The sequence below is a fragment of the Aquarana catesbeiana genome, linkage group LG03, assembly GCF_042186555.1.
Source record: "Aquarana catesbeiana isolate 2022-GZ linkage group LG03, ASM4218655v1, whole genome shotgun sequence".
Lineage (NCBI taxonomy): Eukaryota > Metazoa > Chordata > Amphibia > Anura > Ranidae > Aquarana > Aquarana catesbeiana.
This window is the reverse complement of record NC_133326.1, coordinates 686965218-687037306: the sequence shown is the minus strand read 5'-3', so window position 1 is coordinate 687037306 and position 72089 is coordinate 686965218. Positions and strand designations below refer to the sequence as shown.

General features: G+C 45.6%; 1 long non-coding RNA gene across 1 annotated transcript; it reads right to left on the bottom strand.

Moving 5' to 3' along the window:
* Positions 1-54665: 54665 nt before the first annotated feature.
* On the bottom strand, positions 54666-60947 carry LOC141133561 (uncharacterized). The gene is made up of 2 exons (XR_012243091.1): positions 60636-60947; positions 54666-56833 (listed from the first exon to the last, which is right to left on the bottom strand). It is a non-coding gene; the product is annotated as an uncharacterized lncRNA (long non-coding RNA).
* Between the last annotated feature and the right edge of the window lie 11142 nt (positions 60948-72089).

The following is a 72089-nucleotide window of genomic DNA, read 5'->3' as shown; positions in this document are numbered from 1 at the left end:
GTAATAAATTATTATGTTTTACATGGATTGGCTTGTCTGACTTAGTTATGTGCTTCATATAAAGTCCCACCAATTGTTTTTCCTTTTTTTGCTCTATAACTTATACGCTAATTGGGATTTTTTTTTTAACTAAAAATATGTAGCAGAATACATATTGACCTACATTTATAAATATTTTTTTTTTTTTTGTTATTGGATATGTTATATATGGAAAGTAAAAAATATTGTGCTTTTTTTCAAAATTGGCAGTATTTTTTTTTGTTTATAGCGCAAAATCAAAAAACAAAGTGGTGATCAAATACCACCAAAAGAAAGCTCTATTTGTGGGGAAAAAAATTATATCAATTTTATTTAAGTATAGCATGGCGTGACCGCGCAATTGTCAAAGTAACGCAGTGCCATATCGCAAAAAAATGGCCTGGTCAGGAAGGTTGGTAAATCTTCCAATGGTCAAGTGGTTACTAGTACAATAAAAAAAAATTCCAGTATTTATCTCATAGTTTGTAGATGCTATAACTTTCATGCAAACCAATCAATATACACTTATTAGGATTTTTTTTTTTTACCGAAGACACGTAGCAGAATACTTTTTGGCCTGAATTTATGAAGAAATTTTATTTATTTTTTTTTTTTTTATTTGATATGTTTTATAGCAGAAAGTAAAAAAATATATAATATAATAAAAAAAAAACAGCAGTGATCAAATACCCCCAAAAGAAATCTCTACTTGTGTGAAACAAGATAATAAAAATGTTGTTTGGGTAAAGTGTTGCATGACCGTGCAATTACCAGTTAAAATAGCGCAGTGCTGAATAGCAAAACATGGTCTGGTCATGAAGGGGGTAAAACCTTCCGGAGCTGAAGTGGTTAAATGTGCAGTGACCAAACTTTCCATGGAACTCTGTCTAAAGAGGAAAAAGATAAGGAATGAGACATGATTCCAGTAAGCAGTTGTGACATCCCAATGAGGATTAGACAATCATTTACCGATGTCTGGGAAAGGACAGTAATAATAGAAATGGACGTGTGCCAAAATGTTGTGCGGTGGATAACTGTATTGACCATTGGTGTTTAAGTAAGGGGTTTGGTGCTGGGGCAGTGGTCTTTGCCGGGACCCGGTCCAGAAGTGGAGCAACTAACACGCGGAATAGATAGGATAGGAGTAAGAGGCTGAGCTAATAGGCTTTACTATAAATGAAATGTGTTAGTGGAGTAAGTGACATGGACAGTAGAAAAGGCTCTGCAAAACCTAACTGGAAAGACCTTATACAAGTAGACGTGTACAGTATATTAAAATATGTGGGAGAGATGAGGACCTTGACGTGTACAGTATATTAAAATATGTGGGAGAGATGAGGACCTTGACGTGTACAGTATATAGAATTATGGGTGAGATGAGGACCTTGACCTGTACAGTATATAGAACTATGGGTGAGATGAGGACCTTGACCTGTACAGTATATAGAATTATGGGTGAGATGAGGACCTTGACGTGTACAGTATATTGAAATGTGGGTGAGATTAGGACCTTGATGTGTACAGTATATTTAATTATGGGTGAGATGAGGACCTTGACGTGTACAGTATATTAAAATATGGGTGAGATGAGGACCTTGACGTGTACAGTATATTGAAACATGGGAGAGATGAGGACCTTGACGTGTACAGTATATTGAATTATGGGTGAGATGAGGACCTTGACGTGTACAGTATATTAAAATATGGGTGAGATGAGGACCTTGACGTGTACAGTATATTGAAACATGGGAGAGATGAGGACCTTGACGTGTACAGTATATTGAATTATGGGTGAGATGAGGACCTTGACGTGTACAGTATATTAAAATATGGGTGAGATGAGGACCTTGACGTGTACAGTATATTGAAATATGGGTGAGATGAGGACCTTGACGTGTACAGTATATTGAATTATGGGTGAGATGAGAACCTTGACGTGTACAATATATTGAATTATGGGTGAGATGAGGACCTTGACATGTACAGTATATTGAAATATGGGTGAGATGAAGGATCAGTAAAGACTCTTAAAGAATATGGAAACCCAACATTTCATCTTCCCAATATGTGCCTGCTGTACCATGCACTTGTATGTTCTCCTTATATTGCCTCCTTTGTGTGAAATACACGGTGGTCCTGCCAGTTCCCCTGCTTTCCTATTTCATAAATGTAGGCAGGTGCAGTCTACAGTCTCCACCACAGATGGCACTTGACCGTAGTGGCAATGCAGATGGAAGAGGAAGTCAAGAGAAACTGGGTTTTTTTTTATGATTTCCTTGGTAACCTGGAGCAATGACCTGGTTGGATGCACTGGACCCAGGTGACCCTGGTGGCCATCTTGGGTCAAGCAGAGTCCTTTTTAGTCCCTGCCCCTGGGTTTTAGTGGACTTTATGCAAGAGGGTAGTGTAGGATCAGCTGTCTAACAGGGACAGTACTAGCAGTAGAGAGAGGCTGCAGTGGAGTAGAGAAAGAGCAGGCACTACATCTACCTTCTCAAGAAGCTTCCTCATTGGATTGGTCCGTCCAGGCCGCATTCTGCTTCTCGTGGCAGGCGCTGTAGACAGTTCAGAATCTACACACTGCTGTCTTTGCACTGAACTGTTGTAAGTGCCCCGGTCATGTGAGCCTCCCAACCGGGCCTGTTTGCACTGTTTTACTATTTCAGCAATATATCGTTTTAGCAAGTTGGGACTTACTGCCCACCATATGACGTCTTCCCAGAAGGTGCTGCTCACGTGGCTGCGGGGCTACGCCGGACACAGCCAATGACTAATCAGTGTACTGGCTCGCTGCTGGCACCATGTGACCACTGTGACCAATCACAGTAGATCACATGATAGTTATACACAATGGCTGGCTTCCTTTCGTACCGTTGTGTTGATAGCTGTCATTGGTCAATGTAATCACATGGTACAATTAGGGACAATCAGAACCCATCTGTACCATGTGATCAGCTCTGGCCAATCACAGATTATCACAAAAAACAAACTTAATGAATCAGTTTCATTCAGTAAAATGCTTGCTTATACCAATGAAATGCACTGCTATAAGTAAATCACAATGTGTAAAAGAAAAAAAAAGATCCTGCTCACTTCCCCAGAGTAGAACAATTTTACTATGGTAACATTATATTGCTGTGGTCACAGGGTCTTAAAAAAAATTATATAAAAAGAAAACAAATGTAATAATAATTAAAAAAAGTTACTTCATTAAATTTTCCACCAGAAAGCTTTATTTGTGTGAAAAAAAATGCAAAAAAAGTAGTATGGGTACAGCATAGCATGACCGCGCAATTGTCATTCAAAGTGTGACAGCGCTGAAAGCTGAAAGTTGTCCTGGGCAGGAAGGGGGTTTTTGTGCCCGATATTGAAGTGGTTAACCACTTCCCGCCCGGCCCATACCAGATGATGGCCGGGCGGTGGTTCAGTTATCCTGACTGGGCGTCATATGATGTCCAGCAGGATAACATGCCGCCGCGCGCCCACAGGGGCGCTCATCGCGGTGATTGGTGGATTGGTGTGTCAGTCTATTGGTGTGTCAGTTACACCGATCTTGGTAAAGAGCCTCTGGCTGAGGCTCTTTACCACATGATCAACCGTGTCCAATCACGGCTGATCACGATGTCAATAGGAAGAGCCGTTTTTCGGCTCTTCCTCACTCGCGTCTGACAGACGCGAGTAGAGGAGAGCCGATCGGCGGCTCTCCTGGCAGGGGGGTCTGCACTGATTGTTTATCAGCACAACCCCCCCTCAGATCACCACACTGGACCACCAGGGATCGCCACTAGGACCACCAGGGAAGAGGCAAAATGTGGATGGCCAGGTATGTACCCCATGGCCATCCACATGTGCCCAGTGTGCCCAGTCAGTGCCCAATCTGTGCCCATCAGTGCCCACAAATGGGCACTGATTGGCACCATTATGTTGCAGTGATGCCCAGCAATGCCACCCTTAGGGGCATCAGTGCAAACAATCAGTGTCATTAGTGCCACCCATCAGTGTCCATTGGTGCCACCTGTCAGTGCCCATCCGTGCCCATCTGTGACAACTATCAGTGCCACCCATAAGTACCCATCAATGCCACCTACGAGTGCCCACCAATGCCACCTATGAGTGCCCATCAGTGCCGTCTATGAGTGCCCATCGGTGCTACCTATGAGTGCCCATCAGTGCCGCATACCAGTGCCACCTATCAGTGCCCATCAGTGCCACCTATCAGTGCCCATCAGTGCCGCCTATCAGTGTCCATCATCAATGCCCGTCAGTGCCACCTCATCAGTGTCATCTCACTGGTGCCACCTCATCGGTGCCCATCAGTGCCGCCGTATCAGTGCCCGTCAGTGCAGCCATATCAGTGCCCATCATTGAAGAAGAAAACGTACTTATTTACAAAAATTTTTAACAGAAACAAAGAAAAACTTGTTTTTTTTTCAAAATTTTCGGTCTTTTTTTATTTGTTGCGCAAAAAATAAAAACCGCAGAGGTGATCAGATACCATCAAAAGAAAGCTCTATTTGTGGGAACAAAATGATAAAAAATTTGTTTGGGTACAGTGTAGCATGACCGCGCAATTGTCATTCAAATTGTGACAGCGCTGAAAGCTGAAAATTGGCCTGGGCGGGAAGGTGTCTAAGTGCCCGGTATTGAAGTGGTTAAACTGCCGGAACTTGAGGGGGGAGAAGACGCGGCAGGGGCCGGTCTAGCGGTGTGGAGGAGCGGTGGATCAGGTAAGCAGATCTAATTTTCCATGCACCCTAGACCTAAACGGGTAATGAACCTTTTCATTGCTGGCACAGGCCCACTGCAAGGGAGAATTTTTAAGTTTCCCGATGTTCGAGCCTTAAGTTATTTTTAAGCAGAACTCCACGCCAAAAAAAAAAAATGGTGCATTGGGCTGGATGCCAGTACCATAGCAACCAACGAAGCTGAACACCCAGGGCACACAGCATCATTCATTGCTATGGTACTGGTGGCAAGCCCAACTGCACCATGGAAATGCATGACACCAATCCAGGGCTGTCCCAGCATTCAGTGGAGGACCTGCTCCACCTCCTGCCCTCTGACCAGATCTGCTTTGCTGCCAATCCTGTGCCAGGGGGGGGGGGTTCTGATGTGCAAGGGGGGGGGGGTTCTGATCTGCAGGGGGGGGGGGGGTTTGATGTGCAGGGGGGGGGGGTTTGATGTGCAAGAGGGGATTCTAAAGTACAAGGAGGGGCTCTGATGTGAAAGAGGGACTACCTGATGATGTGAACGTATTTCTTAGAGCGTGTTTATTCATCCATTTAAAATGTATGAATTCAGTTACAAAACATATTTTTTTGGCCCACCACGAATATTTGTAAAACATACAATGTGGCCCTCATACTAAAAATCTTGGAGACCCCTGATCTAGGATAAGGGTCTGTCTGGTATAATGAAAGACATCTCTCTTTGTTTCCAAACAAAGTGAAGCTGGCCAGGAAATGTCATTTATCTGCCAGCAATCTAAATGGCGTTTTTTTTTTCCTTTGTAAATGTCACTTTTTGTGTGTGTACATCCTACAGGTGTGTTATTTAAAGGAATTTAAAGGAATTGTGTATTTTTAATGTTTTATTTTAACCACATCCAGCCCGACCTATAGCAAAATGACGGCCAGGCGGTGGTTTAATTGTTGTGACTGGACATCATATGACATCCTTCTCAACAAACATGCCACTCGTCTGTGATCGGTGGTGTGGTGTGTCGCTCGGACACACCACATCTTTGATCATGGTAAAGAGCCTCCATCAGTGCAGCCTCATTGGTGCCCCTCAGTGCTGCCTCATCGGTACCCATCAGTGCCGCCTCATCAGTACCCATCAGTGCTGCCTCATTAGTACCCATCAGTGCAGCCTCATCAGTACCCATCAGTGCAGCCTCATCAGTATCCATCAGTGCAGCCTCATCAGTATCCATCAGTGCAGCCTCATCAGTACCCATCAGTGCAGCCTCATCAGTATCTATCAGTGCAGCCTCATCGGTGCCCGTCAGTGCCGCCTCATCAGCACCCATCAGTGCAGCCTCATCAGTACCCATCAGTGCCGCCTCATCAGTACCCATCAGTGCAGCCTCATCAGTACCCATCAGTGCAGCCTCATCAGTACCCATCAGTGCAGCCTCCTTGGTGCCTGTCAGTGGCACCTCATCAGTACCTATCAGTGCAGCCTCATCAGTACCCGCCATCAATGCAGCCTCATCCGTACCCATCAGTGCAGCCTCATCAATATTCATCAGTGTCGCCTCATCAGTACCCATCAGTGCCGCCTCATTGGTGCCTGTCAGTGCCGCCTCATCAGTACCCATCAGTGCAGCCCCATCAGTACCCATCACTGCCGCCTCATCAGTACCCATCAGTGCAGCCTCATCAGTACCCATCAGTGCAGCCTCATCAGTACTCATCAGTGCAGCCTCATCAGTATCCATCAGTGCAGCCTCATTGGTGCCCGTCAGTGCCGCCTCATCAGTACCCATCAGTGCCGCCTCATCAGTACCCATCAGTGCAGCCTCACCAGTACTCATCAGTGCAGCCTCATCAGTATCCATTAGTGCAGCCTCATTGGTGCCCGTCAGTGCCGCCTCATCAGTACCCATCAGTGCCGCCTCATCAGTACCCATCAGTGCCACCTCATCAGTACCCATCAGTGCAGCCTCATCAGTAAACATCAGTGCAGCCTCATTGGTGCCCATCAGTGCCATCTCATCAGTACCCATCAGCGCAGCCTCATCAGTACCCATCAGTGCCGCCTCATCAGTACCCATCAGTGCCACCTCATCTATACCCATTAGTGCAGCCTCATCAGTATCCATCAGTGCAGCCTCATTGGTGCCCGTCAGTGCCGCCTTATGAGTACCCATCAGTGCCGCCTCATCAGTACCCATCAGTGCAGCCTCATCAGTACCCATCAGCAGGGGCAGACTGACCATTGAGCCACTCGGGCACTGCCCAAGGGCCCTGGGCCACTAGGGGGCCCCATCAGGGTTGCCAGCCTCAGTAAAACCAGGGACAGTATGTATAAATCTGTGTTTTTTTTACATCTGTCTGTGTATACTGTGTGTACATGTATGTGTATACTGTGTGATTGTACACTGTGTGTGGGTATACTGTGTGGCCCCATAATCTTGGATTCCCTGGGGGCCCCATAATCTTCTATTGCCCGGGGGCCCCATGAGTTATCAGTCCGCCCTTGCCCATCAGAGCAGCCTCATCAGTACCCATCAGTGCAGCCTCATCAGTATCCATCAGTGCAGCCTCATTGGTGCCCGTCAGTGCTGCCTCATCAGTACCCATCAGTGCCGTCTCATCAGTACCCATCAGTGCAGCCTCATCAGTATCCAACAGTGCAGCCTCATTGGTGCCCATCAGTGCCGCCTCATCAGTACCCATCAGTGCAGCCTCATCAATACCCATCAGCAGGGGCAGACTGACCATTGAGTCACTCGGGCAGTGCCCGAGGGCCCTGGGCCACTAGGGGGCCCCATCAGGGTTGCCAGCCTCAGTAAAACCAGGGACAGTATGTATAAATCTGTGTTTTTTTTACATCTGTCTGTGTATACTGTGTGTACATGTATGTGTATACTGTGTGATTGTATACTGTGTGTGTGTATACTGTGTGGCACCATAATCTCTGATTGCCTGGGGGCCCCATAATCTCCTATTGCCCGGGGGCCCCATGAGTTATCAGTCCACCCTTGCCCATCGGTGCAGCCTCATTAGTACCCATCAGTGCAGCCTCATCAGTATCCATCAGTGCAGCCTCATCGGTGCCCGTCAGTGCCACCTCATCAGTACCCATCAGTGCCACCTCATCAGTACCCATCAGTGCCGCCTCATCAGTACCCATCAGTGCAGCCTCATTGGTGCCCGTCAGTGCCGCCTCATCAGTACCCATTGGTGCAGCCTCATCAGTACCCATCAGTGCCGCCTCATCAGTACCCATCAGTGCCGCCTCATCAGTACCCATCAGTGCAGCCTCATCAGTATCCATCAGTGCAGCCTCATTGGTGCCCATCAGTGCCACCTCATCAGTACCCATCAGTGCCGCCTCATCAGTACCCATCAGTGCCACCTCATCAGTACCCATCAGTGCAGCCTCATCAGTACCCATCAGCAGGGGCAGACTGACCATTGAGCCACTCGGGCACTGCCCGAGGGCCCTGGGCCACTAGGGGGCCCCATCAGGGTTGCCAGCCTCAGTAAAACCAGGGACAGCATGTATAAATCTGTGTTTTTACATCTGTCTGTGTATACTGTTTGTACATGTATGTCTATAATGTGTGATTGTATACTGTGTGTGTGTATACTGTGTGGCACCATAATCTCTGATTGCCTGGGGGCCCCATAATCTCCTATTGCTCGGGGGCCCCATGAGTTATCAGTCCGCCCCTGCCCATCAGTGCAGCCTCATCAGTACCCATCAGTGCAGCCTCATCAGTACCCATCAGTGCAGCCTCATCAGTATCCATCAGTGCCACCTCATCAGTACCCGTCAGTGCAGCCTCATCAGTACCCATCAGTGCCGCCTCATTAGTACCCATCAGTGCAGCCTCATCAGTATCCATCAGTGCAACCTCATTGGTGCCTGTCAGTGCCACCTCATCAGTACTCATCAGTGCCGCCTCATCAGTACCCATCAGTGCAACCTCATCAGTACCCATCAGTGCAGCCTCATCAGTATCCATCAGTGCAGCCTCATTGGTGCCCATCAGTGCCGCCTCATCAGTACCCATCAGTGCAGCCTCATCAGTACCCATCAGTGCAGCCTCATCAGTATCCATCAGTGCAGCCTCATTGGTGCCCGTCAGTGCCACCTCATCAGTACCCATCAGTAAAGGATAAAAATTACTTGTATACAAAATTTATAACAGAAACAAAGAAAAACTTTTTTTTCAAAATTGTTGGTCTTTTTTCATTTGTTTACCAAAAAATAAAAAACTCAGTGGTGATTTAATACCACCAAAAAAAGCTCTATCTGGGTACAGCATTGCATGACTGCGCAAGTGTCATTCAAAATGTGACAGCACTGAAAGATGAAAATTGGCCTGGGCAGGAAGGGGGTGAAAGTGCCCGGTATTGAAGTGGCTAAGCATTATTAAAAGAGCTATAAAATAATATGAAACATCTGCGATCAGACTATAAAATGATGGATAAACAAGCGGCCAGCACTAATTTGTTGATTTCAAATAATACCACAATAAAGTAATCAATGTGCAGCGCTAAATCGAACATACATTAAAAGCATTCATAAAAGTCCATTAAAAATAGTTTATTGATAGCGTAGAATCCCCACACCAGCTTCCGTGTGAAAGGTGGGGGCCACACACACATAACCACAGTGATGAGGAAAATCTGCTTACCAGATGATGTAGACTCTCAAGTTATAGAGATGTCTAAATACGCCTAATGCCGCGTACACACGATCGGGATTTTGGTCGCAAAAAGATATGATAGCTTTTCCGACGGGATTCCGTTCAAGCTAGCCTTGCATACACACGGTCACACAAAAGATTGCTGAACTTTCGACCGTCAAGAATATGGTGACGTACAACACTACGACAAGCCGAGAAAATGAAGTTCAATGCTTCCGAGCATGCGTCGAATTGTTTCCGAGCATGCGTAGGAATTTTGCGCGTTGGAATTGCTACAGACGATCGCATTTTTGGATAGGAACTTTTTCCGACCAAAAAATAGAAAACATGCTCTCAATCTTTTGCTGGCTGGAATTCCGCCAGCAAAAGTCCGATGGAGCATACACACGGTCGCATTTTCCGACCAAAAGCTCTCATCAGTCTTTTGCTGGCCGGATTTCTGATCGTGTGTACGCGGCATTAGAATGATAAAAATCAGATATACACTATATTGTCAAAAGTATTGGGACACATGCCTTTACACACACGTGAACTTTAATGTCATCCCAGTCTTAGTCCGTAGGGTTCAATATTGGGTTGGCCCACTTTTTGCAGCTATAACAGCTTCAACTCTTCTGGGAAGTCCATCCACAAGGTTTAGGAGTGTGTCTATGGGAATGTTTGACCATTCTTCCACAAGCGCATTTGCAAGTTCAGGTGCTGATGTTGGACGAGAAGGCCTGGCTCGCAGTCTCCACCCTAATGCCCTGTACACACGGTGGGGCTTTCCGACGGAAAATGTGCGATCGGAGCTTGTTGTCGGATGTAGGCTCCATCGGACTTTTTCCATTGGAATTTCCGACACACAAAGTTTGAGAGCAGGCTATAAAATTTCCTAACAACAAAATCCGTTTGCATAAATTCCGATTGTGTGTAGACAATTCCAACGCACAAAGTGCCACGCATGCTCGGAATCAAGCAGAAGAGCAGCACTGGCTATAGAACTTAATTTTTCTCAGGTCGTCGTACGTGTTTTACGTCACCACGTTCTTGACATTCGGAATTTCTGACCAACTTTGTGTGACCGTGTGTATGCAAGACAAGTTTGAGCCAACATCCATCGGGAAAAATCCGATGGATTTTGTTGTCGTAATGTGCGATCGTGTGTACAGGGCATAATTCATCCAAAAGGTGTTCTATCGAGTCAAGGTCATGACTCTCTGCAGGCCAGTCAAGATCCTCCACCCCAAACTTGCTCATCTATGTCTTTATGGACCTTACTTTGTGCGCTGGTCCAAATAATTTGGTGGAGGGAAGACTATGGTAAGAGGTTGTTTTTCAGGGGTTGGACTTGGCCCCTTAGTTCCAGTCAAAGGAACTCTTAAGGCGTCAGCATACCAAGACATTCTGGACAATTTAATGCTCTCAACTTTGTGGGAACAGTTTGGGAATGGCCCCTTCCTGTTCCAACATGACTGCACACCAGTGCAGGGCCGATCCTGGACGGGGTGCACGGGGTGCAGTGCACCCAGGCGCCACAGAGGTGTGGGCACTGAAGCGCCAGAGTGCTCTTCTCCCTCCTCCTCCTCTTCCTTGTCCATAGGCGGCTCTCAGCTGGTCGCCGCCTCGACCTGCCGATTGCGGAAGCCCATCCCCCCTCCCTCCTCCCTCCTCCTGTCAGAGGAGGAGAGCGAAATTAGATCGGAGCGGCTGTCTCTGTGTGAGAGACCCGCCGCGCAGTGACGTCACTGGGGGGGGCGGCCCGTGCCCGTGCCCAACGTGTTCCAGACAGTTCTCCTCCTCCGACTTCCTGTGTCTCACTGACGCATGCTGCCCAAGCCTGACACACTCCACCCGGGCGGCGCGGCTGCACACTGTCCTCTCCTCTCCTGCTGCCGCCCAGGTGTTTTAAATTAACCTAATGTAGGGGGGGTGGTTTGTCCTGGGGGGTCTATACTAATGTAGGGGGGGTGGTTTCATCCTGGGGGGTCTATACTAATGTAGGGGGGTGGTTTGTTCTGGGGGGTCTATACTAATGTAGGGGGGGTGGTTTGTCCTGGGGGTCTATACCAATGTAGGGGGCGTGGTTTTTCCTGGGGGGGCTATAGTAATGTAGGGGGGGTGGTTTGTCCTGGGGGGTCTATACTAATTTAGGGGGTTGGTTTGTTCTGGGGGGTCTATACTAATGTAGGGGGGGTGGTTTGCCCTGGGGGGTCTATACCAATGTGGGGGGGTGGTTTGTCCTGGGGGGGCTATAGTAATGTAGGGGGGGTGGTTTGTCCTGGGGGTCTATACTAATGTAGGGGGGTGGTTTCATCCTGGGGGGTCTATAACAATGTAGGGGGGGTGGTTTGTCCTGGGGGGCTATAGTAATGTAGGGGGGGTGGTTTGTCCTGGGGGGTCTATACTAATGTAGGGGGATGGTTTGTTCTGGGGGTCTATACTAATGTGGGGGGGTTTGTCCTGGGGGGTCTATACTAATGTAGGGGGGTGGTTTGTTCGGGGGGTCTATACTAATGTAGGGGGGATGGTTTGTCCTGGGGGGGTCTATACCAATGTAGGGGGGGGTGGTTTGTCCTGGGGGGGCTATAGTAATGTAGGGGGGATGGTTTGTCCTGGGGGGGTCTATACCAATGTAGGGGGGGTGGTTTGTCCTGGGGGGGCTATAGGGCTATACCAATGTAGGGGGGGTGGTTTGTCCTGGGGGGGTCTATACTAATGTAGGGGGGTGGTTGGTTCTGGGGGTCTATACTAATGTGGGGGGGTTGTCCTGGGGGGTCTATACCAATGTAGGGGGGGTGGTTTGTCCTGGGGGGCTATAGTAATGTAGGGGGGGGGGTTTGTCCTGGGGGTGTCTATAGTAATGTAAGGGGTTGGTTTGTCTTGGGGGGTCTATACTAATGTAGGGGGGTGGTTTGTCCTGAGGGTCTATACTAATGTAGGGGGGGTGGTTTCATCCTGGGGGGATCTATACTAATGTAGGGAGGGGTGGTTTGTTCTGGGGTGGTCTATACTAATGTAGGGGTGTGGTTTGTCCTGGGGGGTCTGTACTAATGTAGGGGAGGTAGTTTGGCTGGGGGGGTCTGAACTAATGCAGGGGGTGGTTTGTCGGGGGATCTGTACTAATAGAGGGGGGTGGTTTGTTCTGGGGAGGTCTGTACTAATAGAGGGGGGGTGGTTTGTTCTGGAGGGTCTGTACTAATGTAGGGGGGTGGTTTGTTCTGGGGTCTATACTAATGTAGGGGGGGTGGTTTGTCCTGGGGGGGTCTATACCAATGTAAGGGGGGTGGTTTGTTCTGGGGGGCTATAGTAATGTAGGGGGGTGGTTTGTCCTGGGGGGTCTATACTAATGTAGGGGGATGGTTTGTTCTGGGGGGTCTATACTAATGTAGGGGGGTGGTTTGTCCTGGGGGGTCTATACTAATGTAGGGGGTGGTTTGTTCTGGGGGGTCTATACTAATGTAGGGGGGTGGTTTGTCCTGGGGGGTCTATACTAATGTAGGGGGGTGGCACCATGTTTTACCGCACTGCTGACACCAACCCTAGTGACGCCACTGCAGCCACGGGCTCTTATTTCCCCTCTCCCCCTTCCGCCCGCTGCTGTACTAGTGAGCGGCGCACTATGTTTCTTCCCCTGCCTTCATATCGGCCAGGGCAGAAAAAAAAGGAGCAAAGAAGAGGATTGTGGGACATGTAGTCCCGAGGACTGGCAGCCCCACTGTAACACGGAAACTGCAGCCCACACAGCATGCTCAGCTGAATGGGAGAGAGAGCCAGGAGCCCGGGAAAGCTTTCAGGGAAGTACACCCAGGACTCCAGAGGGAGAGGACAGTGCTGAGGGAACATCATCAGAGAGAGAACCCCACTGACCTGCGTCACCAGAGGGAAAGCCACACAGCCTGGCTGTGAATGGAGTCATTGCCAGAATACAGATCTGGGCTCTACCCAGCGGAGTCGCCACAGGCAATTCAGAGTGAGCTGACTCCTGATCAGAGGAACCATTGTTGCTGTATCGCTGGGTCAGGTGAGAGGGCCAATCAGCCATTATCTACTAACGTTCATAAGAAATGCAGTCATTGACCATCTCTTGTATTATGTCTGTAGTCTCTGACCATCTCTTGTAATGTATGCAGTCTCTGACCATCTCCTGTATCATGTCTGCAGTCTCTGACCGTCTCTTGTAATATGTCTGCAGTCTCTGACCATCTCCTGTACTATGTCTGCAGTCTCTGACCATCTCTTGTAACATGTCTGCAGTCTCTGACCATCTCCTGTATCATGTCTGCAGTCTCTGACCATCTCTTGTTACATGTCTGCAGTCTCTGACCATCTCTTTTATTATGTCTGCAGTCTCTGACCATCTCTTGTATTATGTCTGCATTCTCTGACCATCTCCTGTAGTATGTCTGCAGTCTCTGACCATCTCCTGTAACATGTATGCAGTCTCTGACCATCTCCTGTACTATGTCTGCAGTCTCTGACCATCTCCTGTAGTATGTCTGCAGTCTCTGACCATCTCCTGTACTATGTCTGCAGTCTCTGACCATCTCCTGTAGTATGTCTGCAGTCTCTGACCATCTCTTGTATTATGTCTGCAGTCTCTGACTATCTTCTATACTATGTCTGCAGTCTCTGACCATCTATTGAAACATGTCTGCAGTCTCTGACCATCTCTTGAAACATGTCTGCAGTCTCTGACCATCTCTTGTAACATATCTGCAGTCTCTGACCATCTCTTGTAACATCTGCAGTCTCTGACCATCTCTTGTATTATGTCTGCAGTCTCTGACCATCTCTTGTAACATGTCTGCAGTCTCTGATCATCTCTTGTATCATGTCTGCAGTCTCTGACCATCTCTTGTATTATGTCTGCAGTCTCTGACCATCTCTTGTAACATGTCTGCAGTCTCTGGCCAAATCTTGTATTATGTCTGCAGTCTCTGACCATCTCTTGTGTCATGTGTTCAGTCTCTCACCATCTCTTGGATAATGTCTGCAGTCTCTGACCAATTCCTGTATTATATCTGCAGTCTCTGACTGTCTCCTGTAGTGTGTCTGCAGTCTCTGACCATCTTCTGTACTATGTCTGCAGTCTCTGACCATCTCTTGTAACATGTCTGCAGTCTCTGACCATCTCTTGTACCATGTCTGCAGTCTCTGATCATCTCTTGTAACATGTCTGCAGTTTCTGACCATCTTTTGTAACATGTCTGCAGTCTCTGATCATCTCTTGTAACATGTCTGCAGTTTCTGACCATCTTTTGTAACATGTCTGCAGTCTCTGGCCATCTCTTGTAACATGTCTGCAGTCTCTGATCATCTCTTGTAACATGTCTGCAGTCTCTGGCCATCTCTTGTAACATGTCTGCAGTCTCTGATCATCTCTTGTAACGTCTGCAGTCTCTGACCATCTCTTGTATAATGTCTGCAGTCTCTGACCAATTCCTGTATTATATCTCCAGTCTCTGACCATCTCCTGTAATATTCTCTGACCATCTCCTGTACCATGTCTGCAGTCTCTGACCATCTCTTGTAACATGTCTCCAGTCTCTGACTGTCTCCTGTAACATGCCTGCAGTCTCTGATCATCTCCTGTAATATGTCTGGGGGCTCTCTCTAACAGACTCTCTAACAGAAGCCCTCTCTGTGTGCATCAGAGAGACTCCCCTCCAGGTCTCATTAGTGTAAGCTCTTCCTGTATTTGCTTTATTGTTAAGAGATCATGGGAGGATCCCAGGGTAACGAAGACTTTTTAGGGGAGCATCTCTGTGTTTGAGTCATTGCCATAGAAACATTTGTAAAGGGGAGGAGTTGGTAAGATGACCACGCCCACGTGGGGGTGCCAGAAATATTTCTGCACCCAGGCGTCTGTGACCCTAGGATCGGCCCTGCACCAGTGCACAAAGCAAGGTCCATAAGGACATGGATGAGCGAGTTTGGGGTGGAGAAACTTGACTTGGGATGAATTAGAGCGGAGACAGAGAGCCAGGTCTTCTCGTCCAACATCAGTGCCTGACCTCACAAATGCGCTTCTGGAAGAATGGTCAAACATTCCCATAGACACACTACTAAAACTTAACATAAAAAGGACAAGCAGCGCCATATCTAAGTGCAGCAATAAGTTAACACGTTTAATGTAAAGTAATGCACTTACTAAAAATGGTAAAAGCAGGCACATCTTTAGTAAAGAGTCAGAATAGGCGACAGGATCCAAGTGTGAGCCTCCAGATAGCGTTGCAGGATCTCTCTCAGTGGCGCCGGTGGTCTCCGGTGTCCCAGGCTTGAAACTGCGCACAAGGAAGTGTTCAGTTGGAGGGTTCCAGGTCGCGGTGTGATGATGCTGTAACATGCACGGGTTCCGAGCATGTGTGTTCCTTCATCAGGCACTTCCTAAACCTTGTGGACAGCCTTCCCAGAAGAGTTGAAGCTGTTATAGCTGCAAAGGGTAGGCCAACTCAATATTGAACCCTACAGTCTAATGCCCCGTACACACGATTGGCCTTTCTGAAGAAAATGTGTGATCGGAGCTTGTTGCCAGAAATTCCACCGTGTGTAGGTTCCATCGGACATTTTCCATTCCGTCACACAAAATTTGAGAGCTGGTTCTCAAATTTTCTGACAACAAAATCCGTTGTCGTAAATTCCGATCGTGTGTACACAATTCCGACACGCAAATTTCCACGCATGCTCGGAATCAAGCAGAAGAGCCGTACTGACTATTGAACTTCATTTTTCTCGGCTTGTTGTATGTGTTGTACGTCACCGCGTTCTTGACATTCGGAATTTCTGACAAGATTTGTGTGACTGTGTGTATGCAAGACAAGTTTGAGCCAACATCCGTCAGAAAAAAAAAAAAAAAAACATTAATTTTTTTGTCGGAAAATCCTATCGCGTGTACGGGCATTAGACTGGGATGCCATTAAAGTCCATGTGCGTATAAAGGCAGGCGTCCCAATACTTTTGACAATATAGTGTCTATCAAACATCAACTGGAATCCAAGCAGTATCATCAAATCAATGAAACACAGCTTTGCTACGGGAAATTCACCATAAACTTCCAGAGGATATCATCTTTAAACCCATTCTGTTATTACCTCTTAAGAGTGTGAATAAAAGGTACTATAGTGCACCATGTGTTTTAAAACCACTTTTTCATGTAAAGTAATAAACTCACATGTGCATAGGAATAAAAAAGTTCATCAAACAATTTTCCAAGATGGCCGCAGCATCCATGCTTATGTCATGCGATTCATTACAATCTGACGTCTCTGATGGAATCTTAAAAAATAGTTTGATGCATTTTTTTATCCTTATGTCCCTGTGAGTTTATTACTTTACATTAAAAGTGTTCTATGTTAAAAGACATACTGCACTCTGGTACCTTTTATTCACACTCTAATGTGGTAATAACCAAATGGGTTTGAGGATATGGTATCCTGTGGAAGTGTATGGGGAATTTCCCATAGCAAGGCTGTGTTTCATTGATTTGAGGCTACCAATTAGATTCCAGTTGAAGTTTTGATCTACATCTGTTTTTTATAATTCTAAGAAGTGTTTAGTCCTCTCTATAACTTGAGGGTCTACATCATCTGGTAAGCAGATTTTCCTCATCATTGTGGTTATGTGTGTGTGGCCCCACCTTTCACACAGAAGCGGATGTGGGGATTCTACGAAATCAATTATTAAAGAGCTGCTCGCGGCTGAAGAGTTTTTAACCACTTGAGGACTGAAGGGCAAAGCAACGTACTGGTACAATGCTGCCTGTTTTCGGGTTTAAGGTGTGCATAGTTTACAGGGCCACAGACACAAACAAATTTGTCACAGCTGTTCTCCTCCCTGTTCCACCCCATTAAAAATGACCAACATTTTCGATTTTTTTTTTGGGTTTATATGCCAACTTTCATCACGTGGATTAGAGACTGGTTATAGGGTCTACAACGGTGTTAATTTCGTCGACTAAAACGACCAAAACATTTTAGTCGACTAAATGAATGTATGCTAGTCCGACGGACGAAAACCCACGCTAGGGCAGCTATTGGCTACTGGCTATCAACTTCCTTATTTTGGTCCGGTCGTACGTCATCACGTACGAATCCGTCGGACTTTGGTGTGATCGTGTGTAGGCAAGTCCGTTCGTTAGAAAGTCCATCGGAAGTCCATCAAAAGTCAGTCGAAAGTCCGTCAGACCTTTGTTGCTGAAAAGTCTGCCCGTGTGTACAGGGCATAAAACTAAAATGGCATTTTAATCAAAAGACTAATGCCGCGTACACACGACCGGTTTAGCCGTCGTAATAAACTCTGACGGTTTCTCCGATGGAACTCCGACGGAATTCCATTCAAGTGGTCTTGCTTACACACGGTCAACCCAAAGTCCGACCAAAGTCCGACCATCCAGAACGAGGTGACGTACAGCACTTACGACGGGACTAGAAAAAGGAAGTTCAATAGCCAGTAGCCAATAGCTTACGTCTCATACTTGCTTCAGAGCATGCGTATTTTTTTGGTCCGTCGGACCAGCATACAGACGTTCGATTTTCCCGATAGGAATTGGGTCCGCCGGAAAGATTTAGAACATGTTCCATTTCTAGGTCCATCAGATTTTTCCAAAAAGAAAGTCCAATGAGGCCTACACAGGATCGGTATATACGATGAAAAGCTCCCGTCTGACTATTTCTGTCAGACATTCCGCTCGTGTGTACGTGGCATAAGACTAAAACTAAATTGAAATTTGACTTCAAAATGAACACTGGTCTGTAGTGCATGTTCATACCTCAATACCATGATAAATAACATATCCAATTTTTCACTCCAGCAGTATATAATGAGTTTGGAAATTGTAGAGAAATGTTAACTAATGCATTACAATTTAATTACACCCATTAGATTTTAGACGACTAAAATGAGTTTTAGTCGACGAAAATGTACTGGAGATTTCGTCAACTAAATACGACTAAAACAATTGCAGAAGACTAAAATGGGACTAAAACTAAAATGCCATTTTAGTCCTAAGACTAAAACTAAACCGAAATTTGCTGCCAAAATTAACACTGGTCTACTACACCTGCCAGTGATTGTACACAGTGGGAGTCTGTCAGCAGGTCTCCATCAATGATTCATGGCCAGGTCCTGCTGATCGGCTGTGTCCAATCACGGCCCAGAGCTTTGTGTTGACAATCATCACAGGGCTCTGAACAGAGGGGACAATTTCTCTGTTTCTTATCCCTGCAAAGCAGGGATAAGAAACAAAGAGATGGGGGCGTGGCTTGGCAAAGTGCACTAGAGGAGCCCCGCAAACGACACAGCCCAGAGTCGGTTACCCTTACTTGCACATACCTGGAAATGGGAAAATCGAACCTCCAAACACCCCACTGCAGATCCCGACGTAGCACCACCGCTTCCTCCGCTGTCCGGAGCATATCGGAGCTACTCAAAGCCCAGCCAGCACCACGAGGCAGTGTAGCAGGCCCCAAGATGGCGCGGTCCCAGCATGATACAGACGACTTCAGCGAGGACTCACAGTCCGCCACTGAGGAGTCAGGTAGGGGACGCAACCGCTCAAATAAACCCCTTTCGGGAGACAAGACAGGTAGACTGCTGGCCAGGGCTCTGAAAGATGCTCACTCCACCAACAACATTACAGGCATCAGGACACAAAACGGCACACTGGCGGTAACCTCGGAGGCCATAGCTGCTCACTTCCATCAATACTACTCGAAACTCTATAATCTGCCACTCCAACACAAACCCCCCACGATGCCAAACGAGAGAGGGCAGGCGATACTGGACTATATAGCTGACAGTGGACTTCCTCAGTTGGCGGAATCCGAGGTGTCCCTTTTAGAGGACCAGATATCTCTGAAGGAGATTCAGGTGGCAATCAAGGGTCTTAAGCCAGCGAAAAGCCCAGGGCCGGGTGGCTACACATCCGCCTATTATAAAACATTTAGCAATATCTTATCAACTCCCCTAATGGGGGCACTAAATTCTGTCTCTTTGCCCAGACAAGTGCCACCTGACTTTTTGTCAGCTCATATAGCTCTAATACCTAAAGCTGACAAAGACGTGACTGACTGTTCAAATTACAGACCCATCTCCTTGTTAAATCTAGACCTCAAGCTTCTAGCTAAAATCATATCTAATAGACTACAACCTCTTCTTCCCTCCTTGGTTGGCCCGGAACAGATTGGGTTTATGCGGGCTAGAGAGGCAAGAGATATCACCCTTGGAGGGTTAGAGGGGCTCGCAGGTTTTTTGGTTTTTTATAGTCTGACTAGGTTGGTCTGACTGTGTTGAGTAGATATATGTGTGTTTAAAAACTCGGGAAGTATAGAATACGCCCGTAGTATAAGGAGTGGCTAAGTGGACGCCCAATTTTTGGGGAAAATATTGAAAAGTGCACTTATTATAACATGTTCATATAATGTAACTTTATTTTGCCACTGTATATATAAGATTTTGCTTGTTTTTTCTTTTAGGTACCACCGTAAGTATTTAGAGTGTATAGAGAATTAGAGAATTAGAGATAAGTGTATGATATATGTGTATGACAACTGAATGTAAAGTACTGTATTGATTTAGAGGATTTTTTTGTTAAAGTATTACACATATATGCACTAAATGAACAACATAAATCAGGAACCCGATTGTAGTGAGATAGCGCCCGCCTGCCCACATTGCACCTTTGGTTTACTGTTCCTTAGTGTTGACAGGACGTGGATCCTGCTCACCACTAGACCGACCGGGTTTTCATACCGACTTGGTGCAAGGGGAGTATATCCTACCACAAGGAGGGGTTTCCTATACCGAGTACTGAGGGTTAACCTTCATAGCTATATCAGCCCCACAGCTATAACAGACGAGGGGACTTATTCCCAAGTCAGGGAACAGATTATAGCACAAACAGGTTGCTTTCATCTCTGTCCCTGTACTAGACACACACTACCAAGGATATTGGATGGGGAATTCTGCAGCAACCCAGACCATGGCCAATCCATCTCCCTATGAGTATGTTAAAAACACACTACCGGGGCCACAGGTAGAACCGTTTTGGACACAGGTCAGAGAGAGGTGCCAACAGCTGGGGATACATGACCCAGGGCCAGTGGGACCCTGTTCTGAGGACGAGTGGAAGGAAGTGAGCAAGGTGTGTCAGGTGCACAAGCACTCTTATCCACCTGGGAAATGGGAAGACACCCAATACATGAAAGATTGTTACAAAGCATGGAACAAATGCTTAGCCAAATATAAAACAAAGTATGTAACTAAAGCCCTTACACCAAAAACCTGTAAACTCACCCGCCCTATCACCCGAAGCACCCCCCCCTTATGTGATGGTTAAACAGGAGGATGGAACATTGGGTCCATGTCTTCAGCTGTATCCATCTCTGGATCCAGCAGTATTAGCTACCATGGTATATAGTGCAGCTGATCAGGCACAGGTTACACGATGGGAAAACGAAAGTAGAAACAAGGAAGAGGAAGTCCGGGTAGAAGGTATACGTAGGAGGGAAGAAGAGAGGATTAGGAGGTTGGATCCGAAGGAAAGGGAATTAGAAGAGAAGTTAAAAGAGTTTAAGAAGAGAAAGGAGGAATTAGAGGAGAAAATGTCTAGGAGGGAGGAAGAGCTAGAACATTACAAAAGAGAGCTAGATAAGAGGGAAGGTGAGATGAGAGAGTATTCTGCGATAACTAAGGAAGAAAGGGATGGAATGTCCCTGGAAAAGGGAGAAGAGGAAGGAGTCAGGAAGTTAAGCCCCAAGGAAAAGGAATGGGAGGAGAAACAGAAAGAATTTAATAAAAGACAGCAGGAAGAGGAAGAAAGGATACAAAGGAAAAGGGAAGATTTAGAGGCGTACGAGAGGAAACTAGAGAAAGAGGCAAGAAGGATTAAGGAGGCCAAGGAAAAGATAATTTCACAGCCATCCACCACACTCAGAAGCCAAACAAAACCGGCCATAAGCCAGAAACTCCCACAGGAGGAAAGGGAGCAGGGTGAATCCTCTACTGAGGAAAGAGAAATAGACATGGAACAGGAAAGTCTAGGTGCCGCCTTTAAAGCACCACTTATGCATATAGGGGAGACGGTAGTCCATATTCCCCTACCCCTAGGCACACTGTCAAAAATAAAGGAGTTATGCCCCAGCCCAAAGAAAAGCCCTAGGGAGGCTGGAGCTTTCCTTGCAAAATACAGTGCAGGGACTAGCCTGGATAAAGAAGATATAGCAGGGATCCTTAGTATAGTTGACCCTGACAGCCCAGAAGGGCATCCCGTAGATGCCTTATGGACAGCCCACATAGAAGAAGATAAAGATTGGGTATCTTTTTGGAAAGGTATGGGGAATCATTGGTCTACCATATACAAGGGTTCATCTGCACTTCAGGAACTTGTCCTAGCAAAACAGGGACCGAAGGAAAAGTTCTATGAATTTTGTACCCGGGTATATGGTCTGTGGAAAGCAGTAGATAACGCCAACCCCCAGTTGTTCACCACCACCATTATGGCTGGTGGCGATACGAAGGTGACACAGTTGCTTAAATTCACTAATCCAAAGTGGGCAGAACAACCCCCAGATGAATTTATGAAGGATGCTAGGTCACGAGAAACATCAGGGGTATTTGAGCAGAAGGGTGGCATTTTTCCCTCCCTGACACCAACCCAGACTCTGCCAACTGGTGGGACTCCGCCCACCCACATAATGACAATGCAACCTTATCCACCAATGCAATCTTATCCCCCAAATCAGGGTTACCCACCAGACCAGGGGTGCTTTAACTGTGGGGAACTGGGGCACTGGAAGTCCCAATGTCCCTACAGAATTAGAACAAACGCCCAGAGAGGGAGAGGTAGGAATCTTAACACCACCCCCCGTCGCCTTCAGGATATCAGGTATCCTCACCCACCACAACCCCAACCACCCCAACCACAACCCCTATACCAGCCTCAGCCCAACAGACCACCCCCACGCATTCCGATGCAGTGGCCATCCGCTCGGCGGACGCCACAATAGGGATGCCAAGAGTACGTCCCGTCCCTCAGCCTTGTGTGTTACAATCCATCATGGAAGAGTCTTCCGCAGGTACTATTGCGGGTAGACAATCACCTGATATGTCTATTGTTGGATTCAGGGGCTACATTCAGTAGTTTGAATGATGCCATATATGACACACCGCACTGCACTGAGGGAAACTCTATTGGTATAAATGGGACATCAATTACCCACCCCATCACTCCACCATTGCCCGTGGCTACTCCAGAAGGGCAGGAACTGTGTACCCAGAGTTTTGCTGTCCTTGTGGATTGTCCAGTATCTTTAATGGGGAGGGACCTACTCTCAAAACTGAATATCACCATTAAATTTGATAGAGGGGGCTCCCTCACTGCCAGCTCACCGTTCTGTGATTTACATGCTCCAAAGAGACACACTTTCAGGGGACTCTTTGCATCATTGCCACCCACTCTAGAAACACATGCTATATGGGCAGACAACAAAGGGAGTGTGGGTTTTATTAACTGTACACCTTACACACCACAAATGCGTCCAGACGCTGAAGTACAATATCACAAGCAGTACCCCCTGCCACTTGAAAAAATTGAAGGCATCACACCATTAATCAATGATTACATAGCAAAAGGGATTCTGAAACACATCATAAGCCCCTGGAATACACCAATCTACCCTGTGAAAAAGGCAAATGGGGAGTGGAGGCTTGTACAGGACCTAAGGGCCGTGAACAAGCAGGTTATACCTCTGCCACCTTTGGTAGCAGATATTTCTTTCATCTTTTTGAAAATACCTGCTGATTCCCTTTGCTACACAGTAGTAGACCTGGCGAATGCATTTTTTAGCATCCCGATCGATGATGGGGTATTGCCCATGTTTTCATTCTCATGGGGGAGGGGAAAGCAGTTGACCTGGTCAAGATTACCTCAGGGGTATGTGGACAGTCCAGCAGCCTTCTCCATGGTCCTTAATGAGACAATTAAGTCATGGACTGCTGAGCGCGGGTCGGTACTAATACAGTGTGTGGACGACTTGCTCCTGTGCAGTCGATCTGCTGAAGATTGTGCGGTCGATTCCACATCTCTGTTACATCACCTGGCCAGGTCTGGCCACCTAGCATCGCGGAAGAAGATACAATGGTGTCAAAGTCAGGTAGAATACCTGGGATGCATTCTGAAGGAGGGAACCAGGCTGGTATCCCCCAAACGTGCCGCAGCCCTGCAGGCTCTCAGTCCTCCAAGAGACAAAGCAACTTTGCTCTCATTCTTGGGCGCAATCGTATATTGCCGCCAATGGATCCCAGATTGTTCATATTATGATGGCATTCTGAGGGAGGCTACCTTGTCCACCGCCCCAAAGACAGTAGATTGGACAACAGAAAGGCTCTGTGCTTTTCAGGCCTTGTTAAAAAGTCTGACTCAGGCCCCCGCCCTGGGATTGATAGAATATGGCAAACCCTTTCAATTATACTGTGTGGTATCGGGAAATTCTTTTGCTGCGGTTTTGACACAGCAGCATGGAACCGGGTACCGACCAGTCTCCTATCTCTCAAAAAAGTTGCCTACCCAAGTACAAGGGATGCCATCTTGTCTACAAAACCTTGCTGCTTGTGCTATGGCAGTTCAAGAGGCTAACAAATCAGTATTAGGCCATGAATTGACTCTCTACACTACTCATTCAGTAACTCACCTCCTGCAAAACATGAACACGCAGCATATGACAGCACAGAGGCTTAGTGGGTATGAGATCACACTTCTGAATACTGATAACCTCACTCTCAAACACGCACCACCAAGTAATCCCACTGTCCGTCTTTTGCACTCTTTGCTCAGGTTACCGCGGGACCCTGATCAGAAGCACAATTGTGTTGAACAGGTTGCAGCAATAACCAGCCCTCGCCCAGATCTCACTGACATTCCCCTACCAGGGGTACAGGACGTCTTCATAGACGGCAGTTGTACTCGCCCCTCTGATGCAACATTCCTGACAGGGTATGCCATTGTCCAACTACCTGATGTGGTGTTGGAAGCAAAAGCCTTACCACCCTCCTCAGCACAGGTAGCAGAACTGGAGGCGCTCACAAGAGCTTGCATACTTTTCTCTGATGAGGAGGTAAACATCTACACAGATAGTAGGTACGCTTTTGGTGTCACGCACGACTATGGCGTAATCTGGGCGAATAGAGGATTTAAAACCGCTGACAACAAGCCAATCGCTAACTCTACACAAATTAAAGCACTCCTGCAAGCGATTCTTCTCCCAAAGAGGATAGCGGTCATCAAAGTAAAAGCACATTCATCGGATAACAGCAGAGTTTCCAAAGGAAACGCTCTGGCAGACAGAGAAGCGAAAAAAGCCGCTGCCCTGTACACAGGTCAGCCAGCCCCCACAACAATGTTCTTCAAAGAACATTTTACATCACCCAACTTCAAAACCGTTGTGGCACAAATACAGGGATTAGCTACAGAAGAGGATGTTTCTTTTTGGGTCAAGGATGGCTTGACCAAGGACCAAGAAGGTCTTTGGTCAAAAGAGGGGAAGATATTGGGCATACCAGAATCAAGCAGTGTTCTCATACTTTCCTATCTCCATGGTCCAGGACATATAGGTACCACCGCCCTAACAAACATATACACAAAGTCTTTCTGCACAAACAACTTAAGTAAACAGGCAAAACTCCTCACCAGCAGTTGTCTGACCTGTGCACAAAACAATGTCCAAGGGAAAAATCATGGATTACACGGCCACCTGCCCCCACCCCTGGGTCCCCTAACAGATTTGCAAATAGACTTCACACACATGCCCAAACAAAAAGGCAATTTGAAATACCTTTGCGTGATCGTATGCAAATGGTCAGGTTGGGTTGAGGGTATTCCATGTACAGGTGAGACTGCCAAAATTGCTGCCAAATGCATACTGAACCATTGGGTTTGTAGGTTCGGAATACCAACGGCCATATGGTCAGACAGAGGGCCTGCCTTCAGCTCCTCTGTTACACAGACTTTAGCTAAGCTACTAGGCTTACAGTGGAAACTGCACATCCCTTACCACCCACAAAGTGCAGGAGTAGTGGAAAGAATGAACAGGAACATTAAAGACAAGTTAAAAAAAGCCACGGGGGGCACCATGAAAGGATGGTTGGATTACCTTCCTTCTGTCCTATTTCAGATTAGAACAACACCACATGCTAGAACAAAACTCTCGCCCTTTGAGATTTTGATGGGAGTTCCTGCAAACATAGAGCTGCCCCTCTTAGATCAAAACACTGACATTAACATCTATTCTCAACAGGAAATGTACGTGAAAAATCTGGTAAGTATGCTACAGGATATGAACGAACAAGTCTCTGTCACCTTTTCTCCTCTTTCAACAGAACCTACTCATCCCTTCATCCCAGGAGACAAAGTACTGGTGAAACAACTGGCACACAAAAAGAAGGTTGGACCCATTTTCTCTGGACCTTGGAAAATAGAGAAGGTTTCCAGAACTGCTGTACTGACCGATCTAGGAAACACCTGGATCCACGCCAGCCGGTTAAAGAAGTGTCCACAGCAACCCCAGACCCCTGACCCTCCTCCAGCACCCCAAGACTCCTCTGACCAGGAACAGCGACCAGATTTGAAGGACATTCAAGAAGGCATAAAACAAATCTCTCGAACCGACGAGACGAATCCCCCACCAACAGGAAGAAACAAGAAACAGAACTTTGTACACAGTACCTGACAAAATGATTTCTACCTTTGTGTCAGGAAAAACATTATGCTTCTGGACATGTCTGATTACCTACTTGGTAGAATGACTATTTCGATGATATCGAATGGTCAAAGGGAGGATTGTAAGGAGATTCCATAATACATTGCATTATGATTGATTATTGATTTTACCCTGAGGATATATGTTCAGGTTTTGCTTATTTGCTTTATGATTAGAGAAATATCTTGGAATATTTTAGTGAATATGACAGACTGAATCTTATGACAAGTATTACTTAATGACTGAATTATCTCACCCTGTCTGTCTTTTCCTCTTTTAATGTCTCCATCTGAGGAAACATCTGCCTGTGGTTTTATCTCTGTACACTGTTGTTGGGCATAACAGCTAACATTAGATTTTTTAGGGAAGCAGTGGTTGAACACCTCATAGCCCAGCAGACAGTGACAGAGAATAAGGAATGTTTTGACCTATTAACTTGAACTACAGGGGTCACCATTTTAAGATCACAAGATGAAGGCATTATTAAAAATCACAAGATTAAGAAATTACCGAATAATATGCTAATGAACATTTATGTGTATCATTTTGATTGGCCCCCAAATTGGGGCAGAGTCTTGTAAAGACAGCATAAAACAGCGAATCCTAAAATAAAGAATTGTAATCATTTCAGCATACCTAGTGTGTGTATGTGTTATTGATTAACCGCCGGCGAGGACCTCCACTGAGCCACCTCCAAGAGCCTAGGCCACAAGGAGAAGACGAAGCACCTAACAGCCTTCCAAGGCAATTTTTAGATGTGTCGGTATAGATGTACCATCATCCAAATAGATAGTTTCTCCAGTTGCCTGGGATCCATTCCCTATCTTTGGATCCTCTCCTACTAGACTTAATCTTTTCTCTCTCACTCTTTCTGCACCTATTCTCAACTGAGCTATCTCTCCCTGGTCTATTGCGAAGTGATATATACGCCAGAAAAGTCAGATTTATTTTGCAGTGTTTGAACTAAGTATTTCCGCCCCATACCCCAGAGATGGCTTATTCCTCACTCGAGAGGACACCTTTGGTAATCCTCCACAACACCAGGGGTTTGAACATACCGGAGAAGCGTATGTCCCTACTCCGGGAATTGAAGAAAGGTAAGCCACAGTTTGTTTTCCTGCAGGAAACACACTTCAGGACAAACCAAATCCCTAAACCCACAAACTCGTTTTTCACTGAGGCCCACCATGCAACCAACGATGTAGCAAAGACTAAAGGGGTGTCTATCCTAATCAGCAAAGAAGCTCCCTTCACACTTACGGACAGACTAGTGGACCCTGAGGAATGTTATGTCTTTCTTAAAGGAACTTACAGAGACAGGACACTAACGCTGGCAAATGTCTACTTTCCCAACTCAGCCCAGATAACCTTCTGCCAGAAGGTCATACACAAACTAAAGGGTTTCTCATCGGGCCTCCTAATTATGGGAGGTGATTTTAACATCCCACTAGACCCTACTTTCCCTACTTTCCCAACTCAGCCCAGATAACCTTCTGCCAGAAGGTCATACACAAACTAAAGGGTTTCTCATCGGGCCTCCTAATTATGGGAGGTGATTTTAACATCCCACTAGACCCTATAGTTGATTCCTCCACCGGGAAATCCTGTATCACATACAGAGCACTTAAAAAAATGAAACAACTCTTAAGCTCCCTACAACTGGTTGATACTTGGCGGTTCCTACACCCGGAGGCCAGAGATTTCCATTCGATCCCACATGACCGATACTCACGCATTGATCACATTTATATATCCCAAAGGGATCTACAGACAGTGACAGGGGCCCACATCGGCATCCAATCACTCTCAGATCACACACCCATATCATTGGGAGCAGATCTCTGCACGCCAAAGACAAGAACAAACACATGGAGACTGAACACCTCGTTGTTAACTGATCCTGAATTGCTACCTCATATTCGAACAGCAATTTCGGATTACTTTCTAACTAACACCACCCCTGACATGGACCCGATGATGATTTGGGAAGCACACAAATGCACGATCAGGGGGGAATTAATCAAAATAGGTGCCCAATGTAAAAAGACTCAAGTTCAGGAAATAAACAGACTGAAAAACTGAAAAAATACGACAACTAGAAGCCATCCACAAACACTCCTTGGCCACACAGTCCGCCCAAGACCTTTTAGACACCCGAAAAGCCTTGCAACAATTATTTGAATCCCAAACTAGGAGATCACTATTTTTTTAAAAAAAAGTATATTATGAATCGGGAGACAAGACAGGTAGACTGCTGGCCAGGGCTCTGAAAGATGCTCACTCCACCAACAACATTACAGGCATCAGGACACAAAACGGCACACTGGCGGTAACCTCGGAGGCCATAGCTGCTCACTTCCATCAATACTACTCGAAACTCTATAATCTGCCACTCCAACACAAACCCCCCACGATGCCAAACGAGAGAGGGCAGGCGATACTGGACTATATAGCTGACAGTGGACTTCCTCAGTTGGCGGAATCCGAGGTGTCCCTTTTAGAGGACCAGATATCTCTGAAGGAGATTCAGGTGGCAATCAAGGGTCTTAAGCCAGCGAAAAGCCCAGGGCCGGGTGGCTACACATCCGCCTATTATAAAACATTTAGCAATATCTTATCAACTCCCCTAATGGGGGCACTAAATTCTGTCTCTTTGCCCAGACAAGTGCCACCTGACTTTTTGTCAGCTCATATAGCTCTAATACCTAAAGCTGACAAAGACGTGACTGACTGTTCAAATTACAGACCCATCTCCTTGTTAAATCTAGACCTCAAGCTTCTAGCTAAAATCATATCTAATAGACTACAACCTCTTCTTCCCTCCTTGGTTGGCCCGGAACAGATTGGGTTTATGCGGGCTAGAGAGGCAAGAGATAACATCATAAAGGCTTTACTTTTGACACAGGCGGCGCATACCCGGGGTCTCGAGGGCCTTCTCCTGTCCACAGATGCGGAGAAGGCCTTCGACAGGGTCTCCTGGGACTACATGTTAGACACTTGCCGTCACGTGGGCCTGGGACCGCACATGATGACGTGGATAGCGGCCTTCTACCAGAACCCCTCAGCTAGATTAAAAATTAATGGCACCTTATCAGATAAAGTGCAAATCTCCAACGGGACTCGGCAGGGATGCCCCCTGTCACCACTATTATTTATACTATCCTTAGAACCATTCATCAGACGGGTTAACAAAAACCAGTCGATCGCTGGCTTTGAGGTGGCCGATAGAACATACAAGACAGCCGCATATGCTGATGATCTTCTGTTTTTCCTAACTAAACCACACACTACAATCCCAAACCTAATTAAAGCATTTGCACTGTTTGGTTACATTTCTAACCTCAAAATGAATTACAACAAGTCTAAAGCTATGAATGTTACACTGACGGAAGACACTCAATAAAACACGAGAGAATTGCCCGTTTCGTTGGGTCACATCGGCCCTCAAATATCTAGGGGTTAAATTAACGCCAAACCTGAAGACTACCTACGACCAAAACTTCTCCCAAATGTTACAAAATATCACTACTGACTTACGGAACTGGAATTCAAAATACTTTTCGTGGTTTGGAAGGGCCGCCATCCTTAAAATGACGATCCTTCCACGACTATTGTACCTGCTAAGAGCGCTCCCTATCAGAATTCCACAAAATTTCTTTAAGAACCTACAATCCCTTTTATTACGATTAATTTGGGGTCACAAAAGACCCAGAATCAAATTTGCACTTTTAACTAGGCCCAAAGACCTTGGTGGCATGGGACTTCCGCATTTTCAAAACTACTATAGGGCAGCCCACCTCACGAGAGTGATTGACTGGCACTGCCACGGTAAATCCAAAGATTGGGTCATTCTAGAAGAGCCATTGAACCACAAGTCCTTAAAATTCGCCCCATGGATTGCCTGGAACTGCCAGTCTCATTCAACGAAAAGTCATCCACTAACAGGAGCCACGCTGAGCGTATTTCAGACATTGACAACAAAGACAGACCTAACATTACCACTAAGCCCGTTAATCCCACTGCTTCACAACCCAGGATTTGTTCCAGGGATGGCCAATAGGGCTCTTCAATCTATTGACCCAAAGAAACAGCTCACTGCGGGGGACTGCTTTAGTAAAAACAGAATCAAAAGCTACACCGAGCTGAAAGAAGACAACAATCTCCCGCTTCTACCTGTCTGGGCCTACTGTCAAATCCGTAGCTACGTCACAGACAAGGCTAATAGACCCCTCTTTCAAAGAACATTGACTGAACTAGAATCAACATGTCATAAAGGTGACAACTTAAGTAAGGTGACCTCAACCTCATATAACTGGCTGCAATACTCTAAAACATCACCAGAAGACAGATTTAGGAAAGATTGGTCCAGAGCTTTACAAAGGGACATTACAGACAACCAATGGTCCACAGCCTGTATCCTCTCTCATAAGTGCACTATTAGCACTAAAACGCAAGAGACGGCTTATAAGCTCTTGACACATTGGTACTCCACACCACACAAACTCAATACATGGTTCCCTGAGGTATCAGACAAATGCTGGAGGTGTGGGGAGGAGACTGGTACTCTCCTACACATTTGGTGGCAGTGCCGGGCCCTGGATGCTTTCTGGACCACAGTGAGAGAAACCATAAGGCAAATCACGGAGACGAGAATTAGGCTAGATGCGGCTTGCTGCCTCCTTCACATTTCCAATTTTCCATATAAAAGATATAAAAAATCTTTAACTAAGCACTTACTGAACGCCGCCAAGGCTTTAATACCGTTACGCTGGAAAAGCACACAGGCTCCCTCTGTGCGAGACTGGCTGCAGAAAGTCTCCGAGATTTGCCAAATGGAAGATGCTATAGCACAATCATCTGACAACATTGAAAAGATACCATACCACATGGTCCCCCTGGCTCCATTTTAAGGTCTCAACAGATTATGACCGCCTGAAGAACGGATGAGATCTACTCGAAATCTGGTGTCTTTAGCGCTCCCCTAAGTCCACACTTGTAAGTCGCAACGACCAGGGAGAGAATTCTTATTAACTTCAGGTATCTTGCTTTACATCTCCCTTCTGTTTTCACCTTCATTTCTTCAATCCTATCATACTAAATTTTTATGTTTATGAGCAATCAAAGTTGAGAGACCAAATGCGCTTGTTGTTATGTAAACTAAATTAATCTCAGATGTCCAGCTGGTGAATGAAAGATAGACCCTCAACAGGATCTAGTATCTGGCACATGTTCCACTAGTGAGGGACATTATTGTTACATGTAGATCATATGCTATAGCTAACTTTAATAAATAGACCGCTTCTCTGCTTTTTATATGACAATCTGTGCACATGTTCTATACTGAAATTCTGAAATGTGGCTTTGATTGTTAACCTGTTTAATCTTTAATAAATCTTTTAATGAAAAAAAAAAGAAACAAAGATCTTTAGTAAAGATCAGCACACATTACACATTGTTAGGCGCACATTTAACCCCTTGATTATCCTAAATGTTAACCCCTTCCCAGCCAGAGTTATTAGTATAGTGAAAGTGTATATTATTATCACTGATCACTGTATTCGTGTCACTGGTGATGTCAGTGGCAGTTAGTCAGTTCAGACTCAGTGGCAGTTAGCATGCCTTCCAATTTTTTGAGATGGGCATGAGGGATGCCTGTTAGCAAAAGTAGGTAGGCATAGGACACACCTCCTGCCACGCCCCCTTAAAGGAGAATTATGCAAAAAGATTAGTTAAACCCACAAGCCCGTTTTTTTTACCACTTACTATTCCTTTATACTGGCTTGTGAAATTTACAAATGCAGCAATTTTGGAAATTTAATGAAAGGTTTAGCACTGGGAAGCACTTTTTGAAAGATAAATAGTGCATTTTATATACAACTATGTAGATCTGACCAAAATGAGGGACATTTATTTATTTATTTCAGGTACTTACAGCCAGGTCCATAAATATTGTGACATCGACACAATTCTAATCTTTTTGGCTCTATACACCACCACAATGGATTTGAAATGAAACTAATAAGATGTGCTTTAACTGCAGACTTTCAGCGTTAATTTGAAGGGATTTACATCCAAATCAGGTGAACGGTGTAGGAATTACAACAGTTTGTATATGTGCCTCCCACTTTTTAAGGGACCAAAAGTAATGGGACAGATTAACAATCATCCATCAAACTTTCACTTTTTAATACTTGGTTGCAAATCCTTTGCAGTCAATTACAGCCTAAACTCTGAAATGCATAGACATCAACAGACGCTGGGTTTCATCCATGGTGATGCTCTGCCAGGCCTCTACTGCAACTGTCTTCAGTTCCTGCTTGTTCTTGGGGCATTTTCCCTTCAGTTTTGTCTTCAGCAAGTGAAATGCATGCTCAATCGGATTCAGGTCAGGTGATTGACTTGGCCATTGCATAACATTCCACTTCTTTCCCTTAAAAAACTCTTTGGTTGCTTTCGCAGTATGCTTCGGGTCATTGTCCACCTGCACTGTGAAGCACCATCCAATGAGTTCTGAAGCATTTTGCTGAATATGAACAGATAATATTTGCCTGAAAACACTTCAGAATTCATCCTGCTGCTTTTGTCAGCAGTCACATCATCAATAAATACAAGAGAACCAGTTCCATTGGCAGCCATACATGCCCACGCCATGACACTCCCACCACCATGCTTCACTGATGAGGTGTTATGCTTTGGATCATTAGCAGTTCCTTTCCTTCTCCATACTCTTCTCTTCCCATCACTCTGGTACAAGTTGATCTTGGTCTCATCTGTCCATAGGATGTTGTTCTAGAACTGTGAAGGCTTTTTTAGATGTTGTTTGGCAAACTCTAATCTGGCCTTCCTGTTTTTGAGGCTCACCAATGGTTTACATCTTGTGGTGAACCCTCTGTATTCACTCTGGTGAAGTCTTCTCCTGATTGTTGACTTTGACACACATACACCTACCTCCTGGAGAGTGTTCTTGATCTGGCCAACTGTTGTGAAGGGTGTTTTCTTCACCAGGGAAAGAATTCTTCGGTCATCCACCATAGTTGTTTTCCGTGGTCTTCCGGGTCTTTTGGTGTTGCTGAGCTCACCGATGCATTCTCTCTTTTTAAGGATGTTCCAAACAGTTGATTTGGCCACACCTATTGTTTTTACTATCTCTCTGATGGGTTTGTTTTGTTTTTTAAGCCTAATGATGGCTTGCTTCACTGATAGTGACAGCTCTTTGGATCTCATATTGAGAGTTGACAGCAACAGATTCCAAACGCAAATAGCACACTTGAAATGAACTCTGGACCTTTTATCTGCTCCTTGTAAATGGGATAATGAGGGAATAACACACACCTGGCCATGGAACAGCTGAGCAGTCAATTGTCCCATTACTTTTGGTCCCTTAAAAAGTGAGAGGCACGTATACAAACGGTTGTAATTCCTACACCGTTCACCTGATTTGGATGTAAATACCCTCAAATTAAAGCTGAAAGTCTGCAGTTAGAGGACATCTTGTTAGTTTCATTTCAAAACCATTGTGGTGGTGTATAGAGCCAAAAAGATTAGAATTGTGTCGATGTACCAATATTTATGGACCTGACTGTATGGGAGTGGAACTTGGACATTGCCTCTAGCTAACCATGCCAGGAGTTTCCCATTTCCCCCCCCAAATTCAAACACGGTAGAAGGATTCCGCAGCGCCTGTTGCCAAGCTTGATAGTGTCCATCGTCCGGGTCAGAGACAAACTCCGCCTCCAGTCTGGTTGCTTTCTCCTCCAGCTCCTCCATAAATCGAGCCTTCTCCCTCTTAATGCACAATATTTTGGCGATATATTCCCCCCAAGCCCAGGATTTAAAAGAGTTCCAGAGTACCGTGGGGGGAGCTGAGTGGGTATTGTAATTCCAGAAATTTCAGATAGAAGCAGTGAGGGGTTCCTGCAGTTGCTCATCAGTCGCCCAGAATCTGGACAATCTCCAGAGACGGGACTCAGGAGGGACAGTTAGCGCTAGAGAGAGGCACAGGGGTGCATGATCAGAAATTCCCCTGGGAAGCATAGGTACACCCTGAACACAGTGCAATGCCGGGCCTGAGGCAAAAGCCAAATCAATTCTGGACAAGGTCCTATAGGTGGAGGAGTGGCAAGTATATTCCCTTAACGTCGGGTGCATGTGTCTCCAGATACCTGTGAGGGCAAAAGTGTCAGCCCCGTGGCGGAGGTCAGGAGAGTCACGAGCCGAGGAGCTCAGCCTATCCAGGTCTGCATATGGGACCATATTAAAGTCTCCTAGCAGAAAAACTAGGTTGATACCTAGCTGTACCACCGTTTGCATAATCTCATGCAGGACCTGTGCCGAGGCCGGTGGTGGAAGATATATCCCGATTAGCACAATATTTCTATCGTATATATTAGCATGTATAATGATGTATCTACCCTCTCTGTCAGTCTTAACTTCTTGTACAAAAGGTTTTATTGAACATAAAGGAAAAATCCTTAATAGTACAATGAGAGAAGCATATAACTGTGCATTATGTACATACATGTCTGCATGGTCTTGATACAGAAAAAAACAAGGAATAATGGGAAATGAAAACAGGCATCATATCACAAAATCATGTAATATTACATAAAGCACTTTTGGAGGTGAAGAAAAAAAAAAAAAGAAAGGTGTACATAAGCATTTGTCAGCCTATACTTTATCCCCTTCAGGGGCAGTCTTGCAGATTTAGAGATATATGGAAAAGAGAAAAAAAACAAAATTTCCAAAAAATGATTATGGAACATGGGAGTAAAAAAGAAAAACATTGGCTGACAGAATGAGTAAGAGAAAAGAAAAGAAAGGAAAAAAAAAGGGGAGCAGAGGAAAAATAGAGGAAAAAGAAAGGTGGGAAGAGCAGAAAAGTAGGGGGGGGGGGGAGAGGGGGGAGGGGGGGAGAGATCCGCGGGATGGGGTGCCTGCAATCACATTACAAGGAGAGTAATGCCGAGTCGAATCTGGAGGGGTGAGCATAGTTTACCCATGGTTGCCATATTCGGAGAAACTTGTCATGGGTATCTGATAAAATTGCTGTCAGTTTTTCGTTAACCATGGTATCATTAATGCGATTTTTAACTGCTTCAAAACTCAGGGCTGGTGTTTTCCATGATTTTGCAATAGTTAATTTAGTTGCAGTAAGTATATGGGATGCAAGCTGACGTTCTGGGCGCAACAGTTCATTGATTGGTTAACCCAAGAGGGCCTCAAAAGGGTCCCTCTTTATAGTAGTATTGAAAAGATTTCGGAGAAGTGTATACACTCTGATCCACAGTCTGCATACCTTAGGACACTTCCACCAAATATGTGCCATCGTGCCCTCTTGTGTGCAACCTCGAAAGCATAATGGGGAATATGATGGGATGAACCTCGCTATTCTGGCAGGGGTGTAGTACCATCTATATAATATTTTGTAAGCATTTTCCAAGAACAAAACATTCTTGGAGCACTTGGATAATGAGATTGTCATGGCCTGGCAGTCCTCCTGGTCAAGTTTTTTACCCAGCTCCGCTTCCCAATGAAGTTGGTATTTTCTAGTGGGCGGTTTTGTCGAATTGATAATGGCTGCGTAAATTAATGAAATCAGACCTGGGGACTGGGGTCGTGATCTACAAAGATGTTCAAAGTGGGTTAGAGTATAAGGGGGGTCATCAGATCTTATCAGGGTTAGTAGAAAATGTCGTATTTGCATATATCTAAAATGCTCCCTTAGGGGGATATCATGTGAGGAGCGTAAAGCCGCAAATGTTGTGATCCTAGTTGGAGAAAGCATAGAGTGGACATCCACAAAGCCTTGCTCAGTCCACCATCGAAACTGTTGCGGATTATCTTGTCCTGGTGGAAACAATGGGCAGTGCAGGAGGGAGAGTAGGGGGAGATGCGGGGAGATTAAACCTGCAGAGTATTTGACAGAATCCCACAACCTTAGTAAATGGGCCAGACAGGGGCCCATAGCACTAGGGCGATGTTCTCGAGGGAGCCATGGAAGAGAAGCCAAGGGTATTGGGTGAGAGTCTACCATATCCATAGCGGCCCATAACGGTATCTGAGTTTTTTCATGGAGATGAGATAATGGCGCTATGGCTGCAGCTATGTAATAAGCTTGTAGGTTGGGTACAGATAAACCTCCATTAATTTTTGGAGCAAATAATACCTGCTTATTAATCCTGGGTTTCTTAAAGCCCCAAATAAACTGCATAATCTTGCTCTGATGAATACGGAGAATATGGGAGGGGACCTGTACCGGGAGAACCCTGAAGTAATACAGTAATTTTGGGAGGTAGGACATGCGGATAGTTGTTATCCTGCCGAACCAGGATAACGGGAGAGCGGACCATGAGGAGAGCATTTTAGTGAGATTTCTAAATAATGGGGGGAAATTGGCTTGGAATAAACCTGAGTATGTTGGGGTGAGTCGAATACCAAGATAGGGTAGAGAATTCAGCCATTGAAAAGAAAAGTGTGACTGTAGGGAATCTAATTCAGATGGGGAGAGGTTTATTGACATTGCTTTGGATTTAGCGGGATTGACCGAGAGGCCCGAAAAGGTGGCAAAGGTTTCCAGAAGAGTTAGCAGATTAGGGAGTGTGATTCTTGGTTTGGTGATAGTCAATAAAATGTCATCCGCGAACATAGACAGTTTATGCAGGGTTCCCGCTATCTCCACGCCAGTTATATCAGGGTGAGATCTAATGGCTTCCGCTAGGGGTTCCAATGCCAAAATGAATAACAATGGAGAGAGCGGGCACCCCTGGCGAGTTCCCCTTTTAATTGGGAAGATGTAGGATTCAAACCCGTAGTACTTCACCTTGGCTTGAGGAGAGTTATAGATAGCTGAGATCCAGCTCATAAATGGTGTGCCAAAACCAAAGTGCTTCAACGTTTGAATCAGGTAAGGCCAGGACAGTGTATCAAAAGCCTTATTGATATCCAAAGATAAGAACATAGTTTCAATGTGTCTGTTATGAACAATATGTTGTATTTGGAGAAGACGTCTTATTGCGTCCCCTGCCTGTCTACGTGGGACAAATCCCACTTGTTCTTTTTTTATTAGACGTGGAAGGAAGGAGTTGAGGCGGGTGGCCAGGATCTTTGTTAAAATTTTCATGTCGATATTGATGAGTGATATGGGCCGAAAGTTAGCCCATGACGAATGGTCCTTATCTGGCTTGGGTATCATGACTATGTTGGCGGTCAATTGGTTAGGTGTAAAGTGACAACCATCCTTGACTGAATTATACATTTTAGTTAAATGTGGAGCAATGATATCTGCCATTTTCCGGTAATAAAGTGCCGTGAAGCCGTCAGGGCCCGGCTTCTTGCCCACTTTCAACTCCTTGATACATTGGACTACTTCTGAGACCTGTATATCACGGTCCATCAGGGATGTATGAGTTTCAGACAAGGATGGTAATGTTAAATTCTTAAGGAAGGTATCTAGGCCTTGGGTTGAAAGGTGATCCGGTTCCGAATAAAGTTTAGTGAGGCGGTGTCTAAATTCCTCCAGGATTTTTTGGGGGTTACCTGTTAGGGAATTGTGGCGGGTGCGAAGGGTGATAGGAGAAAATTTCGGGGCGAAGGTGCATAGTCTATTAGCTAACATAGTATTAGGTTTATTAGCTTTAATATACCATTTTTGTCGGGCCCATCGTAGAGTTCGTTCTGCTTCATCAGTCAGGCATAAGTCTAAATCTGTGCGGGCTTTATCTAAGAGTTTGCGGTTATTGGGGGTAGGTGTTAGTTTGAAGGCCTTGGTCGCGGTCTCTACTTTTAATTCAAGTTCTTGTCGAGCCTTTGCTCTCTCTTTTTTCCGTCTAGACGCTATACGTATGACATGTCCTCTGAGGACCGCTTTATATGCTTCCCACAGTGTAATTGGGGATGGTACTGAACCTGTGTTAATTCTAAAATATTCTGCTGAAGCTTCATGGATATCAGCAAGAATCTCTTTGTGGGATAGGAGAGAGTCATTCATCACCCATGGGGAGAATTGTGATTTACTCAGTAAAGAGCGACAAACCGTTAGAATGGGATCATGGTCTGACCATGGGGCTGTAAGGATAGAGATTGATTCTATTAAGGGAAGATGTTTGCGAAGTACGAACATATGGTCAATCCTAGAGTGAGAATGGTGAGGGTGAGAGTAATGGGTGTAATCCCTACTCAGGGGATGGAGTTCCCGCCATATGTCTATTAGGTCAGAGTTCTGTAGGGAGGATAAAAAGGAGTTGGCAGCCGCCGAGGGAGGTTTATAGTCCGGTGGGTATTTGTCAAGGGAGGGTTTTAACGTTACATTAGAGTCTCCTGCTATCAATAGGGTACCTTTTTGGTGAGATCGTATCAGAGAACAGACATGGGTAAGAAAGGGCCCTGGATTAGTATTCGGAGCATAATAGGACATGATCGTTATCTCGTTATCCTGAATCGTGCCTTGCAAAATTAAATATCTACCTTCTGGGTCAGCTATCTGCTTACTGCAAATAAATGGAACCCTTTTGCTTATGGCGATCAGAACGCCTCTGTGTTTAGTAGATGCGTTGGCCAGAAATACCTGTGGGTATTGTGCCGCAAAGTATTTAGGGCAAGAGGTTGTAGAAAAATGCGTTTCTTGTAAACAAGCGATGTCTATTTTTTGTTGTTTTAGATATTTGAAGATCTTGACCCTTTTCTGGGGGGAATTCATACCCTGAACATTCAGGGTAAGCCAATTAAGGGTCATGGGATCAGGGGGTTTCTCCTATATGAAGTTCCAGTCAGACATCCCGCGGACCTAGGGGAAGGGAAAAAAGGAGGGGGGGCAAGCAAAGGGCACCAGAGAAAAAGAGAGGCAGGTAAGGTAGAGGTAGTAAGAAAATCTCAAATTCGGATAAACAACAATACCTTGGTTGCTTTATCTTGTGGGCTGAAAGACCCACATTCGAGTAAGACATTGGCCGAGACAGCCGTCTCGGTCAAGTGCTCACTCATCGGGTGTAGCATTTGTCCAACGGGACCCCCGGCCTATCATTTAACAATCATAACTTGTAAGTGTACGGTGAGAGCAGAAACTAGAAATCTATAAGCTCAGGTTTAGGGGAGATAAATTTAAAACAACAAAACTAGATTATTGTTGGTGAAACAATATAGTACATGAAGGTACAACCATAACTTTGTCCCCGCCGGCCCGGACCCGAAAGCCAAAAGGCCTCCAGACCCTTGACCACCGGGGAGATTGATCCAGCCCCTCCGCACCCCCCCCCGCCCCCCCTTACGGAGGCAGCGGTGCGGGGCACGGAAACAACTGCCCACGCCGCAACAGAACTCCACGTAAGGGAACTCCTGCGGCTGCGGTTTCTCCCTCCCCCCACCACGTCAAACCCTAGAAACAAACAAAGATGTTATAGTCACATTCCTGCATTAAATGGATAAAATTATCCTGAAGACTTAACCTGGAAATAAAATAAAAAGAAAAAGAGAAAAATTGAAGAAATATATAAAAAAAATAAATTTATACTTCATCTTCAAACGTGGGTAGTCTTCATCCTGGGAAGATGCTGGTGAACGTCCATTTGCTTCTCTTCAATGTCCCTTCTTGCACCTCACACCGCCATCTCACTAATGGGGCGGACCTTGGTGAGGTGTCCTTTAAAGTTCTTAGAGCATAGGACTAGATTTCCTGTAGTGGGACCAGTAATTCCTTACCCAAAACACTTATAAGTTCCAGGTGTAAAAGCAGGAAACAACAAAAAAACGGGCTGATCGCGGCCCGGGATCGGGCTACAGAAGGGGGCCGGATGTCGTTGAAAACAAACAAAATAGAGTACCTTCAACCATTGTTAGATTTATGGAACTTCTGGGACTGTAGTTCTCGCAGGGCTTGGGATCCGGGTTGCGAACGTTGGGAGCCTTGTCGAGGAGGCCTGGAGGGTCCTGGTCTGGAGGAGGAGGAGGACGCCGCCTCCATCTGGGAGGATGGAAGGTCCAGTTGGAGATCCTGGAAATGTCGCTTTAACTCCGCTGGAGATGTAGCCTGAAATTGGCGACCCAAATGGGAGAAGGATACTTTGAAGGGGAACCCCCATCTGTATTTGATCCCCTGTGTTTGTAGTATTTGCAAATATGGCTTGAGACTCCGCCGTCTAGCAATCGTGACCGGCGAGAGATCAGCGAACAATTGAAGGGAATTTCCCTGAAATGAGAGAGTCTGTTGTTCTCTTGCCGCCTGCAAAAGCTTTTCTTTAGTACGGTAATAATGGAATTTTATGATGACATCTCTCGGGGGGCCATCCGTAGGTTTAGGGGCCAGAGATCTATGTATGCGATCGAATTCAAGCCTGTCCACAGGGATCTCTGGGGCCAATTCCTGAAAAAAAGCCATTGCCGTGCCCTGCAGGTCATTCACCGTTTCTGGGATACCGCGGATGCGCAAGTTGTCCCTGCGGGCCCTATTTTCTGCGTCTTCTAATTTGTCTCTCAGGGACTCCAATTCTGTTGTTAGTTTATCTACCTCTTCCTCATGGCCCTCTAAGACTGTGGTCGCCAAATCCATGCGTTGCTCTAATTGATTAGTGCGGTGGCCTATCTCTTTAAGGCCCCGCACCAAATCTGAGGAGAGTTTACGTGATGCCACAGTAATTTCATCCCTTACTATGTTACGGAATCTTGCCAAAAGATTGTCAGAGTCCAGGGGTAGAGGGCTTACCAGATCTGTAGGGAACTGTTGTAAGCTGTCCGTAGGAGATGCAGGGTTGTCATCAGACATGTGTGCAGCGTCCTCCTGTTCTGGAGGCTTGAGCGCCATATTGGATTTCCCCTTGCCTGGCGCTGTAAGAGATTTCTGGGGCTGCCTGGCTTTCTGCTTATTTTTTCCGGACCGGAGCATCACCGGCAGAGTCCTGGGACGCTCCGGAGTCCGGATCGCTGTGTGTGCTGCGGCCCCGCTGTTTCTGCTCGGTGTCAGGCCGGGTTAAGGATCCCGTCGGCACGGAGCGGAGGAATCACACAGCCATTCCCGTCGCTCGCGCGCATGCGCCCCCCTGTCAGTCTTAACTTCTATAGGCCTGAATGGCAGGGATTTCCGGACCAGGATGCTGACCCCACGAGCATAGGCGGAGTAGGTTGTGTGATAGTTTTCTGACCCTGGAGATGTGTCTCCTGCAGGATGCAAATTTGGGGGTTATGCTTTTGAAGGAAACGGAACACCAGGGAGCGCTTAACCGCCGAGTTAAGGCCCCTAACATTCCACAATATTATTGTGAATTGAGATATCCGGGGTATGGAAAGGGAAAATTGAACAGGGGGACAGCGCTTGAGGGGGCAGCATCCCAGCCCTGGATGTATTACGTTCAACAATACATACAGTTCTATACCAAAATTACCTGAGCACATGCAAAATAAAGCACCTGTAACCAGTGGCGGCCCATGCACTGTGGGCGCACTTGCGCCGCACTCCCATCCATGCCCCCGGCCCCTTTCAGGACGCCGGACGCATGGATTCCTATAGGAGGGGGTGGTACATTTTTAATCACCTGATTAGGGCCAGAGGCTCTAATAGGCTTCAAAATAGGGTGGGCTTGGGACGCAGAGAGTGCACCCTGATCCCACCCAATTGTGTGACGATAGCAAATTTAATTTTCGCTATTTTCACACTAACCCTCCTCTCCGCCAATCAGGAGGCAGGGCATCAGACCCGCTTCCTAATTGGCCAAAGCGCCAGGCCACCCCATTGGATGCCTGGCGCTTAGGAAGAGGAGCGGAGAAGACACGCGCTGGAGTGGAGGTCGCCGTCGCTCTGAGAGGAGCTGCTGCAGTGCTGCAGTAAGTCCCCTCGGCTCTGTCAGAGCCACATGCGGGGGGAGGTGCTGCCAGAGCCGCGAGCCGCAAGTCGTGCCCGGGGGGGGGGTAGGTGCTGCCAGAGCCGCAAACCCTGTGAGTAAGGGGGGGGGTCGGTGGGCACAGTGGCTGAATTTGATGGGCTCAGTGGCTGCATATACTGGGCACAATTGGCTGCATTTGATGGGCACAAGTGGCTGCATTTTTGATGGGCACGCATGGCTGCATATGATGGGCACAATGGCTGCATATGATGGGCACAGTGACTGTGTTTGATGGGCACAATGGCTTCAATTGATGGGCACAATGGCTGCATTTGATGGGCACAGTGAGGCTGCAATTGATTTGGGTAGGGTTCAGTATTTTTCAGTTTGTTTGCACCCCCCAAAAATTTTGAGCACCAGCCGCCACTGCCTGTAACAACAACAAAAAATTAACAACCCCAACATAAACCCCATCCCCCCCACCCCGCATCTCCCACCCTAACCAAGAAATGCTTAAATCCCCAAACATCAAACACCCAATGTTAAATGCTAGGGGGGGTTGAACCAGTGGGTGTAGTTGGACCATCCATACAGTACGGTAAAGGCTCCACCACATAGGGATAAAAAACGTGACCTGTGAAGGCTTCCTCAATAGTGCAATAAAGTAGTCCAGCAGGAGTGAAATGAGGGGGGATGCAGGGGGCACCCTCACATAGAGGAAGTGACCAGTAGGGGTATAGCGTAGCAAAATGGAACGAACCCCATAACATGTACAGTAAGAAAAGAGTGCAGGAAGAATGCTCTGCAGCAGCAGACATCAGTTCTGAGGCTGAGTATCAAGCCCTGCAGTTCCCTAGGTAGGCCACTAGAGTCCGCCAGTGGCCTGGTAACAGATCCAAGGGAGTCATTGTCAGAATGATTCCGCACTATTGTAGAAGGCAGGGCAATCCTGATTGTGGCAGATTATAAACAATGGTCAACCTCCCAACAAAAGCTCGGTAAATCAGTGCAATTATCCCTGAAGTTCAGTTATAAGAAATCTTGCGGCAGAAGTTCACCTGGGCATGCCAGGGGCACATAGCTTATAAATGTTACAAACTGGCAGTTTATAACAGGCACAACAGGTGCAATAATGAGAGAAACTTTTCCTGCTGGAGAAGTGGAGCCCCCCCCAGCGAACCTTAATAGCACCATGTCAGATATACCCGCCGGGGGTGCAGAAAGCCAAGGGGGAGCAGTGTAACACATAGCAGGGATAGAGCCCAGGGCAGGCAGGACAGCATCCTTCAGCGATGCGGGGTAGAGATTCTAGCCATCCAGATGCATCTCCGGGGGAGGTAAAGAACCTTGTCGTTTCGCCATCTTGGACCCGCAGACGTGCCTTTTTTTTTGTGACTGCCTGGGGGGGTGGGGGTGGGCGTCGCCTGGGCGCCCCTATGGACGGGCTTTGTAGGCTCATGTTCCTGCCTTCTTCAACCTCAGAGTCAGAACCAACATCTAAATCGAGTAATGGCTGTGCATTGTCAAGGAGCAAGTGGCTGACGCTGTGTTCAAATAACTCCGCTGACTCCTCCATGCCGATGCTGGAGCTATGGCAGGAATAGCTGTGGACAAGGAGGCAGGTTTTGCCACTCTGGCAGCTGCAGGGGACTGTACACTAGTCTCTGCTTGGGTGACGGAGGATAAGGACGGTTTAGTAAGCCAGGCCACCACCTCCTCTGCGTGCTGTGGCTGGATAGCACGGCAACTTCACTAAACAGAGGAAATGATGCCCTGCCTGAGTACTGACCACGTCCACCTTTGCCTGTGGACACATATGCTGCTGACCCCCTTACAGTGCCATGGAAACGTCTTCCTCTCCTTGCTGTCCTCTCAGACATGATGGGGGGAGTGGGGGGTGTTTATTAACAAAATGTGATAAAGATGTGTAAATGTGTGCGTGGATGCACTTTAATTAATGGAAAGTGGTGCACTTTAATTTGAGTATTCACGACGCAGACACACTCTGCAGATACACTATAATATACTGCAATATACTGCATCAAACGTGCAGTAACGCACAGAACTATATGGCATTAAACTTGCAGTAATGCAATGAAATATACGGCGTAATACTTGCAGTAACACACACATCTATATGGCGTTAAACTTGAAGTAACGCACAGAACTATATGGTGTTAAACTTGCAGCAACGCAATTAAATATATGGCGTTAAACTTGCAGTAACGCTTTGAAATATAGAGCGTTAAACTTGCAGTAACCCAATTAAATACACAGCGTTAAACTTGCAGTACCGCACAGAACTATACGGCATTAAACTTGTAGTAACGCAATTAAATATATGGCGTTAAGCTTAACCACTTGCCGACCGCCGCACGACGATGTACGTCGGCAGAATGGCACGGGCAGGCAAAAGGACTTACAGGTACGTCCTTGCCTGCCCGCGGGTGGGGTGTCCGATCGGACCCCCCCCCCGGTGCCAGCGGCGGTCGGATTCAGGTCAGGGTCGATTGAAGGTGAGGGGGAGGCCACTCATTCGTGGCTCCCCCCTCGCGATCGCTCCTGGCCAATGATGGGCTTCCTCGGCTTCTGTGAATGTAAACAGAAGCGGAGGAAGTGATGTCATCTCTCCTCGAGCCGGTCTTTTTGATCCGGCGCCGAGGAGAGAAGACATCCAAGTAAGTGCACCAACACTACACTAACAGTAGAACACGCAGGCACACTTGTCACCCCCCTGTCACCCCCCAGTCACCCCCTGATCACCCCCCTGTACCCCCACACATACTGACACCAATAGCAGGTTTTTTTTTTTCTGATTATTGCATTGGTGTCAGTTTGTGTCAGTTATAAGTGTTAGGGCAGTTAGGTTAGCCCCCTTTAGGTCTAGGGTACCCCCCCTTAGGTCCAGGGTACCCCCCTAACCCCCCCTAATAAAGTTTTAACCCCGTGATCACCCCCCGTCGCCAGTGTCACTAAGCGATCGTTTTTCTGATCGCTGTATTAGTGACACAGGTGACGCTAGTTAGGGAGGTAAGTATATAGGTTCGCCGTCAGTGTTTTATAGCGACAGGGACCCCCATATACTACCTTCTAAAGGTTTTAACCCCTTGATTGCCCCCTAGTTAACCCTTTCACCAGTGATCACCATATAATTGTTACGGGTTACGCTGGTTAGTTGGTTTGTTTTTTGTAGTTTTTTATAGTTTATTATAGTTTATTATAGTTTTAGGGCACCCGCCGTTTATTACCTTATAAAGGTTTAACCCCCTAATTGCCCGGCAGTGATATAAGTTAAGTTTTTAGGGTCAGATAAGGTCTGCGTCGCCCCAGGCAGCGTCAGGTTAGCGCCAGTACCGCTAACACCCACGCACGCAGCATACACCTCCCTTAGTGCTATAGTATCTGAATGGATCGATATCTGATCCGATCAGATCTATACTCCCCAGCAGTTTAGGGTCCCCCAAAAAAACGCAGTGTTAGCGGGATCAGCCCAGATACCTGCTAGCACCTGCGTTTTGCTCCTCGGCCCAGCCCTGCCCAGCCCACCCAAGTGCAGTATCGATCGATAACTGTCACAAAACACTAAGCACACATAACTGCAGCGTTCGCAGAGTCAGGCCTGATCCCTGCGATCGCTAACAGTTTTTTGGTAGCGTTTTGAATCAGTCGCTGACAGTCAGGAGCTTTTTTGCCTGTGAGTCTCACTAGTGTACCCCTAAATTTAGAGCCCAAAATGGCAAATCGAAGGTACACTAGTGAAGAGGCCTACACGTTTCTGAGCATGACAGATAGTGAAGAGGAAGTCACTCATCTGTCAAGTTCAGGCTCAGAATACGATCCTGTAGAGGACAGCGGCTTCATGACAGATAGCTCTGACGACGGAGTTGTGGTCCCTGCTAGGGTCAGGCGTACCAGACCCCGAACTTCTTCTTCTGTCCTTGAAGTGCAAGAACCGCAGGTCCCTCGTATGGAGCAGAGCAGTACTAGTGCCGCTATTCCTTCTGGTGAACTGGCAAGCACCAGCGGCCTAGTACACCCTGGTCGTACATCCAGCACTGCAGTATCACGTGGTGACGTGGCGAGTCCCATAAGTGCAGTTCAAGCTGGTGAGGTGGCAAGCACTAGTAGGGTCCCGCTGCCACTAGAAGACAAACATAGTGCCCTTCCTGATGCATTCGCCACTCCGAATTGGGTACCCACCACTTCTGCAGCACCCGTATTGCCCCCATTCACTGGCCAACCCGGAATTCAGGTGGAAACAGTTGATTTTACGCCACTGGATTTTTATTCACTGTTTTTCACCGAAGATCTCTATAGATCTATTGTGGACCAAAGCAATTTATACGCTGGTCAACACATCGCCACTATTCCCCAGTCCTCCCTTGCCAGAGATTGGAGACCAATTACGGTCTCCGAATTTAAGATCTTTCTGGGCCTTTCCCTCAACATGGACATAACCAAAAAGAGTGAGTTGCGGTCATATTGGTCCACTGACCCAATTCACCATATGCCCGTGTTCTCTGCTTCCATGGCCCCTCGTAAACCACTTCAACCAGCGTTTTGCAGACTTGTTTACTCCCCATCAAGTTGTCTGCGTTGATGAGTCCCTGATTAAATTTTCTGGCCGCTTGTCATTCAAACAGTACCTTCCCAGCAAGCGTGCCAGATAGGGGGTCAAGATGTATAAGCTCTGTGACAGGGCCACAGGCTATACATGTAGATTTATGGTTTACGAGGGCAAAGATAGTCACGTAGAGCCGACAAACTGCCCTGACTACATAGGAAGCGCTGGCAAGATAGTGTGGGACTTGGTGTCACCCTTATTCGGAAAGGGGTACCACTTGTACGTGGACAATTATTACACGAGCGTGCCACTTTTTAGTCACCTTTTTGATCATCAAATTGGAGCATGTGGCACCGTGCGACCTAATCGCCAGGGCTTTCCTCAGCGGCTTGTAGATTCCCGTCTTAGGCTGGGGGAGAGAGCCTGCTTGCAGTGTAATAGCTTGCTCGCTATGAAGTGGAGGGACAATAAGGATGTTTTCGTTCTCACCTCCCTTCATGCAGACACGACGACCCAAATTACTACGGCGACTGGTGTTGTGGAGAAACCCCTCTGTGTCCACGAATATAACCAAAATATGGGAGGGGTGGACCTCAACGACCAGTTGTTGGCGCCGTACCTAATTGCCCGTAAGGCCAGACGCTGGTACAAAAAAGTGTCTGTATACTTATTTCAATTGGCTTTGCTGAACGCTCATGTGCTATACAGAGCTTCAGGACGGACTGGATCCTTCCTTAAATTCCAGGAAGAGATCGTCAGAGCCCTTCTGTTTCCAGACGGTGCTCCACCTCACCTTCCCCAACCAAATGCAGTAGGCCGGCTGCATGAGAGGCATTTTCCTTATGTCCTCCAGAGTACCCCTACCCAACGAGCCCCCCAAAGAAAATGTTGTGTCTGCAGCAAGCGCGGATTTAGGCGTGACACCCGGTATTATTGTCCCTCCTGTCCTGGCAATCCTGGTCTTTGCATTGGTGAATGTTTTGAATGCTACCATACACTAGTTGAGTTTTAGCGTAGGGTACAGCACTGCACAGACTAGGACACACTTTCACAGGGTCTCCCAAGATGCCATCGCATTTTGAGAGACCCAAACCTGGAACCGTTACAGTTTTAAAAGTTACAGTTATAAAAAAAAAATGTAAAAAAAAAAAAAAAAAGTAAAAAAAAAAAAAAATACACAAAAAAAAAATAAAATAAAAAAAACAAAAATAGTTGTCGTTTTATTGTTCTCTCTCTCTCTCTATTTTCTCTCTATTGTTCTGCTCTTTTTTACTGCATTCTATTCTGCAATGTTTTATTGTTATGTTTTATCATGTTTGCTTTTTTTTTTTATAGTTTAATGTGTTTTAATCATTTTTTTGTTTTCAGGTACGCCATTCAGCTGCAGCGCGGATTTATTTATCTTGACAGCAACAGCGTTTGCTCCCACGATACATAAAGCCGTGACTCCAGCGCTGTCGGAGGTGATTTCACCACCACAGTTACATACTTCAGCATATATGCCGAAGCGTGGGGGCAGCAGTGGGTGGAGGAGCGATTTGCTCCTGCCTTTTGTGGGAGGATGCCCCCATGCTTCGGCATATATATATTTTAGGTAGGCACAGGTTGCGTTAAATGTTTTATTTTTTACTATGTTTTTTTTTTGTATTTGCTTTGCAGGTATGGTAAGTATTACTGTTATACTGTAATGTTACTTTGTTTACCATCATTTGCTTAGCAGGTACGCCATTCAGTTGCAGCGCGGATTTATGTATCTTGACAGCAACAGCGTTTGCTCCCACGATACATAAAGCCGTGACTCCAGCGCTGTCGGAGGTGATTTCACCACCACAGTTACATACTTCAGCATATATGCCGAAGCGTGGGGGCAGCAATGGGTGGAGGAGCGATTTGCTCCTGCCTTTTGTGGGAGGATGCCTCCATGCTTCGGCATATATAAAACGGTGCATGTATGCCCATCATTAGAAGTGGGTGGATGAAGGGAGGTATTCTAATGGTGGGCATACCCACCGATCAAGATCTTTTTTTCGTTCAGCCCACAGGCTGCATGAAAAAAAAGTTTACAATGTATGCCCAACAAGGACCAGCAATGTACTGGTATGTTGCTGGACTTTGAGAGGTTATACCAGAATGATGCCTGCAGGTTTAGGTATCATCTTGGTATCATTCTTTTCAGCCAGCGGTCGGCTTTCATGTAAAAGCAATCCTAGCGGCTAATTAGCCTCTAGACTTCTTTTACAAGCAGTGGGAGGGAATGCCCCCCCCCCCACCGTCTTCCATGTTTTTCTATGGCTCTCCTGTCCCAACAGGGAACCTGAGAATGCAGCCGGTGATTCAGCCAGCTGACCATAGAGCTGATCAGAGACCAGAATGGCTCCAAACATCTCTATGGCCTAAGAAACCGGAAGCTACAAGCATTTCATGACTTAGATTTCGCCGGATGTAAACAGCGCCATTGGGAAATTGGGAAAGCATTTTATCACACCGATCTTGGTGTGGTCAGATGCTTTGAGGGCAGAGGAGAGATCTAGGGTCTAATAGACCCCAATTTTTTCAAAAAAGAGTACCTGTCACTACCTATTGCTATCATAGGGGATATTTACATTCCCTGAGATAACAATAAAAATGATTAAAAAAAAAAAAAAAAGAAAGGAACAGTTTAAAAATAAGATAAAAAAGCAAAAATATAATAAAGAAAAAAAAAAAAAAAGCACCCCTGTCCCCCCCTGCTCTCGCACAAAGGCGAACGCAAGCGTCGGTCTGGCGTCAAATGTAAACAGCAATTGCACCATGCATGTGAGGTATCACCGCGAAGGTCAGATCGAGGGCAGTAATTTTAGCAGTAGACCTCCTCTGTAAAGCAATTTTAAAGCATGTCATGTTTGGTATCCATGTACTCGGCCTAAGATCATCTTTTTTATTTCATCAAACATTTGGGCAATATAGTGTGTTTTAGTGCATTAAAATGTTAAAAAGTGTGTTTTTTCCCCAAAAAATGCGTTTGAAAAATCGCTGCGCAAATACTGTGTGAAAAAAAAAAAAAATGAAACACCCACCATTTTAATCTGTAGGGCATTTGCTTTAAAAAAAATATATAATGTTTGGGGGTTCAAAGTAATTTTCTTGCAAAAAAAAATAATTTTTTCATGTAAACAAAAAGTGTCAGAAAGGGCTTTGTCTTCAAGTGGTTAGAAGAGTGGGTGATGTGTGACATAAGCTTCTAAATGTTGTGCATAAAATGCCAGGACAGTTCAAAACCCCCCCAAATGACCCCATTTTGGAAAGTAGACACCCCAAGCTATTTGCTGAGAGGCATGTCGAGTCCATGGACTATTTTATATTGTGACACAAGTTGCGGGAAAAAGACAAATTTTTTTTTTTTTTTTGCACAAAGTTGTCACTAAATGATATACTGCTCAAACATGCCATGGGAATATGTGAAATTACACCCCAAAATACATTCTGTTGCTTCTCCTGAGTACGGGGATACCCCATGTGTGAGACTTTTTGGGAGCCTAGCCGCGTACGGGACCCCGAAAACCAAGCACCGCCTTCAGGCTTTCTAAGGGCGTAAATTTTTGATTTCACTCTTCACTGCCTATCACAGTTTCGGAGGCCATGGAATGCCCAGATGGCACAAACCCCCCCCAAATGACCCCATTTTGGAAAATAGACACCCAAAGCTATTTGCTGAGAGGTATAGTGAGTATTTTGCAGACCTCACTTTTTGTCACAAACTTTTGAAAATTGAAAAAAGAAAAAAAAATACGTTTTTCTTGTCTTTCTTCATTTTCAAAAACAAATGAGAGCTGCAAAATACTCGCCATGCCTCTCAGCAAATAGCTTGGGGTGTCTACTTTCCAAAATGGGGTCATTTTGGGGGGTTTTGTGCTATCTTGGCATTTTATGGCCTTCGAAACTGTGATGGGTAGTGAGGAGTGAAATCAAAAATTAACTCCCTTAGAAATCCTGAAGGCGGTGATTGGATTTCGGGGCCCCGTATGAAGCTAGGCTCCCAAAAAGTGCCACTCATGTGGTATCCCCATACTCAGGAGAAGCAGCATAATGTATTTTGGGGTGTAATTCCACATATGCCCATGGCCTGTGTGAGCAATATATCATTTAGTGACAACTTTGTGCAAAAAAAAAAAAAAATTGTCACTTTCCCGCAACTTGTGTCAAAAAATAAAATATTCCATGGACTCAACATGCCTCTCAGCAAATAGCTTGGGGTGTCTACTTTCCAAAATGGGGTCATTTGGGGGGGTTTTGTGCCATCTTGGCATTTTATGGCCTTCAAAACTGTGATAGGTAGTGAGGAGTGAAATCAAAAATTTATGCCCTTAGAAATCCTGAAGGCAGTGCTTGGTTTTCGGGGCCCCGTACGCGGCTAGGCTCCCAAAAAGTCCCACACATGTGGTATCCCCATACTCAGGAGAAGCAGCTAAATGTATTTTGGGGTGCAATTCCATATATGCCCATGGCCTGTGTGAGCAATATATCATTTAGTGACAACTTTGTGCAAAAAAAAAAAAATTTGTCACATTCCCGCAACTTGTGTCAAAAAATAAACTATTCCATGGACTCAACATGCCTCTCAGCAAATAGCTTGGGGTGTCTACTTTCCAAAATGGGGTCATTTGGGGGGGTTTTGTGCCATCTTGGCATTTTATGGCCTTCAAAACTGTGATAGGTAGTGAGGAGTGAAATCAAAAATTTATGCCCTTTGAAATCCTGAAGGCGGTGCTTGGTTTTCGGGGCCCCGTACGCGGCTAGGCTCCCAAAAAGTCCCACACATGTGGTATCACCATACTCAGGAGAAGCAGCTGAATGTATTTTGGGGTGCAATTCCACATATGCCCATGGCTTGTGTGAGCAATATATCATTTAGTGACAACTTTTTGTAATTTTTTTTTTTTATTATTTATTTTTTATTTTTTTGTCATTATTCAATCACTTGGGACAAAAAAAATAAATATTCAATGAGTTCAACATGCCTCTCAGCAATTTCCTTGGGGTGTCTACTTTCCAAAATGGGGTCATTTGGGGGGGGGGGTTTTGTACTGCCCTGCCATTTTAGCACCTCATGAAATGACATAGGCAGTCATAAACTAAAAGCTGTGTAAATTCCAGAAAATGTACCCTAGTTTGTAGACGCTATAACTTTTGCGCAAACCAATAAATATACGCTTATTGACATTTTTTTTACCAAAGACATGTGGCTGAATACATTTTGGCCTAAATGTATGACTAAAATTGAGTTTATTGGATTTTTTTTATAACAAAAAGTAGAAAATATCATTTTTTTTCAAAATTTTCGGTCTTTTTCCGTTTATAGCGCAAAAAATAAAAACAGCAGAGGTGATCAAATACCATCAAAAGAAAGCTCTATTTGTGGGAAGAAAAGGATGCAAATTTCGTTTGGGTACAGCATTGCATGACCGCGCAATTAGCAGTTAAAGCGACGCAGTGCCAAATTGTAAAAAGTGCTCTGGTCAGGAAGGGGGTAAATCCTTCCGGGGCTGAAGTGGTTAAAGTAACGCACAAAACTACAGTATCTCACAAAAGTGAGTACACCCCTCACATTTTTGTAAATATTTTATTATATCTTTTCATGTGACAACACTGAAGAAATGACACTGCTAAAATGTAAAGTAGAGAGTGTACAGCTTGTATAAAAGTGTAAATTTGCTGTCCCCTCAAAATAACTCAACACACAGCCATTAATGTCTAAACAACTGGCAACAAAAGTGAGTACACCACTAAGTGAAAATGTCCAAATTGGGCCCAAAGTGTCAATATTTTGTGTGGCCACCATTATTATCCAGCACTGCCTTAACCCTCTTGGGCATGGAGTTCACCAGAGCTTCACAGGTTGCCACTGGAGTCCTCTTCCACTCCTCCATGGCAACATCACGGAGCTGGTGGATATTAGAGACCTTGCGCTCCTCTGCCCTTCCATTTGAGGATGCCCCACAGATGCTCAGTAGGGTTTAGATCTGCTTGGCCAGTCCATCACCTTTACCCTCAGCTTCTTTAGCATGGCAGTGGTCATCTTGGAGGTGTGTTTGGGGTCGTTATCATATTGGAATACTGCCCTGCGGCCCAGTCTCCGAAGGGAGGTGATCATGCTCTGCTTCAGTATGTCACAAGACATGTTGGCATTCATGGTTCCCTCAATGAACTGTAGCTCCCCAGTGCTGGCAGCACTCATGCAGCCCCAGACCATGACACTCCCACAACCATGCTTGACTGTAGGCAAGACACACTTGTCTTTGTACTCCTCACCTGGTTGCTGCCAAACACGCTTGACATCATCTGAATCAAATAAGTTTATCTTGGTCTCATCAGACCACAGGACATGGTTCCATTAATCCATGTCCTTAGTCTGCTTGTCTTCAGCAAACTGCAGGCTTTCTTGTGCATCATCTTTAGAAGAGACTTCCTTCTGGGATGACAGCCAAGCAGACCAGTTTGATGCAGTGTGCGGCGTATGGTCTGAGCACTGACAGGCTGACCCCCCACCCCTTCAACCTCTGCAGCATTGTTGGCAGCACTCATACGTCTATTTCCCAAAGACAACCTCTGGATATGATGCTGAGCACGTGCACTCAACTTCTTTGGTCGACCATGGCGAGGCCTGTTCTGAGTAGAACCTGTCCTGTTAAACCGCTGTATGGTCTTGGCCACCATGCTGTAGCTCAGTTTCAGGGTCTTGGCAATCTTCTTATAGCCTAGGCTATAATTATGTAGAGCAACAATTCTTTTTTTCAGATCATTAGAGAGTTCTTTGCCATGAGGTGCCATGTTGAACTTCTAGGGACCAGTATGAGAGAGTGAGAGTGATAACACCAAATTTAACACACCTGCTCCCCATTCACACCAGAGACCTTGTAACACTAACGAGTCACATGACACCAGGGAGGGAAAATGACTAATTGGGCCCAATTTGGACATTTTCACCTAGGGGTGTACTTACTATTGTTGCCAGCAGTTTAGACATTAATTGTTGTGTGTTGAGTTATTTTGAAGGAACAGCAAGTTTACACTGTTATACAAGCTGTACAGTCACTACATTACATTGTAGGAAAGTGTTATTTCATCAGTGTTGTCACATGAAGATTTAATAAAATATTTACAATGTGAGGGGTGTACTTACTTTTGTGAGGTATTGTATATGGCATTAAACGTGCCATATTAACAGCGTTATGCCTCGTACACACGATCGGACTTTCCGACAACAAAACTGTGGAATTTTGTCCGAAGGGTGTTGGCTCAAACTTGTCTTGCATACACACGGTTACACAAATGTTGGCTAACAACTACAAATGTAGTGACATACTAGATGTACTACGAGCCAATAAAAAGGATGTTCACTAGTCATGCGCCACCCTTTGGGCTCCTTCTGCTAATCTCGTGTTAGTAGAAGTTTGGTGAGTGTCGATTCGTGCTTTTCAGCCTCGTGCTTGTCAATTTGTTTCTGTTTTTAAGATTGTGCTTGTTGGTTCGTATCTGTTCTTTAGTGCATGCTTGTCAGTTTGTTTCTGTTTTTCAGTGCATGACCAGTGTAGTCAAAATGACCCCCATGAATTAACTGTTATGCACCTAAACTCCAACCCACTTTAATATCCATTTATAATTGAGTCCACACCTTGTTTTGGAGTATAAATGGCCATAACAGCTTTTATTAGACAAACCAACCAGATAACTCCACTATCAAATCAACATAAAACCCATACCATAACATTTTACCCCAGTCCGTTGGTCTCTGACGGCGACTCACCTTGTTTACCAAATATGTATACCAAAAATATATATACCACCACGCACTGCGGGTACCATTTTGAAAACCGTTAGGCCTCCCGCTGTAGCCGCTCGGAGACACCCCCTTTCCCGCAGTGCCACCATCTCCTTATTCCATCCACCATGATGGAATACACCGGAGGGGCTGATCTTGCCGATGAGCCCCCCACCCCTTTTGGATTACCAACTTCTTACTGCCACCGTCAGAGACCAACAAGCAACTCCGCCACCCTCTGTAAACACCCCTTATTTGCTGTTATGACGACCGTCTTCCACCTGGAATACAAAAAGAAAAATCACAACAAACACCCAACATAAATTGTATACACTTCTGATTTTATATATATCTATATATAGGGAGGGAGGGTGGGAAAACTGCCTCCTCCTGTGTCTTCTTTCTCTCCACTGCCCCTTCCTGGCTCCACCTCTCCCCTTAAGTAATGCCACTCCCCCTTTTACAAGTTCCTATCTTCCACCACCCTTCCTAGACACTCCCATTCCCTATTTCTAATTAACCCCTCTTGTGTCTCCTTCTCCACACTGTCATGCCCGGCCCTCCTTTATCATTCCTTCCTCATTTTCACTCCGGGCCTCCCTTGACCAGTGTAGTCAAAATGACCCCCATGAATTAACTGTTATGCACCTAAACTCCAACCCACTTTAATATCCATTTATAATAATTGAGTCCACACCTTGTTTTGGAGTATAAATGGCCATAACAGCTTTTATTAGACAAACCAACCAGATAACTCCACTATCAAATCAACATAAAACCCATACCATAACATTTTACCCCAGTCCGTTGGTCTCTGACGGCGACTCACCTTGTTTACCAAATATGTATACCAAAAATATATATACCACCACGCACTGCGGGTACCATTTTGAAAACCGTTAGGCCTCCCGCTGTAGCCGCTCGGAGACACCCCCTTTCCCGCAGTGCCACCATCTCCTTATTCCATCCACCATGATGGAATACACCGGAGGGGCTGATCTTGCCGATGAGCCCCCCACCCCTTTTGGATTACCAACTTCTTACTGCCACCGTCAGAGACCAACAAGCAACTCCGCCACCCTCTGTAAACACCCCTTATTTGCTGTTATGACGACCGTCTTCCACCTGGAATACAAAAAGAAAAATCACAACAAACACCCAACATAAATTGTATACACTTCTGATTTTATATATATCTATATATAGGGAGGGAGGGTGGGAAAACTGCCTCCTCCTGTGTCTTCTTTCTCTCCACTGCCCCTTCCTGGCTCCACCTCTCCCCTTAAGTAATGCCACTCCCCCTTTTACAAGTTCCTATCTTCCACCACCCTTCCTAGACACTCCCATTCCCTATTTCTAATTAACCCCTCTTGTGTCTCCTTCTCCACACTGTCATGCCCGGCCCTCCTTTATCATTCCTTCCTCATTTTCACTCCGGGCCTCCCTTGACCAGTGTAGTCAAAATGACCCCCATGAATTAACTGTTATGCACCTAAACTCCAACCCACTTTAATATCCATTTATAATAATTGAGTCCACACCTTGTTTTGGAGTATAAATGGCCATAACAGCTTTTATTAGACAAACCAACCAGATAACTCCACTATCAAATCAACATAAAACCCATACCATAACATTTTACCCCAGTCCGTTGGTCTCTGACGGCGACTCACCTTGTTTACCAAATATGTATACCAAAAATATATATACCACCACGCACTGCGGGTACCATTTTGAAAACCGTTAGGCCTCCCGCTGTAGCCGCTCGGAGACACCCCCTTTCCCGCAGTGCCACCATCTCCTTATTCCATCCACCATGATGGAATACACCGGAGGGGCTGATCTTGCCGATAAGCCCCCCACCCCTTTTGGATTACCAACTTCTTACTGCCACCGTCAGAGACCAACAAGCAACTCCGCCACAGCCTGAAAGAGTGACCAACTTACTCTTGAAGGCACCTCCACACCCACAGGGCCCTTTGAATCCCTTCCTGCAAGCCCAGACTAGAGGTCAATCCCCCATCTGAAAGATGAACTCCATCCTTTATCCAATAGAGCCCAACATTGGTCTCTAATTCTAGATGCCCAATGACTAAACCTCCATTATTAACCACAACCTCCCCACCATTTTGTTTATGCATATGCGTGTTTTCTGAATGCTAGTCACTAATCTAGCCCGTCTCCAAACTGTCCGGGCAAATATGTCCGACCATAGCCGCAGAGTACCCGGAAAATCAGCCTTTAACTGCAGAAAATCAGCCTTGATGTCTGTGATCAGCTCCCTGACCGGACGTACCCCCCAAACCACTAACCCCTGCATGGATTACCAAAACATCGGGAGGTCTGTCCAACTTTCATATCATACCACTTCCCGAACTACTCTCTCCCACCTCATACCAGGCGTACCCAACCACCGCAAATGAGCTTCTTTCCGCGAAATGCCCAATCCCAGCACACATAAAAATGACCGAGGATCCAAATGAGGCGTGTGGAACCTCCATCTGAAAATGAGGCGTGTGGAACCTCCATCTGAAATGAGACGACAAAACATCCAAGGTAGCAATACTCCAGCATATCCCCACATACTGACAACCTCATTTAAAACACCCCGTAAATCCGGTTTACCTCCCCCTGTTCTCTTTCTTTAAAATTGTATTTTATTTATTTATTTATTTATTTATTTATTTATTTATTTTTTTTTTTTTTTTTTTTTTAAATGCGGAATCTCCTTGATTCCCACCTCCCGTTCCTCCACACCGCCGCCTCATCCTACCCACACCTGGCAGCTTCAGTAGCCGCCCCTATGCGGAAGGAGTGTGAAGCGTATTGTTCCCCCTCCAAGCCTGCCCTGAAAAGGCATTTGCTGAACACCAACATAAATTGGAATTTTTGATAAATAGGACCCATCTTTATGCCTTAGTCATAAAATGCCAGCGAAGATACCGCAGTAAAACAGTAAGACCTCATAGCTTGAGATACATACTGAACACAACATCCCACATATGGCCCTCAGACTGGCAAACGTGACAGGCCGTCTCATAACCAATTTCATGTGACCCCTCCGGAAAACCCCCCCCCTTTTTTTTTTTTTTTTTTTTTTTTTAAGCCTGTTTCACCCAAACTCTTTTGTTGCGTCCTCCTCCCCCATCAGTTGTAAAATCATGACAGGCCTGCCATCTTCCGCTCAATGGCAGAGACCAATCCCCCACGTTCCATGTTCCTAGACACAAAATACAAAACCCACAACCTTACCTCCGCCCTGTCCTTACCAATCCTGGCCTCCTGTACCATTAACAACCACTCCTTCCATACCTTAGTATAATGCGCCCGCGTGGCTACACTCACTGACTGCCGAATCCATCCCGCGGCGACTCCAATGCCAGCTCCCACATCCAATCTGTGTAAGGGACTCCCTCCTGCTCTGCGCCCGGGGTCAACTCTCTGAATCTGTCCCACTGAAAGCGAGACCGTGCATCAGCCAGTGTATTATACACTCCAGGTATGTGACCAGCATACAAGAAAATGTGCAGTCCCAAGCACCTCAACACCAACCTACGCAATAGCCTTAGTACAGGTGGTGATGACGCCGACATGCGGTTGATCACCTGGACCACTCCCCTGTTGGCACAATTCAGTCCCGATTTCATATTCCTACAAGCCTCACCCCCAAAGTTCCAACGCCGGTACTACTGGAAAGAGTTCCAGTAACACCAGGTTACGCGAACCCTGCCTCCACCCATACTTGCGGCCAAGGACCCGCACTCCACTGCCCTTGAAAAAAACGCCCCATAACCCTTAGCCCCTACCGCGTCTGTAGTTAAATCCATGTCACCGGGCCCGACATCCACAACGATCTGCCGTTGTACGACTCCAGAAACTCATACCATACCTTCAAGTCCTCCCGGTGTTCCCTATTAAGCCCGACCAAATATGTAGGTGCCTTGACCCCTACCGTTGCTGCCGACAGCCGTCGACAGAACACCCTCCCCATTGGGATTATCCTACAAGCGAAAGTCAACTTACCTAGTAACCACTGCAAAGCCCTCAACTGGACTTACCACAGTCTGTGGATCCCTCAAATTACTTTGTATAAGTTCTCCAACTTACCTCTGGGCAGGCGACATTCCACTGTTTCCACATCTACCACTATCCCCCCAACAAACTGAGTTCCGTCGTCGGGGCTTCTGTTTATCCTCTGCTAAAGGCACTCCAAAAAACCTGCCCGCGAAGTGCTGCAACGTGGATAGCAGAATCGCACACACGTCGGAGGCAGTAATGTATGACCGAATCTAGGCCCGACACATCCCTAACCACCCACTCCCGAAATGAGCTAAATGCTTCAAACATGGCACCATAAATGAAGCAACCCATAGGTAAGCATTTGTCTACATAAAACTGTTCTTGCCAATAACAACCCAACGGCCGGAAACTATCCGGATGCCCCGGAAGCAAGCGGAAGGCGGATTCTATGTCCGACTTGCCATCAATGGCTCTTTTGCTATACTTCCTCACCCATCATACTGCCACGTTGAATGACGTGTAAGACCCAGTGCATGCTTCCGGATCGATAAATCATTCACCAAACTCCCTTAGGAAATGACCAATGATGAATAAGTCGGAACTTGTTCGGTTCCTTCTTAGGCCCCACCCCCCAAGGTGAAACAACTAAATCCTGTATAGGTATTATCCACAAACGGCCCCCCATCCGACCCAAAGCCACTTCCTTTGCCAATTTTTTCCCCCCCACTAACCTTCTAATTTCTTGTCAGTGGTGGAACCACTGCCCATGAACATGGTATACGAAAACCTTCCCCAAACCCCGTGACCAATAGCCTCATCGCTACCTAGTCCGGATACCTACTTAGAAAAGGCTGCTTCCTTTTCACCTTTCCGGCGTCGTCCCTTTCATGTGCAGGCTCGCTGTGACGCCTCCCTTTTTTTTTTTTTTTTTTTTTTTTTGAAGCACTCGTGCTTAAACTTACAGGACCCCCCAAATTTACAATTTGTAAATGTCCGCGGAATCAGCCTGTACCTCCTTTTTCTTCATCCCCCCTTCTTGGAATTATCCGGTTTTACCCTATCACAGGTTAAATTTTTCCAGCGGCAATAGGGAAAAATATCTCCACATATTCACCCTTGACAATATTATCCCGAACCTCCTGCTTTAAGTGTGTTCCCAGTGGACCCTCAAAGCACCCATATACCTCGCCCTTCGCCGCATCCGCAATACTCACCACCTCCACTCTGGCCGTTGTTGCCGCCCCCTCTGTAGCCCCCCTTTTTTCCTTGACCCGCTCCTTCTGCTGCCGCCCCCGAGGGGTCCGGCACCCTCTGCACCCTTACCCTAGTCGCCATAGCACCTCTTTCCCCCCCGGTTACCGTTCCCTTCCAAGGGCCACCTGCGGCAGCTGTTCCTGTACCAGTTCAAATCTACCCACCAAATTCTGCAATCCTTTCGATAAATCCTTCAATTGCGCCCCTGATCCAGAACTGGCCGGCCTTGGAGCCGCCAATTGCTGATCAGGCGCCCCCCCCCCCCTTTATCCCCACTGTACCCGCTGTTACGACCCCTAATAAGTCATGTAATGCCTTAATCACAGATAAATCATTGCTGGACTCACCGGGCTGTCTGGGAGCACGCCCCCACCGCCTCCGATTGGTCTCTCCTGCTGGCACTTGTTGTTCTTCGCTGTCGGACACCTCACCTTCCGAGCGATCGTCCTGCTCCCTGACAGTTGGCGTTGTCAGCCCCCCGGGTGAAGAGGCCCCGGAAGCCGTGAAGATCTGATCATATAAGGGCCGACTCTCTCCTGCCGCTATACTTCTTCCTGAACCGCCACTAGGAGTCGCCCTGGCTGCACCGATCGGCCTGCTTGTGACCACCACCGCCATCCTTCTGTCCATGTGCCAGTCTGTTGGCTAAGCCCCGCCCACCCACAGCCTTGCTGACCGCTCTAATCCCCCTCCGGTGGCCACTGTGTCCTCACTACTCCCCCCCTTAGCCCCCCTGCCTGTTCTGCCACCCCCATGTGTTAAACCCTCACTCTGAGGCCTGTGAAACTCTGGCGGTGAAGCGGCGCCATAACGGCCCGTGGCCCCGCCCCCCGGAGTAGGCCTGCGGCGTGCAGACCGCCCGGGCCCTGAGTTATCCTGTCGCTGTGTCCGCTTCGCTGGGGGCGCTGATCGGTCCCCCCGAGGGCTCCCTGTCTGCCGAGCAGGCCGCGATGGCGGCCCTGGTGAAAAACACGCCGGAGGCCGCGACCTCCGCACGTGATGGGTCTCTTCCACTGTCCACGATCCCTCCTCATCCAATATCAGTGCCCCGACTTGCCTCTTCAGCCAGTCCACTCCTCTCGTCGCCGTCGCAGCCCTCAGCCTCGCCAGGATGGTGTCCTGTCCTCCATGCTGATGCTGGAGGAGCAGTGAATAAAACTGCCTCCTCCTGTGTCTTCTTTCTCTCCACTGCCCCTTCCTGGCTCCACCTCTCCCCTTAAGTAATGCCACTCCCCCTTTTACAAGTTCCTATCTTCCACCACCCTTCCTAGACACTCCCATTCCCTATTTCTAATTAACCCCTCTTGTGTCTCCTTCTCCACACTGTCATGCCCGGCCCTCCTTTATCATTCCTTCCTCATTTTCACTCCGGGCCTCCCTTTCTTTTTGGTTCACTTCTGATTTTCAGTGCGTGCTTGTCAGGTCGTTTCTGATTTTCAGGTCATGCTTGTCAGGTCCTTTCTGATTTTCAGTGCATTCTGTCAGTTCGTTCTGAACGGCCGTTCGTATACTAGCCATGTGGTGTTCTCGTCAGAGAGATCGTGCTTCTATTGTTGGGCTTGGAGTTATTGCTTTGACCCAAGTCTGGTCCAGGAACAGGGGGAAGAGGAGTTCTTGGACCAAGAATTGGTTGCTAAATCGTGACCAATTCTCTCATATGCCTTTGCTGCGGGAGCTCCAGGAGAATAATCCTGATGATTTCAGGAATTATCTCCGGATGACGGATCCCTGCTTTCAGTGTCTATTGGCTTTGCTGTCTCCCTATATTAGTAAGCAGGACACATGCATGCGGCAAGCCATCACTCCTGAGCAAAGGCTTGTCGCCACCTTGCAGTACTTGGCGACGGGGAGAAGTCTCCAGGACCTCAAGTTCACGACTGGGATCTCCCCCCAGGCTCTGGGAATCATTATTCCAGAGACCTGTTCTGCCATCATTCAAGTCCTGCAGAAGGAATATATTCGGGTAAGTTTTATCCTTTTACATCACATTCTATGTATTTAAGGTTTGCTAATGTATTGTATTAATTTCTTCATTCCATAATTACCATTATTGTAATATGCTGTGAATGTCCTCTTTGTCCTCATGCATTCTGTAAGCTTATAATGCTCCTTTTTTTTGTCCTTCATGCATATTTGCCTTCACTAACCTCCCCAGCATGTTATTCTGGGCCCATACACACCTAGCCTAGTAACTTAGCAATGTATTTTGTCAGCTACATTTTTGTGCTTACCCTAAACACCCCCTAAAATGTGTGCAAATGTTATTGTTGTCCTTAAATTCAGGCAGAGTGCAAGAGGCTATTTTTTTGGGGCCCAAACTCATTTGGAACCCTCCCTCCCCGCCAACCGCTAAGTCAACTGATACCAATACTCTATCTGCTGACTTTGCCAAACCCATATACAATATACCTCTTTTGTGGTCATATTTATGGATGAATTCACCAAAGTATGTAATGCAGGGGCCTGCCTGAATACTTTTAAATGGTACTTTTGAAAGTTTTGGTCTCCTATTATCTTGATAGGTAATAAAAGAATGTAAAATGTGCTTCAATTTGGACAGTGTGTATATATAATATTATATTTTTGTATTATGACACTTCCTAACTGTCCAGTGGGCTGCCAATAGTGCAAGTAAGGAGGAGCTGGTGAAAATAACACACATTATTTATGCATTTAGCTCTCAATGAAGTGGAGAGAGTTACCTGTCCAAAACATCTACCCAACCCAAACAACATAACATTTTTCAAATGGGCCACCAGAGGGGGAGAGGAATCTGATAAGTTGACCTTATACTTTTGTGTTTAAATACTAATTTCAATAAATGTTATAGTTATGTTGGCCAAGAATGTTTGTGTCTAATCTGCTTGCAATATTATGTGCAAAAGTACTAATTATTTTTTTCTTGTTTGACTCCAGAGTTTCCTTCAAACCCACAGGAATGGCAGACTGTGGCTTCCCAGTTTCACCACCAGTGGGATTTTCCCAATTGTGGTGGTGCTATTGATGGGAAGCATGTGAGGATCGTCCCACCACCCTACTCTGGCTCTTATTACTACAACAACAAGGGAGAGAATTTTGGAATGATGGACTTTATAGGCATAACACAGAAACGTTTTTAAAAAAGAGTCTCAGTATTTATTACAAAAAATAAAAAGAGCACATACATAGACTTGCATAAATTCACAGATAATACCCATGAGCATGTTAGATACACCATCTACATAATAAAAATTGAACAAAATTTGGATAACCAAGCAGTTCACTTTTAGTAACAGATTTCAAAGAGACAATGTATCGTGTATAACTCAGCTCAACTTGCACATACGGGAACCTAAAAGGGACAGAAAAGGGTAAGATAGAAAAGGGGGAAAGAAACAGAAGAAGGAGAAAGGAAATAGATAAAAGAAAAAGAGAGAAAAAAGAAAAGAGCAGAAAACGAGAAGGAAAGGGGGAGGGAAGAGGACTGGTATGTAATATGGGGACTATGTGGACGGGTATAACGTATAAACTATTTAAAGAATGGGCAGTAAGGAGTGAGCTTGTCAATATAGAGATATAAATAAATAATTGTGACCGGATATCTACTTACATTTTCCACAGGAAAAAATTTATAAAGTAGGATGAACGTGGAATATTGTCCTTCACGCAGATCTTCAAGTTTGTTTAATGAAGTGATCTGTATATATATATATATATATATATATATATATATATATATATACACACACATATATATATATATATATATATATATATATATATATTATAAATTCAATACCATATAGTTAATCTAGTTCAGTTTTAAAACAAAACAAATATTATGAAAAAGGGGATAGATAAAAAAAAGGGATATGTATAGATATGCTAGTAATTATCTCACCTAATGAAGCCAAATTGTACCCAATCCACCAAACGTTAGTGATAGCAGCAACAAAAAATAATAAAAATGATAATAATAACATCCAGGGCAACCAGGTATAAGCTAGGTCAGTTTTGGACATCCCATCATAGAAGAGCCAGCAGTCCAGAGATTGCTAGATAATTCCTGACAGGTATCTATTAGGAGAATATGGAGAAGGAGGGAAGCCTCTCATCAATATGCATAGAATCAGAGAATATCTCTGACTATTCGGCTCTGATGACAGCGCCACACCGGGTAATAACAGCTGTGAGAAACGCCAGCCCAAAGCGTCTCTTTGTAGACCCGTCCCAGGGGTGACGTCAGTCTGTGGAACCCTAAATGACATTCACACACGCGGCCGGGCCCTAGTGTGCATGCGCTCCACCTGATAGGAGCGGGGGGGCGGGCCCAGTGTTCGGCGCAGCTGCAGAGCGTAGCACCAGGAAGAGACAAGGATGTCTCCCTTCCGGGGCTAAAAGCGCCGCTGACAGCTGATTGGCTGTATCCAGACGGCGCTTTGCGGCCGCATAGTGCATCACATCACTAGACCAGCTGATAGTAGGGAGAAAATTGAAGTTGGCAAAGAAAAAAGCTCAGCAATGAAAAGAATTGTTTGAAGCAAATGTAGGAAGGGGCAATGTAACAAAGCGGCTCACAAGGGGCTACATCACAAGAACATAAGCAGTGTTTTGTATTCCTAGGAATATAACTATTAAAAATTATAATTACAAACTAAAAATAATTTAATACATAATTGTACAATCAGACCTACACTAGTTTAAAATCATGAAGAACTATTAAATACAAGGAATAAAGGGAAGAAAAAAAGAAGGGGGAATTGGGAAACTGAATTAGACTAACACACAGTAATGTTATAGTGTTCTTGATAGACAGAGTGTCATTACAAGAATGACTTATACGACTGTCTCATTGATGCCTGGGGCATTGGTAGCGTTCAAACGCTCCATCCATAATGTTTCTTTTTGTAAGATCACCTTGTTCCAATTGCCTCCACGTGGATCCTTGGGGATTACCACTAGGGCAATAAATGAAACACATGTCGCATCAAATCCATGGTAAAGGTCAAGATATCTGCTTACCGGAGTCAGCATTTTACCATTTTACCATTTGTTAAAAGGTATACATGGTCTTTGATGCGTTGCCAGAAGCATCGGCTGTCATCCCAACATAGAAGACTCCACATACACAGGACATTAAGTATACCACCCCCTGTGTGTTACAGTCAGCTCTAAATTTAGGACAGAAAGGTTCCCCATTGGGGAGTATAAAGGGAGCGTCCTGACATAGCCAGGGACAGAATTTGCATTTGCCGCATCTATGTGTGCCACCAATAATACGAGTCTATCACGTAGGGAGCTAGCCTGTTGAAAGGTAAGTTCTGGTCTAATACCTGCAAGTTTTTTCACAATTGAGTCTTGTAGTACATACCAGTGTTTGGCAAGTATGTTTCTGACCTCTTAATGTTGGGAAGAGAACCGTGTGATAATTCTCAAGGTTGGCTTGATCTCAGATATAGGATCTTTTTTGGGGTAGAGCAGAACGTTCCTTGACTGTTTTAGGGCCTTGTTATAGGCTTTTCGCAAAAGCGATTTGCTATAGCCCCTGGCCAATAAACATGTACGGAGTAATTTGGCCTCAGATATAAAATCCACTAGATGAGTACAGTTACGGCGTAACCGTATGTATTGTGCATAGGGAATTCTGCAAATTAAGGCTGCAGGGTGAGCACTGGCTGCATGCAGCAAAGTGTTACCCGCAGTTTCCTTACGGTAAAGGCTGGTAGCCAAACAGTTGTCCTCATCTTTTTAAATTGAGAGATCTAAGAATGTAATTCTCTGAACATTTAGATTGAGTAAATCTCAAGTTAAAAGAGTTTTGGTTTAGCATTTCAACAAAGGCTATTAGCATAGTATGTGTACCTGTCCAAATCAAGAAGACATCATCTGTGTAACGCATCCATCACATCACTTGATCAGTATATATAGATAATTCATCATCCGAAAAAATGTGCCGTTCACACCCCCCCCAGGTACAGGTTGGCGTATGCCGGTGCACAACATGTGTCCATGGCAACTCCCTGCACCTGGAGGTAGTAGGAACCTTTGATGCAAAACCAATTGTGGGTGAGGACAAATTGTAAGAGAGTAAGAATGAACTCATTGTACTTCCATTTTGTATGTGGCTCTTCGTAGAGGAAGGTGCGAACCATTTAGACGCCCTGCTTGTGAGGGATGCTCGAGTATAAGCACTCTACATCCAATGTCACAAGCAGGGCGTCGGGAGGGACCACTATTCCTTCAATCCTGGTCAGCAGATCGAGTGTATCCCTAGTATAAGAAGATAGGCTCATAACATGAGGCATCAGTACCGAATAGATTAATCTGCTATTTTTTTCGGTTAATGAGCCGATTCCTGATATAATTGGTCTACCTGGGGGAGATGCACAATTTTTGTGCACATTGGGCAATGAGTAGAACGTTGCTTCCTTAGGATGTTTATTATTGAGATAATCATAAGTTTCCTGATCAATGAGGCCTTTTTGATAGCCCTCATTGATAATGGTTAAGCATTGGGTTTGAAATGTAGGAATAAGTGAGGGGGAAATTTGTTGATACCAGTCCTTATTGGACAGTATATTGAAACACATTGTTTCATAGTTTTGTTTGGTCATTAGAACAACATTGCCCCCTTTGTCTGATGCCTTAATCACCAGATTAAAATCATTGTTTGCTCAGCTTGAAAATAGCCTGTTTCTGAGCGGATGTAAGGTTACTGTGATGAGGAATAACCTGCATGCGTTTGATGTCACTCACTACACCCACCAAAAAAGCCCAGATATGAGGATTGGTAGACAAATCAGGAAATTTTTGCGACTTAGGATTGAATTTTTGGGAGTGGTAGAGTTAGTACATGTTTTAGATAATGTTATAGATGTAGATGATTCCTGTAATGTAGCCTGTGTGCTGGTAACTGTAGGATCTAGGGTCTCATTATTTTCTTCCAGTAACAGCATCCAGTCACGGAGGGCTCAGAAGTCCATCATCGTGTAGTGCTTGATGCTTTCTGAAAATTCCCGTTCTTGTTTGATTCTAACACTATCTTGATCGAACATATATCTATATGTCAGTCCTCGTGCAATGTAAATATCTTTTATTAATTCATATTTGTCTAAGTTGGTGGATGGACAAAAACTTAGCCCAGATTTCAAAACCTCTAACTCACAATCTGAAAAGCAATATGGTGTGAGGTTCACTACATCAAGTTCTAGGTTGGAGGTGGGCAGGGCCCCGCCACCTGGAAACTTGAAGGTAGCAAATTTGGTTGTGCCAAATGGGAATCCAATGTACTCTGTTTAGTGAACATTTGTGTAGGAGTACATGAAACAGGGTGTGTAGATGGTCCAGGGTTGGTCAAAGATGAAGAGGTAGATGCCAGAGCAGTAGAAGACAATGACGAATTGGATAGAGACATTTGTGATAATGTGTTTGATGGGATGGGGTCTAATGTTGGGGATACTTTAGGAGTCTGGGGTATATTCAAAATTTGAGCAGCCTGATGGGCCAACCCTCCCATATATTTGGTCTGTGAACAAACCCCACCACCATTATTTGATCGATTCCCTGGTGTTTGGGTGTGGTTCCTAGAGCTAGTCTCACCAGAGGGACGTTTTGGATGGGGTGTGTAGTGCCCATTACCATGGCCCCGCTTACGTCATCCTGGGTTGGTATTGCTGGATACAGGTTCTCCTCGTCTAGTGGACGACTGTGAAGGAAGAACAGAAATAGATGAGTCAGACTCGGTGTCATCCTCAGTAAGTCCGAAATCATTCCCCACAAATTTAGCCCTCAGATTCTTTTTGGGTCCTCTTCCTTGATGGGGGTTCTGCCAACAATATGCAAAACCCTCCATAAAGGCAACTCTATCTTTTGACATTTTTTTTTTTTAAATAATATCTTTAGTTATTCTGGTAATATAGTCCTTGACCTCTTGCCAACGTTTAGTATATTGAGCATGTTCTTTAATCAAATCATTAGTTGACTGTAATAATAATATATCTTGATCAAGGCTATTCAATTCTGATTGGTATTGCGTGATTAATAGTTTCATTAGTTCCATACTACAATGTGTTGGGACCTTTTCCCATGATTTTTTGAAATCCTGGGTGTAGTTCTGAAAAGAAGGGTACAAATGAACTCACAACCCAAATGGGCTGATTTTTTCCTTTACATATTATTGTAAGAAATCAACAGGCCAATGCAGATTTGATTTCATTTTAAGCAGTCTTTTAATTTTACTCATATATTGATTGATGTTAATCTCTGGTCCTGTATCTGCATTAACATTAGTATGAATTTCATTCATATAGCCCATCCAGGCTGTACCTACAAAGTCCATAATAACCAACCACTGGAAATCTGATTAAAGGCAGGGGAAAGAAAAGGGAAGGAAAAAGGGGTGTATTTTTTATAGTCCTTAAACTAGATAGTACATCATATATATAATAAAATATAAAATTGACAAACCTCAATAGGTTTATATAAACCACTTAGTGGATTCTCTCCAATGATTTAATTTATCAGGACGTGGCATTAACTATTAGTGTGTCGTATCCACAGTAACCCTCTGTGGTGATACAATTTTTTTAGAATTACAACAACAAGGGCTTTTGTAGTATTGTCATGTTGGCGGTGGTGTCGGCCAATTATGCGTTTCTCTACTTGGACGTTGGGAAGAACGGCAGAAACTCTGACAGAGGAGTGATCGCCCAGACCGAGTTCTACCCGCGGCTACAAAATGGCACATTGTGGTTGCCACCTCCTGAGGAGAATGTGGAGGGCCTCAACTTCGTTTTTGTAGCGGATGAGGCCTTTGCTCTGGGGGAACATCTCATGAGGCTGTTCCCCATGAGGAACATGACCCCTAGAACAGAGGGTTTTCAATTACCGGCTGTCTCGTGCTAGAAGAGTGGTGGAGAATGCCTTTGGCATAATGGCAAGCCGGTTCCGTCTCTTCCTAACAGCCATTAACCTGGCTGAATATAAACTGAACCATGTTGTGTTGTGCTGCTGCATTCTACACAACTTTTTAAGGAAGAATGTAGCCAACTATCTGGCCTCCGTTTCGACTGAGGCCGACTTTTCTTCTGAAACTGCATTGATGACGGCTCTCAAAAGGGGCGGTGCTGGCTTACCTGCCCAAAGCGCCCGCAAAGTGAGGCAAGAATATGTTGATTATTTTGTGGGTAGAGGGGCAATTGCTTTACAACAAAATGTGGCGGATGTGCAATAAAAGTTTTTTAAAAAAACTAAACTCATATTTCATTTGAATTACTGTTCGTGTTTCTTATCTGTCTCCTAGGTTCTCAAATGACCTTTTAATCTTGTCCATTTTCTTCTATAGTGCAAACGTAACATAATGGATACATAAGGTGACAATCTCTTCTTCAGCTAACAATTATGTGGTGCTGTGGGTCTGCTACACACACACACAATGTTATTGTTGTTAATATATGTAATACATTAATGATAAAAATATTCATCCTTTTCAACTCCTTGAATTAATTGCTTGGAGTCCCTAAACTGGCCTGATTTTAGCACATTTTACAGCACATTGTCACTGTAACTACACCAACTTACCAAATACACTCGTATTGAGCATTGAAATAGGAAGCCACACATTGTTGAGTATAAAACATTTTAGTCCAAGCACATTCACATGTGCGTTATAAACGTTTTTTGAACAAACCAACATCTTGGTGTATAACATGTATGTTTGACATTAATTTGCCATTTTGGGGGCTAAACAGGCATGTTTAAAAACATAACATACATATCCCTAACTCAGGAACTTACAAAGTTCGACTTTCCTAAAGTGAAGGCCATATGAGACATTAGTATGTCAAAACTGTGTTGATCTTGCCTTCATCAGATGGAGTGATCTCACCCCTCTAAAAGCCATATTTTGAAGATGCACACAAATTGGGACTCCAAATTTGGATTTCCCTCATGATCCCAAGCCTAAAATGTGTGTCTTAACCCTACATCTATTTTGCTAAAGCCCCAAAACACATAGTGTGTCAACATGTGCTATCTCCCATCATGGGATATCAATGTACACATTTTGCGGGTGCAACCCCTTCCTCCAGACTAAAGTAGGTGAGAGGAAGGGGTTGCACCCCCGAAACACGTCCATTGATCCCCCATGATGAGAGATAGCACCTGTTGACACACTGGGGCTTATTTCAGAAAGGCCAATCCACTTTGTCCTACAAGTGCACTTTCAAGTGCACTTGCATTGCACTTGTAGTGTAAAGTGGTTTTGTCTTTTTGAAATAAGCTCCAGTGTGTCAACATGTGCTATCGCGAGTTACCCGTTACGGGTCTAAAGAAAGCCTTCAGAAGGGCCAGAGAAAAAAACAGACATAATCTATTCTTTGATAAACCACAGAAAGGGCCTAGTATTTCTCAACGGACACAGACTAGGATCATTACCACTTTCAGCAAAGAACACAAAGCCCTTAGAAAAATTCTACAAAAACACTGGCACATTCTTCTCATCGACCCCACATTGAACCAGTTCATAACAAAGGATCCCCTAATCACGTTTATACGCACTAGATCCCTCAGGGATAGACTAGTGACCAGCGAATACACGGGGGGATTTAGAGGGGACAAATGTAAACGTTGGGGCACCTTCACTTGTGGGGGATGCTCCAAGTGCCAATTTATCAACACTGACAAAAACATCATTTTTCCCAATGGAAAAAATATAGACCCTCCCACTTTGCAAACTGCTGCACGTGTGGGGTGGTCTACTTGTTGACATGCCCTTGCGGCTGTTTCTATGTAGGTAAAACAAAATTAGAACTAAGTACAAGAATGGGCAGGCATATCAAAAGCATACATACCTGTAACTCCGATCTACCCCTGGGCAGACATGCCCGAGATACACATCAGGGCAATTTTCCAAAAATCAAATTCTTGGTACTCGACCGAGTACACCCTAACAACAGAGGGGCAACTGGGACAAAATCCAACTGCAAAAAGAGACCAGATAGATAGTGGCCTTACAAGCCACCTTACCACCCGGCCTTAATGACTGCATTAGTTATCATCCCTTCCTAGAGGGGTTTACACCGGGCACGTGGGAAGGTTTGGGATGAACAATATGCCCAGTACATGCGCAGTGAGCCCCCCCTTGACCCTTATTGTGGCTCTATTTCGCGGGGTGGGCTGGTACGTACAACGCGTTCTGTTGTGCCTACCTATCCTAGCCACCCCTCTTTACAGACCCAGTAAATACTCATGTTCCAAAACTTGTTTTAGACCTGGACCTGAGGCGATATACTATCTGTGACCTTTAAGAGCTTTTTTTAATTTTGACACACCACATAATAGACATGTGAACCACTTGTTGCACACCTACAAACCTTATCACGACTACCTTTATTGACCCACTACATGGTACCTATGAATCTACCTGGGTACACTTAATCAGTGGGGCAGCAATTCATTCCAACAATATCTCTGAGATTTGCCAGAGATTTGACTCTGTGTTCTATCAACATCGTGTTTTTTTTTTTCTTTTCATTTTCTTTCCACTAGATGGCGCCAGACCACTGACTTGGCTCTGTATGTACGGATGTTTGTCTCCATACATCTGTTTCATGTTTGTTTTGTTTGTCTCTCACAAGGACATAACCCTTCTTTACTACTCACTTGCAGCTCTTCCATCATCATACAAGTTATGAGCAATAGTTTGCGCAAGTGAGTAGACTAGTTATAGCGGTCCATTTGAGCCCCATCCTATCCCTGCTGGTTCTAAGTGTTACATACACGCTGCGCTCCATTGACGTTCATGTCAGGGGGCACGGCTATCCAATCATCGGCACACTGTTTGCATTCCACACAGGCACAATGGGGCTACGTCTCGAGTGCGCATGCACTGGTGTTCGGCGCCATCATATAAATACAGGGGGAGATCTAGGTCTGTGTGAGCACTAATATATGGAAGGCACCCACACATTGGACCTGGATGTCCAGAGGTAGGTCTATAACATGCCGAGACACATTCACAGCCCTAGGGTTTCCCCCCCCCCAGGTTATCTTATTTATTTTAAATTCCTCATATATTTACATATGAGATCATCTCCCATTGGAAGCTCCGATCGCGCTGTAAACGGCTGCTGTGATTGGCCATTTACAGCGATCTATGACTAGCACAGAATTTCCCCGATGCGCACCCGCGGGAGCGTGCTTCGCGGAAGTAAACGGGAGGACGTCCAGGGACGCCCTCCCGGCAATTGGCGTCCGCGCTGTAGCTGTCTTTCGGCTATAGCGTGGGCGCAAAGTGGTTAAAGGCTGCTATTCTTCCGGACCAGGATAGCTCCATTTTTGCTAGATCTTGGAGTTTAGAGTGTAGTTTGTCTAAGAATATGGAGTAATTTGCTTTGAACAATTCCGCCGTCTTGGGTGTTAAGGTGATGCCTAAGTAATTTATACCAAGGCTAATAAGGTCTCCACGTCTGTGATCATGAGTATAACATCGTCAGCAAATAGACAAATGCCGCGTACACACGACCGGACTTTA